Source organism: Mytilus californianus, unplaced genomic scaffold, assembly GCF_021869535.1.
Source record: "Mytilus californianus isolate M0D057914Y unplaced genomic scaffold, xbMytCali1.0.p SCAF_6, whole genome shotgun sequence".
Lineage (NCBI taxonomy): Eukaryota > Metazoa > Mollusca > Bivalvia > Mytilida > Mytilidae > Mytilus > Mytilus californianus.
Genome location: NW_026262712.1, coordinates 52,487,136 through 52,548,083, shown reverse-complemented (window position 1 = coordinate 52,548,083; position 60,948 = coordinate 52,487,136). Strand labels below are relative to the sequence as shown.

General features: G+C 31.6%; 3 protein-coding genes and 2 long non-coding RNA genes across 10 annotated transcripts; 4 read left to right on the top strand and 1 right to left on the bottom strand.

Moving 5' to 3' along the window:
* Positions 1–5,546: 5,546 nt before the first annotated feature.
* On the top strand, positions 5,547–18,609 carry LOC127706145 (uncharacterized). Of its 6 annotated transcripts, XR_007984256.1 has the most exons (9): positions 5,547–5,644; positions 9,689–9,776; positions 10,770–10,854; positions 11,718–11,802; positions 12,666–12,750; positions 15,047–15,131; positions 16,760–16,844; positions 17,617–17,701; positions 18,255–18,609. It is a non-coding gene; the product is annotated as an uncharacterized LOC127706145 (long non-coding RNA). The 6 variants fall into 6 exon arrangements; XR_007984252.1 differs by lacking the exon at positions 18,255–18,609 and having other exon boundaries at positions 17,617–17,771; XR_007984253.1 differs by lacking the exons at positions 10,770–10,854; positions 18,255–18,609 and having other exon boundaries at positions 17,617–17,771.
* A 1,700-nt stretch (positions 18,610–20,309) lies between these two features.
* On the top strand, positions 20,310–22,983 carry LOC127705809 (uncharacterized). Its single transcript, XM_052210159.1, has 2 exons — positions 20,310–20,948; positions 22,246–22,983. The coding sequence occupies exons 1-2, from the start codon at positions 20,310–20,312 to the stop codon at positions 22,981–22,983; spliced, it is 1,377 nt and encodes a 458-aa protein (XP_052066119.1).
* LOC127705808 (uncharacterized) lies at positions 22,984–28,116 on the top strand. The gene is made up of 2 exons (XM_052210158.1): positions 22,984–23,329; positions 27,380–28,116. Exons 1-2 carry the CDS (start codon positions 22,984–22,986, stop codon positions 28,114–28,116), a joined length of 1,083 nt encoding a protein of 360 aa, XP_052066118.1.
* A 3,245-nt stretch (positions 28,117–31,361) lies between these two features.
* Positions 31,362–35,757, bottom strand: LOC127706147 (uncharacterized). The gene is made up of 2 exons (XR_007984259.1): positions 35,121–35,757; positions 31,362–32,152 (listed from the first exon to the last, which is right to left on the bottom strand). It is a non-coding gene; the product is annotated as an uncharacterized LOC127706147 (long non-coding RNA).
* Positions 35,758–45,178: 9,421 nt separating this feature from the next.
* On the top strand, positions 45,179–47,054 carry LOC127706136 (uncharacterized). Its single transcript, XM_052210586.1, has 3 exons — positions 45,179–45,430; positions 46,056–46,283; positions 46,802–47,054. The coding sequence occupies exons 1-3, from the start codon at positions 45,280–45,282 to the stop codon at positions 47,011–47,013; spliced, it is 591 nt and encodes a 196-aa protein (XP_052066546.1). The 5' UTR covers positions 45,179–45,279; the 3' UTR covers positions 47,014–47,054.
* Positions 47,055–60,948: the final 13,894 nt, after the last annotated feature.

The window sequence follows — 60,948 nt, the reverse complement described above, 5'->3', positions numbered from 1 at the left end:
ATCCTTTTCCTGACCTGTCGATTATTTTTATTTAATCAACGTGTGGTTCGTATGATCTCAATTTTTCATTCGTTAAAATTCGATTGTGACGTCAAATTTTCTTGCTTTCCTCTGAAACTCCTATTGTGTCATTATGAAAAAAGGCGACCGTGCCTGCTGACGTCACATAGAAAAAAACACATCTTTTTGCATATCATTGGAAAAGAAGGATAATGGTTGTTTGTATATCGTCTAAAAATTATTAGAAAAACAGATTCCACCACCAAATCTCGTGCAATACGATATTTATCCACTCTCGACAGTTAAATATTAAATATTTAAAACGCTCGGCAAGCTTCGGGTTTTAAATTTGTTAATTTAACTGTCTTAATTGGATCAATATCAGATAACACTCGACGCAGTGGTCGAATCTATATATAAACAATGTTGCAGCTAGTATGAGTCAACTTTATTTAATTCGTTCAGCAGTAAAACACATGCCGAAGTGACGTCCGTTTTGCCAAATTGGATGTATAGGTATGCCGTCACATCCTGCTGGAAATAGGAGTCTTAAATTGACGCTCCAAAATTTTAAAATGCCTTGCTCTCATGTTGTGAATATTTGATTTTTACAGCGGACCGTGGCTAAGCGTGGTGGATAATGTTGATTTTTTATCAAAAGTGCAAGGCATACATGTAATCAATCCCCACTTACTTTAATTGTTCGGGAAGTAATATTCTTTATGTTTAGCATATTGAAGGTGTTTACGTCGTGTCAACGGATAGTGCTTTATCCTATGTTCATAAACCTGTGGGAATTCACGATATTGAAAATAATAATTTCCATACCATTATCAAAGCTAAGTTCGCTATTTCAAAATTTCCAAAGGACTTCTGTTATTGATGCAAAATTGCTAAGTACAGATTGGTTGCCATTATTATTGACATTGCTTACCATATGATGTTCCCAACCGTGATTACTACTTTTAAAAATGACAAAAAAGTATCTTTTTAAAGCAGAATTTGCTATTAAGGCTTTGATTGCCTTCAATATTAGCCATATTTTCCACCAAAAAATAGTGTAGAAAACGATACTTACTTACTTCAAAGATAAAAGTACATCTGCCATTTTATATACATACATCAAATCTACTGTCACCGCCATGTATATTATCTTCGTCGTACCTTATACGGATTCGGTATTTAAAAAACCAGCTAAAAATACAATTACAGCGGCCCTTATCAGAGCCACCAACATCTTTCAAAAAGAGTCTGCATTTTGGTACCCCCTAAGACCCATTGCATCCTGGATTCTCCACCACAAGAGGAAATTAGAGACATTTACCCTCAGAGATATAGACCTGCTCATTACTCTTCGACATCGTCCTCATACAAGTTTAACTCGCTTTTATATCATGATACCTTGGCTACGTAAATAATAAACAACTTGAAAATTTGTTAGCCGAAGGCCGTAGGTATACATTTCTCGAGTCAATTGGTAAAACTTAAGGTTACTAATAGATACAGGGTAAATCGGTTGCACGCGGAACCGAACTAGACATTTTTCCTCTTATTTCGATAAAAAGGTCCAAGGTTTAGCTAACTGTAAAACCAGGTTTAATCCACCATTTTCTACATAAGAAAATCCCTGTTCCAAGTCAGGAATATGAGAGTTGTTATCCATTCGTTTATTGTGTTTGAGCTTTTAATTTTGCCATTTAATTATGGACTTTCCATTTTGAATTTTCCTCGGAGTTCAGTATTTTTGTGATTTTACTTTTTATTGACTGGGAATTTACATATACTCATTCACGAAGAGAATATAATAGAAAATCCCTAATCCCTCCTTGCCCTTCAGTTCCTTTGTATTCAAATTTAGAATAAACATTCACGTCAAGAACGGTGCCGCACACAACCGTCTCCAACATCTTCAATCAATTGTGCGTTTGAAAGTAACGCCATTATGGACAGGAACATTGACATAAAAAACGATCCTGATCTAACATTCACAACGTGGTTACAATATTATGGCCAAAAATAATATGATATACATTCTAAACGTAAAACATGAGTGGAATATTTGTAACTATAGTTGGAACGCAGGCAGTGACCGTACTGCCAAACACAACAGTGAAATGTGATTTGGACAATGCTGTTATCGATTTGTCTGAAGTGCTGACAGTCTGACAGTATAACATGCATAAGAATAAAAGAGATTTTTTTTTTTTTTTTCATTTTTTTGTGTTTTAACGCCACTTTTAAGCACCGCTTTTGGGCTATTTCGTGGCGGCCAGTTTTTGTTGGTGGGGGAAGCCGGAGGGCCCGGAGAAAACAACCGACCTTCGATAGGAAAACTGACAATCCTAGTCAATTAAGATTGGAGTCGAGTGCGGGGTTCGAACTCACAACCTCAGTATTGACTGGCTAGTGATTACAGTAGTAACTACTTAGACCACTCGGCCACCGAGGCCCCAGAATAAAGAGAATTCCAAAGCTGATGATACATGCATGAAAATGGCACCGGGTATTTTGTTATTTTTTATTTCTTTATTTTGTGCTGTTGTTTTTTATTGTTTACCTGTTTTACGATAAAGGATTTTTCCTTGAATCTTTCATTTACATTTTCTAGTATTTTTATAAGTTATAAAGCATGGAATTTGACTAGAAAGTGTATAAGGGTAATTGAATATAACCCACCTATCTAACTAAAAAAATTTCAAAATGTTCTAAAAATAAGAATTTGTATGATTGTCAACGAGACAACCTTCCACCAGAGACGAACTTTGTTGAGGTTTGGAACTATAGTTCATGGTATGGCCTTCAACACTCCACATATATATATATATATATATATATATATATATATATATATATATATATATTCCAAATACCGTTTCGATTCCTAACATCACTGAAGAGACATTAATTGTCGAAATCCGGATATGGTGTACAAAAACCTTTACACCTTTTGTTTGCGGTATATCATCTTTTCCGCAAGTTTATTGTTTTCTGTTTAGTATTAAATTTATAATTAAGATCCACTTATTACACCGGTGATCCGTTTATTTGGCAATCGCCAATGGCAGTCAGCAGGGTTTAAGAGCATGTGTTGTTCGACCTGTTAGTCAAATGCGTTTTGTTAAAATATACTTTTTTACTATTTGGTCTTTTGGAAATTGTTGTTTGTGCTGTATTTAGACCCCTCTAACAAGAAATTTGTTTTGCATGCACACGTATAAAATTGCGGTTTTTATCCATCGCAATCATAGGTTTGAACGTTGTTTTCAATTTAGACTTGTTTATTTATAGAATAACTAATCGAAGAATTCAAATAGAGAAAAATATTCAACGAGTGACCGAACAACACATTAATTCACGAATGTGCGTAGCGCATGAGTTAATTACCAGTGTTGTTCGGTCACGAGTTGAATATTTTTCGATATTTGAATTCTTTGATTAGTTATTCTTTTTATTACATTGGCAAATGGCTTTTTTTAATGAAATTAATGTAGAAAATGTAAGGAACTATATCTTTTTTCTACGCATTCACAATTTGTTTTGATCCGACGTTATCGACGTCTTGACAACGCCTATTGTTGTATGACGTCAGAGAGTGAAATAATCACGTTTATTTCACATGTGAAATTATTGGTTTTTATTTGAATGGGAAATCAATGTAATTCAATGCTACCAATGTAATAAATATATATATCTTATATATATAAGATTTAATCGCTATTAAATTATACTGCAAAACAATGACTAAGACACTAAATGGAATGTATTGAAATGTTTCTCTTGTTTAGTTGGTATATAGTAACTGATGAGATGCATTTGAATAGTACAAATTGATGTGGAATTTGAAGGACAGTCCTTTAATAATTTTCAGCTTGTTGTTAAAACAAATATGTTTGATTGTACATACATATACAAGCTTTATATGGGGACGAAGTCCCCAATTACGGTAGAAAAATCAATAAAAAAAAAAAAAAAAATCCTGGAAAATTTCCCGAAATTTTCATTGTACTAATGAACTCAAAATCGTTAACTCTTTTTTTTCAGACTTTTTTTATTTCCCCGCATTTGCGCAGAAATCTACTTCCTTCTTCCGGTCTCGTTTGTCATGAGACTTTGAGTGAAATATATATTTATCAGTCCAGTAAAATATAGGAAGGAACCGCACAATAACAATTTCATTTCTAATTAATCTTTGATATGAAAAAAACGTTACCTGATGATAGCGTTTCTTTGTTTACATTGAACATGACGTCATAATTAAAATAACGTCACAACTAAAATCCCTAACAACAGTACCAAAATCGAAAACGTTACGGTATTTCCGTTTTTTTTTAACAGATTTAGAACTTAAAATATGTTTGAATTAAAAAAAAAAAATTTATAAGGGGACGAAGTCCCCTATAACGGTAGAAAAAATGTTACCTGATAGCGTTTCTTTGTTTACATTGAATATGACGTCATAACATAAATAACGTCACAAATAAAATTCCGAACAACAGAACCGAAATCGGAAACGTAAGGATATTTCCGTTTCTTTTTTTAACAGATTTTGAAGTTAAAATATGTTTGAATTAAAAAAAAATAATTCATACAGACTTCGTCCCCTTTCACAGGTAATGCCTGCCTCATATTACGTGCATATATGCTTTGCATACCTTTATTTGAAACCGCATGCACGACATCAGTTATAACTTACATCAAACATTGATGTCTGCCTGCTCAAAGCAGTTACACTTTTCATGTTAATCAGAATCATATTTAGTGAACAGACTACAAGCAGTTGTAGGTTTTGATACTAGTTATTTATTTTATATTGTATTATATTTCATATGGCAAAATTTGGGGTAATTTGCTAATTTGCATAGCGGGTAATTTGCTAATTTGCATAGCGGCCATTTTGCCTTATCATGACGGCAGCCATTACAATAGGATTATATAAGCCCTTTTAATTAAAATGCCAATATGCAAATACCTATGTCGAATGAACAATTTGTTCGCATATAGGTGAATTGTACATGTTTTTAGGCTTCTGTCCGTGTACAAATGGACATTGTCTACTCTGAAATCTTTCGGCCTTTTTAGTTTAAAAATCGGAAGCGTAACCATTGTGTAATTGCTATATAAGATCAAATAAAATGACGTAAAATCGTAAAATAATAAGATTCAAAACAGAAATACACATGCAAGAAGATATTGTTCATGATTTGTTCGCATATAGGGAAACACCTTGTAGGTTGAATTTTAAAGTTAAATAACTTTTAACTTACCTGCTTTCTTAAGTTTTCGGCCAAATTCTTTTAAAATATGATGATTTCAACCTTCCCATTTCGTAAAAAGTCAAATTTTAAGCATTTTCCCTTAGAATTACACAGCATTTTTGTAAATATCCGCCAAAGGAAGTAGACTGGGATCCCGCTATGTATAATCACCTTGTTCTATACATAGACAGGTGGAGACCGACTCCATTTTAGTACTTTTTTTAACTAATTACTGCGCAGTCAGTCGCGCAGGAGATTCCGGAAGTTCTATAGGAATTTCCTTATGTCATGAATACAGCTGTCAGATAGAACGTCTGCTACAATGAAGATCGACAATGTAACGCATTAGCACATTTAAATGATATCTTCACAGAAGAATTGAATACCATGTAAAAATATATATAAATATCATTACTATTAAAAAAAGATCTACAAAAAAAATGAGGATTTATATAGATATTTTTTTATTTTTGGCAGTGGCTATTTTGCCGGCACCGGCAAAATAGCAAATATGCTGGACTATATTGCCGGCACTGATTAAAATATCTCTTAATTAAGTCGAATTTTAATTCAAGCCGGCAAAATAGCATATTTCTATAAAAATGGCTATTTTACCGGCACCAGCAATATATATTATATATTAATAGTGAACTTGTTATTTTGCCTATGGAAGTGTAATATTTACTTGGAAAGATCTATGAAAATGTGCAGTAAGACATAAAGCTTTATTTAGAGTCGGTATATGCAATACAAGTACAAACATAAGCTCTGAAGAGCTTTTAAAACCGACAGAGCAACAATAAAACAAAACATACATATCAAGTCATGCACACATAAATTAAACATATAAAGCAAGAGTTCATATCAGTACATGCAGTATGGAAACATGCAGCACAAAAGTTCTTTAAGCATCTTACAAGTTCAACACACACTGAAACATGCACTTATGAGATAAAAACTCAAAAGCAAAAATAAAATGGTTTGCAATTTAAAAGCACATATATATTAGGTAAACAACTAAAATTAGCACAAAGCAGCAGAAGTACTATAGTAAAGATAACATAAAAGAATCAAATAATTACTGATATACCAGTATTTAAATAAGAAAACAGCCAACAATATTTGAGATACATGTTATTCCTTAAAAACTTTAAACATCTATCAGTCAAAGTGAAAACATCAGTTCCACCTCAGTAAAGGAACAGGCATATAAATCTTTAGTCAGACCATCACTAGAATATGCCTGTTCAGTCTGGGACCCTTAATACTTTACTGAGGATATAAACAAAATAGAAAAAGTACAAAAAAGGGCTACTAGATTTGTCACTAACCAACACAGAAACACCTCAAGCGTTAGTGACATGATAGATCACTTAAAATGGAGAGACCTCGCACACAGAAGAACAGATGCATGCCTGGTCATGTTTTATAAAATCACATATCATCTCATTGCGATCACAACAACAGACAGACTAATTCAACCGCTCAGACAGTCCCGGAACATGTACACACTCTCATATCAAATTCCATCCTGCAGAACAAAAATAAGGCAACAATCATTTTTTCCACGAACAATTAAAAACAGGAACAGCCTTCCTCTGAGTATTGTGATGAGCAACTCTATAGAGTTGTTCAAAGCAGCAGTCTCAACCGACACCTACAGTCATGCAGTAAATTCATCATGTGTAAATAGTTTTATCTTAATATTAAAAAAATAATAAGTTAAAAATATGCACTGCCATTATGTAAAAATGTCATTATCAATTTTTTTGTTATTAATTTCAAATTTGTAAATTTTTCACTGTATATATGTCTTCACAAAGCAATGCGCAGTACAAGTGACAAAAACTTCAACGTGTTGAAGGCGGTCATTACATAGTAGAAGTAGAAGAAAATAGGAATTTATAATTAACAAGATAAAAATTAATATTGAGCATCCATTTGTAGCAACGAAATCATATCTATAATCTAGACATGTAGCTGAAATAATTTCTAAAATCAGTCAAATTAAATTCTACATGTGTGCATAAGAATTAATTCTAAGATTTTTTAACAGTTTGTTATAAAAAAAATACACGTTAAAAATCTCATTGCAAATTTATTTTGATAAGACATTATACAATATAACATAAAGTCAATCACATACATGTAGCTTAAAATATCAAAAATGTTTAAATTAATATCTTGCTTTTGAAATAATAGTCAGTTCTTTGAGTTGCATGTATGTGTTATCAAAAAATATAACTATTTTTATATAAATATGCTATTTTGCCAGCTTGTATTAAGATAATCAGTGCCGGCAAAATAGCCACTGCCTTTATTTTTACCAATTTAAGTACCATACAAACAGACAACAGTCTACAGTTCGGGGAATGTTAGATTATAATTTAAAGGTTTCCGAAGTCAGAATTTTATCAAAGAAATTTGTTTTTGCTGCTTAAAACAAGAAAGATCAGGATTAAATAGAGAATATATTTTTAAATGTTCAAAATAACATACTAATATTAAAACAAAATGAAGGGAGTCAGAAAGTCAAACATGTCTAGTCTTTAACTTGAAATGATAAAATCTATAGATTGCCAGATGTCATAAATGCATATTCTTCAGTGTCTTTTGGTTATAAACTTTTACAAACTCTACTCCTGACTGCTCCCAAATTTTTCTTTTTTGTATTTTTTTTCCAATTATTTCTTAACACTGAGCTGAGAAACAACAACAAATAAAGAACAATTTCAACATGTATCTAAATGTTGAGGTACATGCAAATCTCATTTTTTTTACAATGTAGGTACCATTGTCTGTTTATTGTGGTCTGATGAAACTATATTTCATATAATTATTTCAACCAAATTCGAGGCCATATTAATTTTAAGTATAAAAAAGAAGATGTGGTATGATTGCCAATGAGACAACTCTCCACAAGAGACCAAATGACACAGAAATTAACTAACAAAGAAACAAAACAAAACTAAAGAAACTAACAACAAAGTGCCAAGATATAAAGGGGAACAAAAAATAAACAGTCACAACAAACATTTTCAAATTCAATTTATAAAATATAACACAGCCTCCTTTGTAGAAAGCAGTATAATATCACATATATTATACATGTAAGTTGTTTCATCTCTAACGAACTAACAAGGTGACCATTGGAAATTTTATCTCATCTAAAACAAATAAATAATTATGTAAAATACTGTCTTTTTTAAGATTTCATCATTTTCCCGGCTAGCTAGTTTCTTCAAGTTCATAACTTTTTCTTCTTTAGGTAAACAAAATTTTGACCTCTGTTTCCCAGTATTTTGATTTAAAGAATTGATGAAACTTTCTCTAAACCAAAATAAATGGAACATTCAAGTAAATATAGACTTTCAAATTCTTAAGTACATAGTAGTTCATTTCTGGATTTATGTTTATACCAACCCTTTCCCCCAATTGCAGATTTCATTCAAGGCCCTTTTATTTGTAAGTAGCTCTATCATCTATCTTCAAAACCAATACCATTATGAAACCATTAATCAAAAGTTTTCAATAAAATGATAGATTTCAATCATACACATACATGTACTAGTAATCTTCTCTTGGTTAGACAATGCAGAAATTTTTCTTTTAACTAGACTGTTTTAAACTAAAAAATAAAAAAAATAAACGTTTTTTCTGATATCAAAATTAATTCCCTGTACACTGGACACAATATGAAATATACAGCATAAGGGATATAACTCTATTCATATTTACCTATTTCTAATACTGTGTTGACTTATTATAGATATGTAAGCATGTCCTTTGTTTACATATTTATTTTTATTTATATATTTATAGGAATTTATTGGTGTATAAACTCTACCAATTTACTCACAAACAAATAAAAGTCCTAAAGACTTTTATGATATGTTTGTGAGTGACTTGGTCCAGTTTATTATAGGATTAAACACATTTTTTCTAGAGGTTATTGATGTGTAAACCGGAGCAATTAACTCACAGACTGAATAAAAGTCCGAAATTCTTAAAATAGGTGATAAGGAATTTATTTTTCCACACTCATAACCTCTATCACACGTAAATTTATATATTTGCGTCATTGAATTGGCCTGGTGCATGAATATATTTGTTGGTTAACGCAAAAATATGTACTCAATGAAATTTGCTCTCTGATTTAAATTAACTACAAAAATTCTTTTTTAGCATTCAAATGAATGTTTTGTGTTTATTGTTTAATTTAATGATTACAGCATGCATTACACCTGTTTCTTAGCCTTGTAAAAATACAGCTGATATTTAATTACACTAAACCATTAATGAATATGTTAATACGCTGCAGCCTTGCTAAATATATCGCTGTTAAAACAATGAAAAATATTTGCAATTAAATATAAGGAACTATTTTTCTTTTTAAATGCTCAATCGTCATAAAATCAATATTTTTTTTACAGATGGAAAGCTGACATCAAGCAGCAATTAGAACGACAAGACAAAACATGATGGACCACTATTAAGTAAATGAGTACAACATATATTAATGTAAGTAAAAATAGTAATGGTCCCAAAATTGAGTCATGGAAGAAGATTTCTGGATAATATAGTCCTCAAGTATAAAAATATGTAGATGTGGTATGATTGCCAATGAGACAAATATCTGCCAAAGACATGAGAAAACCATCTTAATATGACTGGTAATAGCTCATTTTACTGGAAAAAAATACACACTTCATGTACAAAATATACTAGAAGCGCTAAGCTTTGCTGGTTCCAATGTAGAATTATTCATAGAATTTTAGGAACTGATTCACCACTTTACAAGATGAAAATAAATAGTAGCAACATATATATTTTTGCAAAGAAGAACAATACTATATTTACTGAAAACAAAGTTACAAAAAGTATTGCCAAATTTGAATGCTTTATAAAATTATTTAAAGGAACACAAGAACTCAGAGAAATACATTTCATTTAACTCTCTGTAGAGGAATATGATAAATCTCAAAAATTTAGTGGTGTCTTCTTAATCTATCATGTCAACCTTAGACTGGTTTGCTTTTCTTCCTTGTCTGCACCCTCAACTCTAATTAAAAATATGATACCAAAAACTTTATTGTTGCTGCCCTACATGCCAATGGCATACCGGGCAGTAAGTAAGTAATATAAATAAAGCAAAAATTTATATGTGCACCTGTTCATTGAATAAAAAAAGGTTAATTGCAGGAGAATTTATCCTAATTTTTTTATATTACATATTATTATATTCAAATTCAATTATTAGGACAATATCAACCAAATATATTTATATATTTAATCTAAAACTGTGAAAAATATAAGGACTATAAAGCAACTAAAAAAAAAAAATTATTAGGTCAATGGTATAAGGGAGATAATTCCAATTGATGAAAAAAAAAAATTGGACTAAAATTTATTCCGACAAAATCAGCTAATCAAATTGCGAGAAATTACTCTAAATCAGGATAACATATTTTATCCTGCAATCAACCAACTTTTATTAAATATTTTTATTTATAGATGTGAAGAGACTTTTAGCACCAACCTGAACAACAAAACAAACATGAATTATATATGTAGATTTTGAAATTTAACAAAGACCAAGGTAAGTTCAAATTGTGCCGCAGTTTGAACATCAATAAAAAATAAAGGGACAGAATAATGAAATATATTAAACCAGCTTCTTTTTATTGATATTAAAAAAAAATCATGGTTATTTGAAAATCATATTCCTGAATTTTAAGGAGTAGATTATGGTACATTATCATCAAGTATGCTATCAACAACACTATAAAAATAGGAGATGTGGTATGATTGCCAATGAGACAACTATCCACCAAAGTTCAAGTTGTTAAAGCAATAACATGCAACCATACAGCCTTCAACTATGAGAAAAACCCATACCTTAAGGTCGGCTATAAAAGATCACAACATAAAAATATAATACATTTCAAATAAAAAAACTAACCGAATTAATTCTTTGAGAAAATTGCTTTTTTGTCCAATGGCATAATAAAGACAGTGCATGTATATGGTCATTGTTTGAAAATAAAAGCTATATTGGCAACGGTTACAAAACTTTATTTGTCCAGTAAATAAATAAAGCAAACATTTATATGTGCACCTGTTAATTGAATAAAAATAGGTTAATTGCAGGAGAATTTATCCTAATTTTTTTATATTACATATTATTATATTCAAATTCAATTATTAGGACAATATCAACCAAATATATTTATATATTTAATCTAAAACTGTGAAAAATATAAGGACTATAAAGCAACTAAAAAAAAAAAATTATTAGGTCAATGGTATAAGGGAGATAATTCCAATTGATGAAAAAAAAAAATTGGACTAAAATTTATTCCGACAAAATCAGCTAATCAAATTGCGAGAAATTACTCTAAATCAGGATAACATATTTTATCCTGCAATCAACCAACTTTTATTAAATATTTTTATTTATAGATGTGAAGAGACTTTTAGCACCAACCTGAACAACAAAACAAACATGAATTATATATGTAGATTTTGAAATTTAACAAAGACCAAGGTAAGTTCAAATTGTGCCGCAGTTTGAACATCAATAAAAAATAAAGGGACAGAATAATGAAATATATTAAACCAGCTTCTTTTTATTGATATTAAAAAAAAATCATGGTTATTTGAAAATCATATTCCTGAATTTTAAGGAGTAGATTATGGTACATTATCATCAAGTATGCTATCAACAACACTATAAAAATAGGAGATGTGGTATGATTGCCAATGAGACAACTATCCACCAAAGTTCAAGTTGTTAAAGCAATAACATGCAACCATACAGCCTTCAACTATGAGAAAAACCCATACCTTAAGGTCGGCTATAAAAGATCACAACATAAAAATATAATACATTTCAAATAAAAAAACTAACCGAATTAATTCTTTGAGAAAATTGCTTTTTTGTCCAATGGCATAATAAAGACAGTGCATGTATATGGTCATTGTTTGAAAATAAAAGCTATATTGGCAACGGTTACAAAACTTTATTTGTCCAGTAAATAAATAAAGCAAACATTTATATGTGCACCTGTTAATTGAATAAAAATAGGTTAATTGCAGGAGAATTTATCCTAATTTTTTTATATTACATATTATTATATTCAAATTCAATTATTAGGACAATATCAACCAAATATATTTATATATTTAATCTAAAACTGTGAAAAATATAAGGACTATAAAGCAACTAAAAAAAAAAAATTATTAGGTCAATGGTATAAGGGAGATAATTCCAATTGATGAAAAAAAAAAATTGGACTAAAATTTATTCCGACAAAATCAGCTAATCAAATTGCGAGAAATTACTCTAAATCAGGATAACATATTTTATCCTGCAATCAACCAACTTTTATTAAATATTTTTATTTATAGATGTGAAGAGACTTTTAGCACCAACCTGAACAACAAAACAAACATGAATTATATATGTAGATTTTGAAATTTAACAAAGACCAAGGTAAGTTCAAATTGTGCCGCAGTTTGAACATCAATAAAAAATAAAGGGACAGAATAATGAAATATATTAAACCAGCTTCTTTTTATTGATATTAAAAAAAAATCATGGTTATTTGAAAATCATATTCCTGAATTTTAAGGAGTAGATTATGGTACATTATCATCAAGTATGCTATCAACAACACTATAAAAATAGGAGATGTGGTATGATTGCCAATGAGACAACTATCCACCAAAGTTCAAGTTGTTAAAGCAATAACATGCAACCATACAGCCTTCAACTATGAGAAAAACCCATACCTTAAGGTCGGCTATAAAAGATCACAACATAAAAATATAATACATTTCAAATAAAAAAACTAACCGAATTAATTCTTTGAGAAAATTGCTTTTTTGTCCAATGGCATAATAAAGACAGTGCATGTATATGGTCATTGTTTGAAAATAAAAGCTATATTGGCAACGGTTACAAAACTTTATTTGTCCAGTAAATAAATAAAGCAAACATTTATATGTGCACCTGTTAATTGAATAAAAATTGGTTGAATGCAGGATAAAATATTGTATTAAATATTTTTATTTATAGATGTGAAGAGACTTTAAGCACCAACCTGAACAACAAGACAAGCATGAATTATATATGTAGATTTTGAAATTTAACAAATACCAAGGTAAGTTCAAATTGTGCCGCAGTTTGAACATCAATAAAAAAATAAAGGGACAGAATAATGAAATATATTAAACCAGCTTCTTTTTATTGATATTAAAAAAAAATCATGGTTATTTGAAAATCATGAATTTTAAGGAGTAGATAATGGTACATTTTTGTCAAGTATGCTATCAACACTGCTATAAAAATAGGAGATGTGGTATGATTGCCAATGAGACAACTATCCACCAAAGTTCAAATGAAGTCGATGTAAGCAATTATTTGCAACGGTACAGCCTTCAACTATGAGAAAAACCCATACCTTATGGTGGGCTATAAAAGAATATTTCTTCTTTGTCTAATGGAATAAATAAAGACAGTGCATGTATGTGGTCATTGTTTAAAAATAAAAGCTATATTGGCAACGGTTACAAAACTTGAAAAAAGGGAACCTCTAGTAGGTGCAGGATAAAAACACAATATACTTTAATTGTTAAAATTTATTTGTATGAGCTTGAGGACCATATTTTAAATTAAGTAATACAGATGAAATAAGCAACATTTACACACTATCTCAAAGATTTAGTGGTGTCTTCTTAAGCTATCATGTCCATCTTAGACTGGTTTACTTTTCTTCCTTGTCTGCACCCTCAACTCTAATTAAAAATATGATACCAAAAACTTTATTTGTCCAGTAAATAAATAAAGCAAACATTTATATGTGCACCTGTTAATTGAATAAAAATTGGTTGATTGCAGGATAAAATATTGTATTAAATATTTTTATTTATAGATGTGAAGAGACTTTTAGCACCAACCTGAACAACAAGACAAGCATGAATTATATATGTAGATTTTGAAATTTAACAAATACCAAGGTAAGTTCAAATTGTGCCGCAGTTTGAACATCAATAAAAAATAAAGGGACAGAATAATGAAATATATTAAACCAGCTTCTTTTTATTGATATTAAAAAAAAATCATGTTTATTTGAAAATCATGAATTTTAAGGAGTAGATTATGGTACATTATCGTCAGGTATGCTATCAACACTGCTATAAAAATAGGAGATGTGGTATGATTGCCAATGAGACAACTATCCACCAAAGTTCAAATGAAGTTGATGTAAGCAGTTACATGCAACCGTACAGCCTTCAACTATGAGAAAAACCCATACCTTATGGTGGGCTATAAAAGAACATTACTTCTTTGTCTAATGGAATAAATAAAGACATTGCATGTATGTGGTCATTGTTTGAAAATAAAAGCTATATTGGCAACGGTTACAAAACTTGAAAAAAGGGAACCTCTAATAGGTGCAGGATAAAAACACAATATACTTTAATTGTTAAAATTTATTTGTATGAGCTTGAGGACCATATTTTAAATTAAGTAATACAGATGAAATAAGCAACATTTACACACTATCTCAAAGATTTAGTGGTGTCTTCTTAAGCTATCATGTCCATCTTAGACTGGTTTACTTTTCTTCCTTGTCTGCACCCTCAACTCTAATTAAAAATATGATACCAAAAACTTTATTTGTCCAGTAAATAAAAAAAACAAACATTTATATGTGCACCTGTTAATTGAATAAAAATTGGTTGATTGCAGGATAAAATATTGTATTAAATATTTTTATTTATAGATGTGAAGAGACTTTTAGCACCAACCTGAACAACAAAACAAACATGAATTATATATGTAGATTTTGAAATTTAACAAAGACCAAGGTAAGTTCAAATTGTGCCGCAGTTTGAACATCAATAAAAAAATAAAGGGACAGAATAATGAAATATATTAAACCAGCTTCTTTTTATTGATATTAAAAAAAAATCATGGTTATTTGAAAATCATGAATTTTAAGGAGTAGATAATGGTACATTTTTGTCAAGTATGCTATCAACACTGCTATAAAAATAGGAGATGTGGTATGATTGCCAATGAGACAACTATCCACCAAAGTTCAAATGAAGTCGATGTAAGCAATTACATGCAACGGTACAGCCTTCAACTATGAGAAAAACCCATACATTATGGTGGGCTATAAAAGAATATTGCTTCTTTGTCTAATGGAATAAATAAAGACAGTGCATGTATGTGGTCATTGTTTGAAAATAAAAGCTATATTGGCAACGGTTACAAAACTTGAAAAAAGGGAACCTCTAATAGGTGCAGGATAAAAACACAATATACTTTAATTGTTAAAATTTATTTGTATGAGCTTGAGGACCATATTTTAAATTAAGTAATACAGATGAAATAAGCAACATTTACACACTATCTCAAAGATTTAGTGGTGTCTTCTTAAGCTATCATGTCCATCTTAGACTGGTTTAATTTTCTTCCTTGTCTGCACCCTCAACTCTAATTAAAAATATGATACCAAAAACTTTATTTGTCCAGTAAATAAATAAAGCAAACATTTATATGTGCACCTGTTAATTGAATAAAAATTGGTTGATTGCAGGATAAAATATTGTATTAAATATTTTTATTTATAGATGTGAAGAGACTTTTAGCACCAACCTGAACAACAAGACAAGCATGAATTATATATGTAGATTTTGAAATTTAACAAATACCAAGGTAAGTTCAAATTGTGCCGCAGTTTGAACATCAATAAAAAATAAAGGGACAGAATAATGAAATATATTAAACCAGCTTCTTTTTATTGATATTAAAAAAAAATCATGTTTATTTGAAAATCATGAATTTTAAGGAGTAGATTATGGTACATTATCGTCAGGTATGCTATCAACACTGCTATGAAAATAGGAGATGTGGTATGATTGCCAATGAGACAACTATCCACCAAAGTTCAAATGAAGTTGATGTAAGCAGTTACATGCAACCGTACAGCCTTCAACTATGAGAAAAACCCATACCTTATGGTGGGCTATAAAAGAACATTACTTCTTTGTCTAATGGAATAAATAAAGACATTGCATGTATGTGGTCATTGTTTGAAAATAAAAGCTATATTGGCAAAGGTTACAAAACTTGAAAAAAGGGAACCTCTAATAGGTGCAGGATAAAAACACAATATACTTTAATTGTTAAAATTTATTTGTATGAGCTTGAGGACCATATTTTAAATTAAGTAATACAGATGAAATAAGCAACATTTACACACTATCTCAAAGATTTAGTGGTGTCTTCTTAAGCTATCATGTCCATCTTAGACTGGTTTACTTTTCTTCCTTGTCTGCACCCTCAACTCTAATTAAAAATATGATACCAAAAACTTTATTTGTCCAGTAAATAAAAAAAAAACAAACATTTATATGTGCACCTGTTAATTGAATAAAAATTGGTTGATTGCAGGATAAAATATTGTATTAAATATTTTTATTTATAGATGTGAAGAGACTTTTAGCACCAACCTGAACAACAAAACAAACATGAATTATATATGTAGATTTTGAAATTTAACAAAGACCAAGGTCAGTTCAATTTGTGCCGCAGTTTGAACATCAATAAAAAATAAAGGGACAGAATAATGAAATATATTAAACCAGCTTCTTTTTATTGATATTAAAAAAAAATCATGTTTATTTGAAAATCATGAATTTTAAGGAGTATAGATTATGGTACATTATCGTCAAGTATGCTATCAACACTGCTATAAAAATAGGAGATGTGGTATGATTGCCAATGAGACAACTATCCACCAAAGTTCAAATGAAGTTGATGTAAGCAGTTACATGCAACCGTACAGCCTTCAACTATGAGAAAAACCCATACCTTATGGTGGGCTATAAAAGAACATTACTTCTTTGTCTAATGGAATAAATAAAGACATTGCATGTATGTGGTCATTGTTTGAAAATAAAAGCTATATTGGCAACGGTTACAAAACTTGAAAAAAGGGAACCTCTAATAGGTGCAGGATAAAAACACAATATACTTTAATTGTTAAAATTTATTTGTATGAGCTTGAGGACCATATTTTAAATTAAGTAATACAGATGAAATAAGCAACATTTACACACTATCTCAAAGATTTAGTGGTGTCTTCTTAAGCTATCATGTCCATCTTAGACTGGTTTACTTTTCTTCCTTGTCTGCACCCTCAACTCTAATTAAAAATACGATACCAAAAACTTTATTTGTCCAGTAAATAAAAAAAACAAACATTTATATGTGCACCTGTTAATTGAATAAAAATTGGTTGATTGCAGGATAAAATATTGTATTAAATATTTTTATTTATAGATGTGAAGAGACTTTTAGCACCAACCTGAACAACAAAACAAACATGAATTATATATGTAGATTTTGAAATTTAACAAAGACCAAGGTCAGTTCAATTTGTGCCGCAGTTTGAACATCAATAAAAAATAAAGGGACAGAATAATGAAATATATTAAACCAGCTTCTTTTTATTGATATTAAAAAAAAATCATGTTTATTTGAAAATCATGAATTTTAAGGAGTAGATTACCGGGTAAGGTACATTATCGTCAAGTATGCTATCAACACTGCTATAAAAATAGGAGATGTGGTATGATTGCCAATGAGACAACTATCCACCAAAGTTCAAATGAAGTTGTTGTAAGCAGTTACATGCAACCGTACAGCCTTCAACTATGAGAAAAACCCATACCTTATGGTGGGCTATACAAGAATATTGCTTCTTTGTGTAATGGAATAAATAAAGACAGTACATGTATGTGGTCATTGCTTCAAATTAAAAGCTATATGGCTGTTGATGGATACTTATACAGCCCAATTACACACCTCAACTACTTTGTAAATTGCATATCCCTTTCGATTTCATGTAATACAGGCTTTTCAGAGTTTACAGGAAAATTGTATTAATGATGCATACTTTTAATCTTTCCTTTATAAAGTTGACTTCCGACACCAAAAGGATGAATGTAGGCCAAGGTACACCTATCAAGCAGAGAGAATGTGATAGAGATATTTGTTTAGTGTGTGGAAAATTTGCAAAGGAGGCCCGTAGAGTAGAAACCATCCGAAAGTTAAAAGGGAAAGATTATTGTTTAAAAGATTTATTGAAGAAATATGGTGGAATTAATGTTGAAAGTGGGACAGTATGTAGAAAATGCAGTAAAAAAGTTGACACTCTTCACAAAAAGAATACTGATTTCTACAATGAATGCCAAAAAAATGCTGGAATGTCGAAACGAATGGCTTCGTCACCACATATTAATCCACCAAAAAGAATAAATATGTCAACACCCAAACCATCTACTCATTATGCAACAGTTTTCAGTGAAAGTGAAGATGAAGATGACATTTCATTCATTGGTTTACATTTATCAGATGAAGGTAATTAATTTAAAATATATGTTTACTTAAACCTGGCAACAATGAGTTGGGTGGTGCCCAATGAAACCCTTGCAAAATTGCAGATAATACAGATTCTTTACTATAAAGTTTCTGGGGGACCAGGAACCATTGTAAATACATATAATTGTAATTTTGTATAACTATCAATTAATTACTTTAAAATTGAATTATTATGCACAATAGCTAACTAAGATTATTAAAAAATTAAGAATTAATTTATGGTAGCCACGATATTGTGCTGGTTTAACTTTTGACATTGTACCTTGACCAAGGGATAACAATTTTGGAAAAACAACAACAAATAGTGGATTCCTTCAATTATTAACCAAAGGAAAAATTGGTTATTGATAAGGTGATGTACGGTGGACAGCCCGTCCACCGTACATCACCTTATCAATAACCAATTTTTCCATTTGCTGCCAAGCAGTGTTCGTTTATTAACATGGATTCGCTATGATGAAATCTTTTCAAATTTAGATATGTGGTTTCCTGTGACGAAATGTACGTCAAGTTCTTTTTCACGATTTTAGCTTTCAGTAGCGAAATGCAATATTTATGATACTATTTACTTTTATTTTGAGTTATTTCCCTTTGCTCAGAAATGGTAAAATTAATAATTTTATGGATAGATTGTCAAAAGTGATACTTATAATATGATCTATTTTTATTTATGAGTAATTTTAGTTTGAACAGGAATGGTGTAATTAATAAGTATATGGATAGGTACATGTAGTATATCAAGGATTATATCTTCAAATGATTTTAGACAGGAGTTGTAAAAAGATTGTTATGTGGTTTTTTTGTGTGTGTGTTAATGTTTCATTTTTACTTGATCCTGTTTGAGTTTCAAGATTTGCAAATATCATTTTCATGCAGGAAGTTCTGGTTTGCTGTCACTCTGACAGACTCTTGTTCTCAATCTTATATAGTAACAATGCAATTTAAGAGGCAAATCACCAGAAAACTCATAAAAACAACAATCAACCAAAGCAGACAACATTCAAACATTCTAAAGGAGTAAACAAAATCCTATGAACATAAGGTGATATCAGATGTTGTGGAAGGGTGAGCACATCCTGTTTTACATGTAACACCTGTCCTGTTTCTTTCCAGTATCAAAACTGGTGTGAGGTCTCGTACAAGACTTAAATTAACTTATCTAAGAATATCAGTTAAATTCTGTTTGACAGGCACAATGTGTATGACAGTAATAATCTTATTTTAAAATTTGGTTTTATGAATCAACATTTTCCTATTTTGAAAACAGTTTTATTAATTGGCACAAATTTGTATGCTCTTCTTTATTTTTCCATTTCACTTTTTAAATAGATACAGAAACAGACCAAGTACATGTATCAGGTATCCTATCTTTACAGTCTGCATCATCATTATCAGCATCATCTTCTCATCAACTTGCATTAGATTCATTGACTTCTACTGCTACATCTGAATCAGCAACATCCATCCAAACAGCTTCTATGACATCTATGGCTTCTTCAGAGTCTGTAATATCAAACCTAACATCTTCATTGGCTTCATCTGATTCTGCAACATCAAATCAAACAGGTTCATGTTCAACATCTGTTGATCATATGTATTCCAAAAATAACGAGAAATCTTCAATTGTAAAATCTAAATGTAAAGAAGATAAACAAAGATCAACAATTTCAGCACCCATAGATCATGATTACATTGTATCAAAGCCTACTCCTGTTGTGAAAAATTTAATGGTAGAGAAAATCATGGATTTTAAAAACAATTTAGATATCAATGCAAAAACAATTATGAAAGAAGCAGACACCGAAATTCTCATGTCAGTCATTAAAACAGAAAACAAAAGAGAAATTATCAAACAACTTCTCACAACTGAGGGTTTTAAAGAGAACATTTTGTGCCTTTTTATGGAAGAAATGAATTTAATGTCCAATCTTCTAAGAAATAGGAAACTATTTTACGTCAGTGAATTGATGAAAAAAAACCCAGAGGATTTGAAATCTTTTAAATGGAATGAAATTATTAGCGAGTTCATGGTAAAGTTTCCAACAGTTTTCAGTTTAATATTAACCATGTTCTTAACACCAGAGGACATGGAGAATAAAGAGAAAATAGAAGCTATTATTCCAAGAATAGGAATGGTTTACAGCATGCTAATGCAGGGAAGAAACAAAGAGCTCAGCAGAATTCAACGTGTTACATCACTGTTTTTGTTTGACAACATATGTGATCAAAAGGTAAATAAATGATTTATAGGTTTAATACTAATAATGTAATGGGAATTCATCTTTGATTCCTATATTATGCAATGGTGATCATTCCAGTATTGTTCTTTCTAGCTGTTATACTGGAAATTCTTAAACAAGAAGATGGAGAATATACCTTGGTGTTGATGAAATAAAAATTTAGTATGATGGCCAATGAGACAACTCTCCACAAGAGACCAAATGGCACCTTTATTAACAACTTTAGGTCAGGATACAGCCTTCAACAATGAGCAATTTACAATACCTCAAAGTCTCCACTCCAATTTTTATAAATACTAAAAACCTAAAATCATTAATGAAATTAAAAATCTATAAATAATTGTAAAAACTGATATGTAAACAATTAATTAGGGCCCCGCCGAATGGCGGACGCCCTATATTGATCAGTCTGTTCGTCCGTCCGTAACAAATTGTGTCCGCTCTATATTTAGAGAACCGTTATGATTTCAAAGTTTATACTTGACATGTATATTAATCAACACCAGAGGGTGTGTCATAATGTATGTACAACTTCCTAGGTCAAAGGTCAAGGTAAAAAAATTTGGTTTTAGTTGACAACCCCATGTCCTATGGTAAAGATCGTGTCCGCTCTATATCTTGAGAACCGTTATGATTTCAAAGTTTATACTTGACATGTATATAAACCAACACCAGAGGGTGTGTCATAATTTATGTACAACTTCCTATGTCAAAGGTCAAGGTCAAAAACTTTGGTTTCAGTTGACAACCCCATGTCCAATGATAAAGATACAAATTTTTTACCACACATTATTCACATCGAGGCCCACAGAGATGGCTCCCATCTCAATGATATCTAGTTGCTACTAATTTTCTTAAATGATAATTTATCATGTATATAATGATCTAGATCTTCTTATAGAAGTTGATGACCGCCATCTTATATGGCTAAATTAGGATAATTATAGTATTACAAAACATTAAATACTTAAAGGGAACTTTGAACCAGTGAGCAGTGCAGTATGGTACCATGTGAGGTATAACTGGAACCTGGTAGCCTCGTGTTATAAATATACTGTACAGCAAAAACTGCCCACTAGCTGAACAAAAAGGCGGTTTTATTTGGGACATATGTTACACTTCTGGTTTTAATGTGTTTTCTGTTCAAGTTTAGCTAACAGAATAACTGTGAATACAATTAAACTTCAATACACATAATACTAATTTGTTTACTCACTTAATTTGATTTTAACAGAATTATTAGTTTTAAAATATAAATCATATTAAGGAAGCTTCATTTAACTTGCAGGTGTTTGACAGGCTTCAGACAGTGGGAGTATGCCTAAGCTATGAAAGAAGCTTACAAATTGTAGAGTTGATTGGAGGCCATTTTAATGATAAGGTTGTGAAGCTGGTAAAGAACAACATTCGTTTCAGGATAATTGGTGACAACATCAATTGGACTGTTGGTGTTCATGACCAAAGAATAAACAACAAACAGAAAATGATGCATGCCTTTGGTTCAGCAGTAATAGTTCAAAACCTGACCTTTACCAATCTAGACAGAGTTGTACCACAACAGCTATATAGTCACACACCGGTTCAAAACTTCATACCATCAGAGGAAGACTACAACCATATAACAACTGACTATATCATCCTAATGTCAAGGGTTGTTCTTGAACACATTCCCTACTTCAAAAGATTTTCAGATATTATTCCAATTAACATCAGTACACCATGCAGTCCTAACTTGAAAAAAAAGTCAGAAGTTATACCCTTACCTGTTCTGTTCAAAAATGAGCAATATTATCAAGATGTTGTAGGGATACTTGACTTCTATGAGAAATGTTTGAAAGATGCTCATGATAAAGCAGGAAAACAACTCGGTGATCAAACATTTCAGATAGGAGGTGACCAGCTTACAAGAGAGAGATTCTCAGGAGCAAAGTCACTCAGAGCACACCATCTTAACCCTGCTGACAAATTCAGCCACTTGAGTCCAATAACATTTGAACTCTTCCATATGTTGATGTCTTACCTCTAAATGTCATTGAACATCACATACAGACAAGAAAGTGGTCAAGATATTGGAACATTAAAATCTCTCCAAGATAGACTTTCCAGAAAAAATATTGGTGACAATGTTAATGATCACTATGAAGCAAACAAAGACTTTTTCATTTCTGTTACTGACATGTATATTGTGGAGTGTTTCTTGGAGTTTTTTGGTATGGAAGATAAATATTCAATGCCAACTAAACATGTGCCACCAACCTTTAACACAAATGACGAAATGAAGGAATGGTATTTCAGTACTGTGGAGATAATAGTCAAACAACATGTTTTCCTCCAAACTATAACCACTGGGGCAAAACAACAGATGCTGGAAGGTATATATATATGAGCCTGAAACATTAAAAGCAACTATTTGACCAAATAAACTTGATGTGTACATTACTATCCACCTTGATCAAAATAAACATATCCTTGAATCCTGGATCAGACACACTGATATGAAAAGCAGGTTTGGACAGGATGCAAGGATTAAATAAATTGGGTGGTGGGAGGATTTTGATTTTTACCATAAATGTTACAACTAACACTGGTCAAATTATAAACTAACTTTCAGCATGAATAAGTAAAAAATCTGATTTTTTTTAATAAATTAATTCTGACAGAATTCTAAACTTCAAAATCTGTTCTTATTGAGATTATATACTGCTACATGGAAATATGAGCACAAATGTGCAATCAAATTGTAACTTATATGATGTATATTTCTGTTTTTCATCTTACAACTAGGAATAATTTTATTGGATATACCAGACATGGGGTAATTGAAATATGTAATTGTAATTGACCGTAATTAATTACAATTTCTCAAGTAATTGTTTTGAAAGTAATGAATTACATAGCCAAAATTGTCTGTAATTGACAATTACTTTTCAATTACAACTCAATTACATTTAAATTTTTTTATTAGAAAGATTGAATCTTGTGTTTTCTCAAAATATGATGAAAAGCCATGACCTCAGTAAATGTAGTTAGCTGACAAAGCAAAGCCTATACAGTATACTTCTGTAATTACACAACCATGGGAGATTCTTTATTTTGTATTGATTGAACAAAAAATAAAAAAGAAGAAAAATAAAGATTTAAGAAACATGCCATAATTTGTGTTTAAAAGAAACCAGTAGTAAGTCACTGTCTTGTACCGTAATTAGCTTTGTTACCTATATGTATATTCAGATAGATATTGAATGAATACTTTATTGCTAGACATTGATTTAACATGATCATGCAATTTTAAAGGACATAGTCAATCAACAAATATAACTTCTGGCTATTTGTTTTATTATAAATTATATAATGACTGTTTTCACAACAGTTAAGTTTGCATGTTAAACAGGTGTTAAGACAATTGGAGATAGATAAATATACCCCTATAGCTAGGTACATGAAGTTTTTTAAATCAATTGTGATTAAAAGTAAAGTATATTTTAAAAAAAAGTCAGGCTTTCTAAATCAAGTTTTGATCAATATAAAAAATCATTTCATAATATTAAAATTAGGGCCCGCTTTTTGTATCATTTTCAATGAAATACATTAAAATATAAATTTCAATACTGGTAATTATAACAAAATTTAATATTTTCAAAATATTAAATAAGGCTTTTTATCATTTTGAGCATTAGATTAAACCTGACCTCTATCCCTTACGATTCCGGATGGACAAAGTATTATGTGCACTTCAGATTTATGTATGTTTTTTTTTCTTTTTTTGCCGTAACACACCAGATATCTAACTTTTACTATTCTTTGATACTGGCTGAATTAGAAAATAGTTGCTGAAGATCTCATTTGTTATTACTATTAAGCAATGTATGATACTTATGTACATATCATAGAAGTCTGAATAAATGCATGTTTTCAATATTTTAAATTTTCCTTTCAAAAGTAATTGAAGTAATTAATTACATTTGACAAGTAATTGGAAAGTAATTAATTACATTGGTAAAAAAAGTCAAATGTAATGTGTAATTTAATTGAAGATTTTGTAATTGTAATTGAATGTAATTAATTACTTTCAAAAGTAATTGACCCCATGTCTGGGATATACATGTATTAGCAGTTTGACAAACACTAATTTTGGTCTTTCAGAAGCATGGAGAGTTAACTCCTTATGGTTTTATTTATACCATTTGCTGCACATATTATTTAATGTACACTTTTACAGTATATCATAACCACATCACAGCTTAATGCTTCTTCTGAACATTTGAAGGTCCCTACTATGTATTGGTTACCTAAATTACACAAAAAACCAGTAAAATATCATTCCATCTCGCCCTCTAGTAAGTGTTCTATAACTAATCTTTCAGTGCTTTTAACAAGTTCCTTAACTACTATCAAAGAGCTTATCATAAACTATTGTAATAAAATATATGAAAGTAGTGGAATTAACTATTTTTGGAGTGTAAAAAATTCTTTGGATGTTTTAGATAAATTACGTTCTATTGATTGTCCTTTTGATTCTGTCGACGGTTTTGACTTTTCTACTCTTTACACTAAACTTCCACACAATCTTATCAAAAAAAAATTGGACTATTTAAATAAATGGTCGTTTGGTAAATCTGAATGCAAATATATTTGATGCAACTCATTTAAAGCCTTCTTCTCTAATGAGAAAGGTAAATATGCTAGACATACTTACTGGAGGTGTGATGAGATGATTGAAGCTGTTAATTTTCTCTTTGATAATATTTATGCACGTTTCGGCAGCTAAGTTTATCGACAGGTTGTAGGTATTCCTATGGGCAAAAATTGCGCCCCTTTTATAGCAGACTTGTTTTTGTACTGTTATGAATCACAGTTTATGACCAAACTCAGTAAAGACCCGTCTAAATTGCATTTAATTGATAAATTCAACAACACTTACCGTTATCTTGATGATATTTTTTCGTTAAATAATCAAGAATTTTCTCAATATACTGCCGAAATTTACCCAAAGGAACTTACTTTAAATAGATCAAATTTAAATGGTAACAACTGTCCTTTCCTAGATTTAGATATTTCGGTTTTACACGGGAAACTCCACACTTAGATTTATGACAAAAGGGACGATTTTTCGTTCCCTATTGTTAATTTTCCCTTTTTGGATGGTGATGTTCCTTTGGCACCATCTTACGGTGTTTATATTTCATAAATCGTTCGCTATGCCCATGTCTGTTGTGACGTTTTTGATTTTAACAAATGTAATCTATGTATTACTGGTAAATTATTAAGCCAGGGATTTCGTTACCACAAATTACTTAAAACCTTTACTTTATTCTTCCACAGATATAAAGATTTGGTTTTGAAGTTTGGTTGTACCTGTAGAAAACTTATTTCAAACGGGATTGCACATCCTCATTTTTACGGCAATATTGTTTACCGTGCCCGGAAATTTAGAAACGATCCTGGTAAACTTATCGATCCTTTAAATAAACTTTTCTAAAAGGTTACCAATTCAACACTGTAATTAGATCATTAAATATTGTTTTTATTGGTACTAATATTGATTTTGTTATCAGTAAATTAAAAGCAAACTAAATATTATTGTTATATACATATACACATTCATGGATCTACAATCTGTCGATACCTGTATCTTGGCATTGCACAAGGTCATGTTTTTCTCTGACTGTTTATGACGTCTTTACACTAAATCCATTGGATGTTGGATGTGTACGGATTGATAATTTAGTCTTATATGCATGATTTTTTTTATTAGTTGTTAGTGGCTTTGAACTAGCTGTCAGTAACTGTGAGTACTCTCAGATCTGTACTTAGTGTCTTTTTGTTGTTTGGATGTACAAGTACCCGGCCACGTCCACTTGTATTTGTAGTATTTGTATTCTTATCCATCTGATGAGTTAAGCCTCTTTCAACTGATTTTTATAGTTCGTTCTTATGTTGTACTGTTACACCACTGTCCCAGGTTAGGTTGGAATCCCGCTAACATGTTTAACCCCGCCACATTCTTTATGTATGTGCCTGTCCCAAGTCAGGAGCCTGTAATTCAGTGGTTGTCGTTTGTTTATGTATTACATATTTGTTTTTCGTTCATTTTTTGTACATAAATTAGGCCGTTAGTTTTCTTGTTTGAATTGTTTTACATTGTCATTTCGGGGCTTTTTATAGCTGACTGTGTGGTATGGGCTTTGCTCATTGTTGAAGGCCGTATGGTGACCTATAATTGTTAATTTCTGTGTCATTTGGTCTCTTGTGGAGAGTTGTCTCATTGGCATTCATACCACATTTTCTGTTTTATATTAAACAACAAACAAGACATGCATTCAAATCTTAAATGCAAAATGATTGGATAGTAATTTTTTTCAAATATGATTGATATATTGATTTAAAATATGTATCTCATTTTGAAAACTATTTCTTTACAGTTGATGGTCAGTGTTTCCGATTAGTTTTGGAAAATGGGAAAACCATCACACTCATGAAGAAAACAATATCAAAGTCAAAGAAAGGTGATAAAATTAGTAATTATGGAAATCAAATACTCCAGCTAGGATTGCTGTTTAAAGACTTGATAGATATGATACATATGCCAGAAAGAGTAAGAGGGATACGCTTGTTAAAACTTGCTATGATGTATTTCAAAGTCCATAACAATCTATCTAAGTACGCCTTAGAAATACTCAGACTTCTGGTACATCAACTATGTACTTTGTCTGAGAAAGGCTCCAATGAGGAATTCTACTCCATGTTTGTAAATACAGGAGGCAAATTTGACACGCATATTCCTGCTGACCGAAGGATGGAATACCTTGTCAAAGAAGTAAAAGAACATGTTAAACATATGTACTCCAACAAAACTGAAGAGAACATTTCAAACCGTACCAGGGCAATATCTGGAATTCACGAAATTTCAGAAAATTTTGACAAACAGTCAGGGGTAATTATACGTTCCAAAAAACATTCCGGCAAATCATCTAAGGCAGATGAACTGGCAATTCTGTCAGATTTACGAGATATAAGACCTTTTCATTGTCAACCTGGTAGGAAACATTCATCTTTTGGAGAAATTTCATCATCTGTTGTTCAAAACCTTGATGTCGACCATTATCACAATTGGATCAATACCAGAAAAGTTAAATTTGCTTTGGAAAATGGGAACTAAACATTTACATAATATAATGACTATCAAGTCTGTACTTTGTGTCTTTTTTGTTGTGAGGGATGTATAAATTCCTTTGCCAGGTCCAGTTTGTTTTTTGTTACTTGTTTTTTTTTGTATTGATCTGATGAGTGAAGATATTTCATCTGATTTTTGTAGATTGTTGTTATGTTGTATTTGATAATTACACCATTTTATGCCTGTCCCATGTCCTGAGCCTGATGTCGTTGGTTGATGTCTCTCATATTTGTTTTTTTTAATTGTTTTGATATAAATATATAAGGCAGTTAGTTTTCTCAATTCATTTTTTTCCATTTTTAAGTGGGACCTTTTATAGCGGACTATAAGGTATGGGTTTATCTCATTGTTGAAGGCTATATATATGGTTGCATTGCCTATAATTGCTTACATCTACTTCTTTTGAACTTTGGTGGAGAGTTGTCTCATTGGCAATCTTACCAATTCTCCATATTTTTATGATAGGTATTCTTAATTAAAAACTGCTATAGCTTTTGTCCAATCCATCATTATTTTTTCAAATATATTCCACCTTTGGTTTGTGGTGATATTTGATATATAACAGTCCACAGTAGAGGTTTTTTTTAAAAGCTGGTTTCTGGTACATGTAAAATCAATGGAATTAACATACAATAGTAACTTCTTATAATCTATAAATATTTTCAACTTTTTAATTAGTTACATGAAATATTTTTACATACTATAAAAGAAAATGCATGATCAGTTACTCTGTTTCCTTTATTTTTCAAATTTACAATTAGCATATGCAATGTACAGAATATTGGTTCTTTTCATTGCTGTTTCATAGACCAGGAACTGGTTATTCCATTTTTGGCAATATACTCTTATTTGGAATTAAAATATTTACTTTCCTGCATAATTGGAGTTATCTCCCATTGTTTTAACAACTATTTGTGAACAAAGTAAGAGGTACATTTTATTTCTTACAGTCAAACAATTTAATAAAAATGTTGCAAATAAGGTGTTCTTTAATATTTAAGCAGTAAGTCCAAAGTTTGTTCACTTCTGAAAATCATAATAAGATAGGTCCATTTTCTTGTTGTTGCTTTTTTTCATAAATATTTTTTTAAAACTGAAATGGCCCAGTCAATGCATTTTAACTGCTCAAAAAGCACAGAATTTTGTTCACTGACTTAATTGATAAATATATAGTGTAAAATTGGGTTAATTTAATTCAATATTTGTACAATGAGTAAAATGTTACTCAAATAATGCAGCTTTAGGTGTACATAAGGACATAACCCCTGAATGTCCCCTTCACATTTAATGTCTTTGTAGTACAAAACAATTTTGTCACACAAATTTTGGGTCAATCCTGACACAAGCTGTTGGTTTAACATGTTTATTTGATCATTTTCTGCCTTAAAATAAGATTCCAGCATTTCCTTTAATTGTTTACAATCAGGTTCATCAGCACATTGACAATTATCTATAACTTCACACTTTTCAACTTCACTTACAAGACAATAATCACATTCACAATCTTTTTCACATACATCACAGCAGTTATGCTTTAGCATTGAATCTAAATCTGCTTCTGTTTCAAAATACTGGCTCAGAAATTTTCTTCTGCATGTTTTAAGGAGGCAGAATTCTCTCACTTCTGGTTGTACAATGGTGTTGGTGGCAATATCACTCATATTATAATGCATAAATGCACTGCTTTGTCGACCATCTCTACCAGCTCTTCCAATTTCTTGTAGATAACCTAAATGAGTAAACAATTATTGTATTTGTAAAATCATTCCCTTTCAGTTTTCAAATGTTTTGTTCTGACATGAAAAAAAACAAAAAAACGTATTACATATTACAAATCTTTGAACTGCAATTTTGTTTTGAGGAGCTAGTGGTGCAATTAGTCATTGTGAAATTGTTTTCCTCATGATCATTTTTTTTCATCTTGTGTGAAAGTCTCATGTTTTTTTTAATGTTGGTGTATCACCATTAGAAGAGGTGACCAACATATAGCATTGACCTTTGACCTCATGGTGAAATTATTGATTTTTGTATTGTACATACTTGTAACCCCTATAACTTTTCATCTTTTACAAAGTGTTATGATATTTGGAATGTAGGTATATCACAACAGGATGATGTGTAGGGTACCATCATAACTTATATGTGAGCTTGATTTTTGACCTCAAGGTCAAATTATTGCTTCTTTTTTGTTTTTGTCAAAGATGTGTTATCTGGAACAATAATTTGATTTTTATCAGTGATATGTTGTTCAAAGTCAAAATGTCTTGTGCTGGACTTATTAAATTTGATGGTGTACAATGCAGATTTTCAAAAAAATGAAGGGGAGACATATATAATCGTTGTAACTCAAATTTATTGAAAGAAGCCTTTATATGTAACAAAAATATGCATGAAAATGACACTATGACTGAATTATTGGTACTACTCTGTTAAATTTATTGTAGAAAAGCTTGAATTAATAGAAACATATTTATTATTCAATTAATAGATTAAAACAACTTATTATGAAAAAGTTAAAAGACATTGTTTTTGAAAGCATGCTACACTGATGATGATAATGTTACTGGAAAGCTGGATACATATTTTTCTCATAAAAGTAATTTCAAAATGGAAAAATATCTTGATATTCAAAGTTTTGAATTAGGACAAATATTAATAAATATGTAAATTTTGCATATGCATATGTGCCCATCAATTACGAGTGGAAAAATAGCACTCTACAAACAAACCTATAGATAGGTCACAGAGGACTTGTAATTTTTGTTCTCATAATGATATAGAAGATGAGTTTCATTTTTGAAATAACTGTCCATTATATGATAACTTTTGAGAATTATTGTTTACACAAGCTCATGAGCACTATCAAAATTTTAATAACTTAGACTGCAAATCAAAATGTTTATGGTTAATGACCATGGAAGATAAATATATACTTGAAAAGTTATATTTTTTATGTAATTTTCTTATCCAGCATTTTGAATTGAGTTCCAAAAATTATACAAATGGCTAAATCTCTTTTAGTTTATCTATATATATTTTAAAATAAAAAAAAATAAAATAAAATACACATTACTCTGTTTATGCGTATGCATATTTCATGTATATATATTTTTATATATATATTATGTTAATTCCTAATATATGTGTTAGACTGCAGTCAAACTTGTAAAGGTGCTTATCCAATTCTTGCAATTTAAATATTATATACATAAATATTTAGTTATTTGTTGCTGTGTGTACATGGGAGAAAACTACCCTTATATTTAATCAGTTGGGGCTTCTTTTTTTATCCAACGCTGAACACCATATCTTTAAAAATTATTAGATACTGTTTAAAGGGGAATAATCCTTACATATTTATTGATTGTCTCCCATATTAACTTTCTCTTCTATGTATTCAGTGATTTTTATGCTGTATTTTATTTTATTATTATTTCATTGTCATATAATTTAATTTTGGATGTAACACGTCTTCCGATTGGCTGACATTGTTTTGTTTATCAGTTTATAGACATAATTTTGTCATGTGACCTTGACGTCATCAACGTTTTTTCATGATTTACTCCGGTTTAAAATGGAATTAAGAATTAAATTATAAGAAATGACTGTAATATATTTTCTGTCTATTCGAAATAACATAAAAAAAGTGGTGCACACTTTAAAATAACCTGCTACACGGGTTATTCAGTGTGCACCACATTTTTGATGTTATTTCTTCATAGACAGAAAAAAAATATTACAGTCATTCCTTAATTATAACAAAAATTATTGTTATCATTGTATGAAATTTAAAACCCACAAGGGTCCATAACTGGAATAATGAAGTATTTCTGTTTCTATAACCCATAGTATAATATGTAATATAGCCATAATACTTGCATTCTAATGAACTTGGTGGTCCAATGTGACAAACCCTTTCAACATCTGGGGCATCAGTTCCCATACCATAGGCTTGAGTTGCAAAAAGCAACTTTATGGATCCATTTGTATCTGCCATGTTCTGTGCTATATTTTTTTTCATCTAAAATTATATCATTAATTACAAATGCAAATGATTTATAATGTTTTCATTTTTATACGACCGCAAAAAAAATTTTGTGGTCGTATATTGGTATGACGTTGGCGTCGTCGTCGTCGTCGTCCGGCGTCGTCCGAAGACACATTGGTTTTCGCACTCTAACTTAAGTTTAAGTGAATGGATCTCTTTGAAATTTTACCACAAGGTTCAATACCACCAACGGAAGGTTGGGATTGATTTTGGGGGTTATGGTACCAACAGTAAAGGAATTAGGGGCCAAAAAAGGGGCCAAAATAAGCATTTTTGTAACTTCCAGACATAACTTGTGTGTTAGTGTATGGATCTCTCTGACATTGTACCACAAGGTTCCATATCACAAAAGGAATGCTGGGATTGATTTTGGGGGTAATTGCCTCAAAATATTAGGAATTAGTGGCCAAAAAAGGGGCAAAAAAACAAGCATTTTTCTAGTTTCATGACAATAACTTGTGTGTAAGTGCATGGATCTTTCTGAAATTGTACTACAAGGTTCCATATCACAAAGGAAAAGCTGGAATTGAGTTTAGGGGTAATTGCTGAAACGTTTAGGAATTGGGGGCCAAAAAGGGGCCAAAAATAAGCATTTTTCTAGTTTCCAGACAATAACTTGTGTTCAAGTGTATGGATCTCTCTGAAATTGTACTGCAAGGTACCATACCACAAAGGGAAGGCTGGGATTGATGATGGGGGTAATTGCCTCAATATTTTAGGAATTAGGGGCCAAAAAGGGGCAAAAAACAAGCATTTTTCTAGTTTCAGGACAATAACTTGTGTGTAAGTGTATGGATCTTTCTGATATTGTACTACAAGGTTCCATATCACAAAGGGAAAGCTGGGTTTGAGTTTGGGGGTAATTGTCCTAATTGTTTAGGAATTTGGGGCCAAAAAGGGGCCAAAAAACACATTTTCTAGTTTCCAGACAATAACTTGTGTTCAAGTGTATGGATCTCTCTGAAATTGTACTGCAAGGTACCATACCACAAAGGGAAGGCTGGGAATGAGTTTTGGGGTGATGAATCATAAGGGGGTTCAAAAAATTTGGGGGGGGGGATTTTTTTTTTTTCCTTTTTTTTCTTTTTTTTCCTTTTTTTTTCTTTTAAAATTTTCCATTTTAAGTTGGTTATTTCTGATTTATATTTAAAAGCAAATAATAATGATATGGTAGGAGATACACACCAAACAAGATGTGTAAATTATTATATATTAAGTACTGTGCAATGGCAAGAAATTTTCAATTGCACAGTATTGCACAATAGCAAGAAATCTTCAATTGCACAGTATTGCGCAATAGCAAGAAATCTTCAATTGCACAGTATTGCGCAATAGCAAGAAATATCCAATAGCACAATATGCGCAATAGCAAGAAATTGTCAATTGTACAGTATTGCGCAATAGCAAGAAATATTTAATTGCACAGTATTGTGCAAAAGAAGATACTTCGTATAAATTGCTTATTTCTTGACCAATTTCAATGGGGTTTTATTCTTGAATTCTTGGGGTTCTTTAATATGCTGAATCTAACCGTGTATTTAGTTTTTGGATTTTGGGCCCCGTTTTTAAATTGGTCCACATTGAGGTCCAAAGGGTCCAAAATTAAACTTTGTTTGATTTCATCAAAAATTGAATTATTGGGGTTCTTTGATATGCCGAATCTAACCGTGTATTTAGATTCTTAATTTTTGGTTCCGTTTTCAAATTGGTCTACATTAAGGTCCAAAGGGTCCAAAATTAAACTTAGTTTGATTTTAACAGAAATTGAATTCTTAGGGTTCTATGATATGCTGAATCTAAACATGTATTTAGATTTTTTATTATGGGCCCAGTTTTCAAGTTGGTCCAAATCGGGGTCCAAAATTAAACTTTGTTTGATTTCAACAAAAATTGAATATATGGGGTTCTTTGATATGCTGAATCTAACCATGTATTTAGATTTTTGATTTTTGGGCCCCGTTATCAACTTTGTCCACATTGAGGTCAAAAGGGTCCAAAATTAAACTTTGTTTGATTTCATCAAAAATTGAATTCTTGGGGTTCTTTGATATGCTGAATCTAACCATGTTTTTAGATTTTGGATATTGGACCATAATAGGTGAATGTCCAATTTAAAATTTTTAAGTTCTTAGACCACATTCATTCTGTGTCAGAAACCTATGCTGTGTCAAATATTTAATCACAATCCAAATGCAAAGCTGTATCAAGCTTGAATGTTGTGTCCATACTTGCCCCAACTGTTCAGGGTTCGACCTCTGCGGTCGTATCAAGCTGCGCCCTGCGGAGCATTTTATTGTTTCTTATGTGTCAATTACTATTTTATTCAATTCATTGTTTAATGTTTTATACTAATGTTTGAAATATCTTGAATAAAGTGGACATAGTCATTGACGTTATGTTACAATTAAACTGTTATTTTTATATAAACATGTATGCATGTACAAAGATGAACAAGGTCTCTGTCCAAGGCCAAATATTAAAATTAAATCAACGTCAAGAGCACTATATGCATGATGGCTACGAGTATACGACCTCGTTAGTTAGAATGAAAATTCAGAATACATGTAGTAACCAATGGATTTCAATGTCATAATCTGTTTGACAATATTATGGATGGGCACATCTAACGATTGGTTTATTTTTTAACTCTTCAAAAGATATAATATCTCTAAAATATGCCCATAAATTTCTTCCAAACCATATTATAAAAATAAAAGAAAAATCTTCTACCTTAAGAATGAGAGTATAATTCAATACAAAAATATGTACAAAAACATCAGACAGAATGAAAATAGAAAAAAAATATGTATACACCTGGAGTCAGTATACCAGATTTTAGGTTTTTTATCCATTACTTCTTTGAAATTTTGCCTGCATTTTACTGGTCTATGTTTGATTTCTTAGTACGTTCAAAAAGGATTGCTATATTAATATTAATTACCTCATCTGTGCAAGGTGCATGGAACTGTGACACTGCTGAAAGTATCTCTTGAGTATTATTTACAAGACGGGCTGCCTGTGATACCATGTCATAGCCTATACCACACCATTTGAGCTTTGAATATATTATAGTTTTTGGAACATTCCCAATTTCACTACAAAGTTCCTCAATATAAGGATTAAGTACATCCTGGAATGAACCCTCTGCTGTTGTCTTTCCTCCAGTAAGTGGTAGACGTTTTTTAACTATAATTTTAATGTTGGGTCTATCAACTGGGCCTGATAGTGTAAACACATCTTTCATACAAAGCTGTTGTTGAATTTCTCTCTTCATTTTTGGTGTAGCTGTTGCAGTTAATGCTAGTATTTTAGCTTGTGGTAGTATTGCACGCAGTTTCGAAATATGTCTGAAATCGGGACGAAAATCATGTCCCCATTGAACAACACAATGAGCCTCATCTACTACAATGTGTGAAACATTTTCCCAACTTTTCTGCTTAAAAACATTACAAATTTCTTTTTTCAGAATCTGTTCAGGGTGGCCAAAAACGTACATGAATTTACCATTCTTAAAATCTCTTCCCTCTGGACCTAAAATATAAAAATGAAACAATCTATTGGTACATAAACACCATTTATTTTTAGACATTGATTAATAAGATCAACATGTATTTACAAAATTTTATATTTTTATGAGTATAATTACATTTAATAAATATATGGTTTGTAAAGCAGGAGAGACATTTCAACATGTGCACTCTTGACTTAATAAATGATTAAAGTCATATATTTTAACCTAAAATATAATATTGAACTAATCAATTTTTTTTTTTTCAATTTATGTATTATCTGGTAGATAATTCAAAGTGCTACCAAAGTAATTCACACGTGCACAAAAAAAGTAATGGGAAGTACATAGAGCAAAAGACACATCAATGGTTCCTGGTCCCCCAGATTATATCAAGAATCTGTATTATCTGCCACAATGGCAGGGGTATCATTGGGCACCACCCAACTCATTGTTGCCAGGTTAAATGTGTCATCAAAAGTGTTTGAACTAATTATAAACAAGAAATGATTGTAACAGGATGCTGTTACGAAGTCTCCCAAACGAAGCTCCCATAATTCGTAATTCCCAGGATCGCCTGACATTGGACAAAGTCCAGTAAAGTTATATGCATTAGTGATGCCTGGGGAATAACCCTGTATATCATTCAAATCATCTTGGCATGACAAACCAGAATATATATGGTTTAGGGGTGGGGATCTCGACCATTTACAAGATACTAGAACATTAGGGGTGGGGGGAACCCCTGGGGACTGACCCTATACATCATTCAAATGTTCTGAGACATGACGAACAGGAATATATATGGTTTAGGGGTGGGGATCTCGACCATTTACAAGATATTAGAACATTGGGGTGGGGGGAACCCCTGGGGACTGACCCTATACGTCATTCAAATGTTCTGAGACATGATGAACAGGAATATATATGGTTTAGGGGTGGGGATCTCGACCATTTATAAGATATTAGAACTTTCTTAAATGGCAGGGGGTGGGGGTGACCCCTGGGGACTAACCCTGTATTTCATTTGATGTGCTTTATCATGACAAACCAGAATATATATGGTTTAGGGGTGGGGATCTTGACCATTTACAAGATATTAGAACTTTATCAAATGGCAGGGGGTCCGGATGACCCCTGGGGACTAACCCTGTATATCATTCAAACCATCTTGGTATGACAAACCAGAATATATATGGTTTAGGGGTGGGGATCTTGACCACTTACAAGATATTAGAACTTTCTTAAGTGGCAGGGGGTGGGGTGACCCCTGGGGACTAACCCTGTATTTCATTTGATGTGCTTTATCATGAGAAACCAGAATATATATGGTTTAGGGGTGGGGATCTATACCATTTAAAAGATATTAGAATTTTCTCAAATGGCAGGAGACATTTAAAATTTTGCATATCAGAAAGATAAAATCTTTTTGGGATTTTAATGGGCATTTTTTTTCGTTCCTGCAGAAGGTGTAAAAATAAACTAAGTTTGGATACATATTGAGATGCTCTCTTTCAGGTAACAACTGGTTTGTATTGTATAGATTGTCCTTGATTGGCATAGACAATAGACAGAGAATAGATATTTACACATCTATAGATGAGTTAAAGGTAGTAACTGAGTGGACAGTATCAAATGCAATTCAGGTGTTTGTTTATTTTTACACCTTCTGCAGGAAGGAAAAAAAATGCCCATCAAAATCCAAAAACGATTACATCTTTCTGAAAATCTAGTGGATGCCAGGCCTTAAAACTTTTTAAACTGTACAGGTAAGTCTGTACACAGAGTAGTTTTTGGGGTGAAAATACGGCCATATTTGTCCATTTGTTATGATGAACCTTAAAAAGTGTCTCACTGAGGTCGAGAATGGAGATGAATATTAAAAATACCTTCAATACTATTGGTAAGCGCTGCATTAACGTTAACAGCCTTTGTACCCAACTTTCTTGTTTGCTCTTCAATTATGGCATTTAAAGGGCTGATAATAATGCATTTTGTGTTGTTCATTTTTGCCAGCATTTCGAAAATCAATGACTTTCCATATCCAGTGGGTAGCATGATCAATGCATCACTTTTCATTGCACCTTGAATACTTTGCAATTGCAAAGGTTTCAAGAACGTTAAATTCACTTTTCGTGTAGAGTTGATTTTAGTTAATGCTATTTTATGTGTCAAGACATTCTTTAGTTTTTCTTTAAAATCTTTCACAGTATCGTCTGCTGCCATATTGTTTATTGTTGTTAGTTACAAATGCATGCCGGGAGAAAACACCGGCTTTCCTATTTTGATGACGTCAAAATTTTTAAAATTAGAACAACCTCGATTTCAAATAAAAAGATGGCGTTGAACCCTACCTGTCTTGATATATGAAATATGTAATATGCACATTTATCTAGACAGGAGAACCAGTCTACCAAAGGAAGTTTTTAAAGATACATTAGTTTTAGATACATGACGGAAAAGGACTGGATTATCCGCAAATCTATAATAAATTTTATTTTCAATCTTAAGCTAAGGGAAGTAATTTGATCAAAAGGGACAAAGTCACGTGGTGCAAATGATTTAAATAAAGTACCTTTGATTTTGCCATATGTGTTTATAATGTTTTTGTATTGGAAATGATGTGGAACCATTACACAACAAGGTGTCGGGGAACAATTTAGATGCAAAGTAGGGTAATGTACGAACTGTAATATGAGATCAAGGAATTGAAAAAAGCATCAAAAATGTATAAATGCCTGAAGGCTCGCTTGCTTAAAATTCTTTTCATAAATTTGTATTTTACTATTTCAAAAATTATATCGCTCGCTAGTAAAAATTTCTTTCGCCTGCCAAAAATAAAATTTCGAAAAACCACATAAAATAATTCTGCTCGCACGCTACCCTTTTTCAAAGAAAAGAGTAAAAAAAAAACAAGAAATTAATTTGATGTGGCCTAAGTAACTTTTAAAACGTTAGAAGAAAATGTAACAATCTGAATTGCACGAATTGGAAGCTGAGAGCCCTTCAACTTTGTATATCTTTTGTTACCAAATTGTTTTAATTCGAGCGCCACTAATGAATGTGAGAGGTTTAGATAGCTATAAAACCAGGTTTAACCAACAATTTTCTACACAAGAAAATGCCTTTACCAAGTCGGGATGGTGACAGTTGTTTTCCAGTCGTTTGATGTGTTTGTCAGTTAATCTTTTTTTATATTTCCCCATTTGTTATCTATTCTGCCTTTTTCAAAACTGAAAAAAGGGACTTTTTTTGTGTAACTGTTGTCGACCCTTTTGAACGATTAGAAAGATGTTGTTGTTGTTGTTGTTGTTAATACAAGACGTTAGATATACAACGTCATATAACCAATATATTGGAGAACACAAATATGTAAAAGTAGATCAAGTAAAAGAAGTGAAATGTCTCGAATTTGAAAAGAAATGGTTTATTTCACGATAAGATTAATATAATTTATCCAATAGAAAATGTCGGTAAATCACGAACACTCGTTATAAACGTAATGATTATTGTGCTTATATACCTTGGATAAATATCTCTTAGAATACTAATATTACACAGACATACAAAAGGAACAACAGTTTAACGCTATTTTAACTTCGAAAATACTAGAAATTCATTAAACATTGACCTTTAAAACAAATTCCCCATTCGGAAATTAAGAATCATATCTTTAAAACGGCGTCGGATTAGGTTTTCTCTGATATTCAACGATATTGTTTAAGGGCATACGATACAGTACAGATCCCTCGTTGATTTTTTCTTGAAATTTTGGTAGAAGGTCAATTTTGATGTGTACTTTTGAAATATGCAAAGAAAAATATACCTTCATGACTTACTTTTTGAGATAATTTGGTTTGAAATTTGCATAATTGAAGGAAAAACCTTGAAATTTCATAAATAAGGACTTTTAAGGAAAGTACCAATACTTTTGAACTAGCAGTCATAATTTTACCGTTTTTTTTTTGTAAAATGTTCCTTTGATCCTTGGCATCAGCATGCTGTAACAAGATAACGGTTGGAATGAATAATTATATCCTGAATTCTTTTAATACAAGTGAAATAAAGAAGTCGAAAATATTTTTGCGTCTTCACAGAAGTGCAGAAAAAATTCTTTCGTTGATTTTTTCTTAAAATTTTGGCGGAGCATTCTTGAAACATATCTTGATAGATTGCAAAAGAAAAAACTGGGGGTCCATGTGCTTGTTTTTTCAATAAAAGCAATACACCTTAGTTTTTAATGGCAAACGGGACGTTTGCCAATAAGGCGCAAAACTACGTTGAAATAAGTTTTATTTGCAACAACGTCGTGAAATCTTTCCCGCCGTTCACTACTACGTTGTCAATTTCAGTGGTAGAGCCAAGGTGTTTTTTGAAAGCAATGAAAATTAATAAAGCTGGTTACTCGTAAATAGCATAGAATATTTGCCAAACCTTTATGAATTGTTACGAAACTTGGATAGAAAAAGTATTCTAGTAAATTACTTTTAGAAAAGAAATGTTCGGAAACAAAACAGATACATCTAATAAAAAAATTAATTTGCATCTCTGTCCGACATTAGTCATACAATTCATGTAGATAACACAGCTTTAGCATAGTTTTAATTATTCAAAAGCCCCGACATGACAAGATGTGCAACAATTATAAAGTAAGGGGGATCATATAAAAATAAGGGCATTTGGTATGATTGCAAAAGAGACAACTATCAACCATAGTTCAAATGACGAAGATATACGCTATTAAAGGTCACCTTACAGCCTTCAACACAAAAAAAAAAGAAAAAGAAAAAGCCACACCGTATAGTCAGCTTTAAAAAGCCCCGACATGAAAATGTGAAATAATTCAAACAAGAAAACTAACGACCTACTCTATAGGCATTACATGAACAAAAAATCATACCCACATTAAATCGGATTAGCTTAGCTTAGTCCATTACCTGATTACAGTGTAGTATAACATTTCATAGGAAGTACAGCAGTCGATATTAGAGCATGAAATTTATTGATTTTGTATCAATAGATAAGTTACCTAAGCTTGTCTTCAGGGTATTTTTTTAGTACGGTACATATAATCATTGAATTACTTGTCTGTATTATACCTTCAATCTAGGAGTGAGTGCAACCACATTGTGTGTCCGGTCTAACAAATATTTTGTGTCCTATCTGAGAAATTACATTACAAAAAGACTTCGTATTTGGTCAGTAACTTAACATCATTGAGTTGCAACTCTGGTCTGTCAAATACCTAATTCCTGTGTGCCGATTTTACTCTCTCAATATGACATATGGGGATATTCTTAGCACATCAACGGGTGCGTTTTTGTTGTTGGTCTATAATACGGGGCTTATAACTGTGTCATTTTAACTGACAGTTTCTTCATACACATATATATTCCACTGGGTTAAATTCTAAAAAATGCCGTTAAACTCTTTAATGTATCTTTCCAAAGTCAGGAACAGTATGATGTGCTGTCATTATTTATTACGTTTTTTGTCATTTTGTTGATAGTCTCTGTTTATCCGTACAATTCTAATTACGATTTAGAGTTTGCAAAATGGTAAAGTTACTATATACATTACTTATTGTTTTTATTTGTGTAGTTGGGTTTCTCTCTCATCGACATCTTATGTTTTACCAATCTCGTATTCATTTCCTATATGAAACAACAGACGTACAAAATAAGAATGTGGATTTGATTTTTTCCCCCATTCGAAGTTAATATTGTTGACTTCCTTATTAATGAATAAATATAACAATTCTCGTGATTTGGGCGATTATTTATTGCAGGTTCTTTTTTCAAATTCGCGCAATCGGGATTATGACGTCAGTGGATTTTCCGCAAATGTGAATACATCTGAAGCGACGTCGCCAAATGTAATCGTTCTTATTAGAAACATCGCGAAATTACAACGTACTGATTACCAACGTCGCGAAAACAACACGAAAAATTTTGAAAACGTTATTATCTGCCCCTGCTACTGTATCGTAATCCCTTAACTCTTTCAGTGCCAGGGAATATTTCGCAATTTTCCTTTTACTGCCAAGCTTGTTTTTTTCTAAAGTACACAAGAATATTTGCCGTCAGTGACGATAACAATAACGTCGCGTCATAAATTTTGCGTAAAAGGGTACGACGTCTTTCAGTGATTGCATTTGAATGGCAATTTTGAGAAGTTTTGCTTCTGTATACGTAGAAGTAAATTGTACTTTTTCGGTAATAATTTTTTTTTAAATCTCAGGGGCATAAGTAGGTTTTAATGTTTTTATTTCTTTTTAAATTCGAAGAGATGGTTCCACAGCGCTCAAACAAACAGTTGATAGTTGAGCTTCCTCACGGGGTTTTTGATTATGTGATTACTTGGACGTTTTTTAGTGATTATTTGATTACCAGACCAAATATTTCATGATTATTTGATTATTTGATAATCTAGGAGTGTATTTTTATACGCCCGTTTACGGGACGTATTATGGTATACCGTTGTCCGTCCGTCCGTCGTCAACATATCGGATATTACCTCAAAAACGCTTTAACCAATTTGCATAAAACTTTGGTGAATTGTTAATATCTATTGACGTGAGCTCCCTTTCTTTTTTTTTTTATAAATTTTAGATTTTACGTTTCCGAGTTATGGGGTTGTATTATAAAGAAATTTACCAAATCAAAAAACTATTATCTTCGAATTGTGCTGCAAAAAAAGTTTCCATAAAATTTTAATTGTGAAAAATAAAACCGGCAAAATCAAGAGAACTAAACACCATATTTGTTGACTCTGCGGTCTTTATTTTTTTTTTTACAGCAGATATATTTTTTTTATTTTTTGAAAGAGAGAATGTATAGATGGATGCATTTAGAAATTCGATTTAAAATGCACATGTATCCTTTCGTTCGTATGTTATATATAATTGGCAGTGATTGGGGATAAATTCTGGTAAATTTTACATTAATTAAACAGAGAAAATTCGACATTTTCCTGCGATTAAAAAACCAATGAATATAGTTTTTTATGACTGCATAAAAAAGACACTTTATATCATATTTACTTTGATATTCTAAAAGAAAACTTGCATTCACTGTCCTTCTTTTCTCGCTATTGGGGAAAAACAGATTTTTCCTATATACACTGAACAACACAAATGAAGCACCACTTCTTTCCATACATAGCAATTTTTTATAAAATATAATCTTAAAATGAATCCCCGGGTTTAAGAGAAATTTTCGTTTTTGTGGCGACAATGTGGATTTCAACCAAACAATAATCAAAAATCAAAAGTAAGTTATTTTCAAATTGGTCATTACAGAAAAATAAGATCAAAATTTTAACATCGTACTAATTTTTCATTGTTTTTAGGTGAAAAGATTCACGCTACTTTCGTTTTTGCAACATTTGTATGCCCCACCTATAGAGGCATTGTGTTTTCCGGTCTATGCGTCCGTTCGTTCGTCCGTCTGTCCCGCTTTAGGTTAAAGTTTTTGGTCAATGTAGTTTTTGATGAAGTTGAAGTGCAATCAACTTGGAACTTAGTGCACATGTTCCCAATGATATGATCTTTTTAATTCTAATGTCAAATTAGAGTTTTGGCCCCAATTTCACGGTCCACTGAACATAGAAAATGATAGTGCGATTGCGGCATTCGTGTAGTGTGGACACATTCTTTTTCATTTTCGTGTTGACAAATTGATTTTTTTTTTAGAAGTTTTTGTTGATGTTGATGACCCCAGTAACATTGTGTAAATTTTTGGATTTTCAAGCACTTATAAAGCAGTCATATATTTGGCTGATATGATCATAGGTACATGTACTTGGGGACAGGACAAATTTTTTTTACCTTCCCCTATCTTCCAAAAAATATATACATCAGTAACAGCTGTGGATAGTAAACATGGAATTGATAGTAAATAGCAAATACAAGTTATTTATAGTATATTTATTATTTTATGTTCTTATAATACAGAAAAAACGCGAAAATAATTGAAATTAATAGAAAACGATAAAATAATGGATTTTGGAAAAAAGGTAGAGGGCCAAAAAAAATTGTCCTGTCCCCAAGTACCTATGGATATGATGACAGAGAGTTATAATGATGGACGAAAAACTTTAAAAGTATGGAAAAGGGTAGTTTTTTTAATCTTATGCACCGTATGGTTATCAATGCATATACATTATGCCAATAAAATACATCGGATAACCTTAAACTGTCAAGATTAGCTTTCACGAAACAGCTTATTGAGGATCCCGCCAAAGACCACATGATGCAAAGAAACGAAATTCAAGACAATTTAGACAAAATAAGAATAAAAATGGAATAAGGAAGTTGTCCGGTCATCGAGAGAAAGACTGTGATGTATGTTCAGACAGGAATGGTTACGGAGGTCGAAAGAGGAGTAGGACAGTGTGTCGAGTATGCAATAAGGGGGTGCGCCGGGATTGTAAAGATAATCATTAGTGTGTTGAATCTTGATTAAAAATATATTATTTGTTTCTGATAAAAAAAAAACAACGTTTTTATTGTAATACCAGGTATCGTTTTAAAATGGAGAAGTGAGAACATAAGACAACCCATCACACCTACATGAATAAATGATTGATAATGCATCAAATCCCCATCCCCTCACATAAAGATGGCTCTGTAGGATCACGACAAGCACTTTAATTACTCAACTTTTTTTTTCCCTAGATGGTATTTTTAATTGATTTTTCGGTCATTCTGGTATTTGAAATCGCTCCTCGAACGTTTTTAGGTTTCTTGTTTGTTTGATAATTCCATAATTCGGATCTGGACCACTACTGAAGATTCATTAGTTGATGAAACGTGCACATACAGTGCAACAAAATTGGTTTCAGTAATTAAACATTTCGACTGCTATCATAAATGAGTGAAACTTCTCCATTTCTTTAATATGATTTTATATAGAACAAAACAGAAAAATCAGCAGAAAGTCCACAAAATGAAAACAAATTGAAATAATTTATATATATACTCTATAAAAGTATGGCCGACGCAACTAAAATGAAAATTTGAAAGCACTTTGCATGCATAACGTTACGTTTTGTTACGCACAGTTCTTCGTCTGTGTAGCCACTCCCATAGTTCACAAAAGAGGCAACGTCACTGAAGCCTATTGTTCGACGTAAGGAAGAAAACATCGGCCGAAAATCGGCCCGTGGCAGTCTACGTAGCACATATTGGTAGTATTTACAAATCGGCCTAAAATCGGCCCGTGGCACAGAAAACGTTAAGAAAAAAAAAAACAATAGCCTGCATGTGTAAACAGTTGAAAAATAAGTAATATCCAAAGCCAGACATCAACATTTTTTCCCCATAATTTGATAATTTGCTCCTTTATAAAAGGACCTGAAATTACTAAAAATAGAATAAACTATTTTAAAATTATTAAGATCTTTTTAACGATTTTTCTGTATTACAAAATAAACATTCAAACATACTGTAAATATACACGTATGATATAATGATACAAAACTAATGCTTAGTTTGCGTGTTTAACTTTTTTAGTAGAAAACGTCGGATTTCTGTTTCTGGGAGTATCGGAACGACACAATATATCTTGAAGTGAGTAAATCACAAGAAAAAATGATTGTGCCCACTTTTTTTCTGATTTCTTATTTGTCAATTATAAATGGATATGATTCAGAGATGTTTCAAAAATTGCAATCAACGATGAACTACAACACTGCAACGTTATCTAAAATGCTGAAAGAATTACTTCGGAGAATTCCAAAGGGTATGTATACGTGTATATTGCGATACTATATTGTATTTAATTAAACAAATGAATTTTGCAAGACCTTATCCAAATCAACAATGTCCCTTGCCATACTTTGTCATATGCCCAAACATATCTGCGGTTTAGACTTTACATTACGCGATATTGTAAACCTTATTCCCAGTAGTAACGATGCAGAAATAAATATCGATAGATCACAAAAGCTAAAATAGTTGACGTTATTACAGTTCTTTTTCTGCAAAAATCTGTTATGTCAATATTACGTTAACCTCAGAGTTCAAGGAAGGAGTAAACATATTGACATATTGATGTATGCCCCATCTGTATTAGACTGAACTTTGCACTCTTATCTCGCTTGCTACTCTGTAGTGTCCAGCCTTTTCACTGCATGCAATTATGAATTGTTAGATAAAAAATGAAATCAACTCCTTCTTTTGTCTATAATGTGTTTGAGTGTCTTAGAGCGAACAACTTTTCAATAATTTTAAAGTTTTATACAATTGCTACACTACTTTATTTGAACACTTCGAAACATGAGTAATCAAGAGTAAACAAAGGGGCGTGCGAATCATGAAGTGCATGATTATCAGTGATTTATTGATGTTGAAATTTTCATCCACAGATCCAAAATACGTCCAACTGAGTGAAGTTGCATATAGGAAACAAACCAAGCAAAGTTCAGACTATCTGTTTTATGCCAGTGCCAGTGCCAGAGCCAGTGCCGCTGTTGATGGAAATTTTAACACATATTCCCATACAGGATTGGACGTTTCGCCTTACTTGGAGGTTGATTTAGGGAAAGAATACAAAATATTTAGAATAGAAATTTTCAATAGGAAAAGTTGTTGTGGTAAGTACTGTAATCGCGTAAGCAAGCCAATTGACTTCAATGAATTCAAATCTGATTTTTATATAGATGTAATTCACTAATAACTAACAATTAGCTTTTTCACATGGTTCGCCTTTTTTGTTTTGTAATGTGTTCGTTACACATTTCGAAGGCACAATATGTATGCGTCAAGATTCCGTTACATGTCTTTAATTCAGTGTATCCGTCTTGTACAAGTTAGAGTTTCATACATTATATCAATGTTCCCGTCCTGAATACGATTATTGAATACCGACAAGACATTAAACTGTTGCCAAATGTGAAGACAGTTTTATGGTCATCTAGATTTTATTGTGTTTGCCTAATTAACATTAAGAATCCCGCGATTGGTTTTGTCAGCACTTTCATATATATTTTTTTCAAATTCATATTACTTAAAAAAAATTTTTTTGTTTACCTAATTCTGTATCATAATTGAAATAACTTTGTGTTTCATGTTTTTAACCAAACTTCATTATCTATTAAATCAAATATTTCAGGAGAACGACTTCACGATTTGGACATAACAACTGGACCATCACACAATCAGATGTATTTGTGCGCTCAGTACAAAGGACCGGCTGGTAAAGGAGAACATCTTGTTTTTAAATGTAACCATAGTCCCAAATATGCACGTTACGTGAGGTTAACGATCAAAGGGAGAGAATACCTCCATGTTGCTGAAGTCAAAGTTTATGCATTAGATGATTGATCTTATTAACTTTGTTGTTAAATAAAAGATTACAAAACTTTCCAAGACTGTCGTCTGTGAGTATTTCTTTTTTTTTCTCAATTAAATAACAGACCTAGGTATTCAGTGTAACTCACATTATCAATCTTTGAGAATGAATTTTATGAGGAAGCCTTTTTGGATTGAATGTATTTGCCTTTGAAGCCTGTTGAATTGGTTCTGATTGTGTTGATTCTGGTCGTATCTGTTGGAATGATAAGTTCATATCATTCTAGACCAGCATTTCGTATACATAAGACTTTTCCCTTAGAATAAATTTGAAAATATTCAATTGAAAATGCTTTAAGGTCAAAGATTATTGACCTTTGTTTTTCTATAGTCAAACACATCAATATGATTTGTTTTCTACTCTTACCTCCATATTTTAGTTTCAATGTCCCGATGTGTCAACATGAGTAGACATAATTGATAAATATTGATACAAATTTAACTTCCTCTGTTCGTTGTCATACACTTTTTTCAATGGAAAATTTAAGAAATCGCTGTTAATCATGTCAGTCTATGGGAAAATGTTACTCAAAAGACCACCAGCAGTGTTATCGAACCAGTCCTTAGAAAAGGTTAGAACAACAATTATCGGGACATTTAAAAAAACGGCTTAACCGTAAAAACTTAACGTTTCATGAGGAGTTTCTTAATACTACCACAAGAAGAGAAGATGTGCCGCTGTTTTAGCCTTTAAACTCGAAATTAGAAAAAATATAATAAATTTTCCCAATAATTTCGTGAAATCTGTCAGACATTTATTTCATATTTTTCAATGTTGTCCTACATATTTGCATTAGAGCTTCAAACTTAAAACTTGCTTCGGAGGCACCAAGTTTATTTTCACTTACTAACATTTGGTCAACATCACTTCCAGTAACAAATCCTTTAGCATGTCTAGAGTATCATTAGGTCTGTAAAAGAGGGACGAAAGATACCAGAGGGACAGTCAAACTCATAGATCGAAAACAAACTGACAACGTCATGGCCAAACATAAAAAGACAAACAGACAAATAATAGTACAGATGACACAACATAGAAAACTAAAGACTAAGCAACACGAACCCCACCAAAAACTGGGGGTGATCTCAGGTGCTCCGGAAGGGTAAGCAGATGCTGCTCCACATGTGGCACCCGTCGAGTTGCTTATGTTATTACAAATCCGGTAAATAGTCTAATTCGGTAAGTCACATTCGTGAAAAGGGAAGGGTATTGTAGTTACGACATAAGGAACATATCCGATATCATCTGTGAAATGGTTATTCCATAACGGTCAACCAACTCGTGATGGCGTCCATAAAATTTACGAAGGGATGACTTCAACTTCACCATTTGGAACTCTTGGTTTATTAGCTTCTTTGTGAGCAGCAATCCTCTATCAAGGAAATCATGATAGGAAACACAAGCCCGGGAATATCGTATCAAATTATGCAGGCGCTGCTGGAATGTTGCTACATAGAAATGGAAAGTTCACAATTGGGAAGCTGAAATCATCTCTTTTGTCGTAAAGTTTTGTTTTCAACCGACCCTCATTGTCAATTTCTAGATGTAAGTCAAGATATGAGGCAGACTTAACTGTATCTGTAGTATCCTTTATCTCTAGTTTGATGGGATAGATTCGTTCAACATAGTCACCAAATTTTGTATTATTTAGTGAGAGAACATCATCTATATAGCGGAACGTAGAGTTAAAGGATATTGCTAACTTCTTATCTCTCTTCCTAAGAAGCTCCTGTATGAAGTCAGCCTCATAATAATAAAGAAACAAGTCGGCAAGAAGAGGGGCACAATTGGTTCCCATTGGAATTCCGACAGTCTGTTGAAAAACACGTCCTCCAAACGTAACAAATATGTTGTCAATCAAGAAATCAAGCATCTTGATAATGTCAGTTTCAGAGAATTTTTTAGTCAGTACTTCGTATCTGACATCGCATGATAGATAACAAGATGAATTGCTAGTTGATAAATTAAGAAATAATAAAAACACTATTAGTCACGTAATGTTGTCATTTTTGCGATATTTTTAACATTGTCATATAAGCGGGAGGTTTGGCTAGCCATAACACCAGGTTCATTCCACCATTTTTTTCTTAAAATGTCATGTACCAAGTCAAGAATATGGCAGTTGTTATCGAAAAGTCAGTTTTTATGTTTGTTGGCGTTTGTTTCTGTAGCAGTTCAGTGTTTCTGTTATTCCGTTGTTTTCCTCTTATAGTTGATGTGTTTTCCTCGGTTTTGGTTTTTGAACCGGATTTATTTTCTCTCAATCGATTTATTACTATTGAACAGCGGTATACTACTGTTGCCTTTATTTAGGTTCAAACTCAGACAAAATTATCATAAGGTGGATTTGTCCTTTCGATTAAGGTCCTTTTCGTCATATAGCTCTTCACGTATACAAGCAGTTATTTATCCTTGGCTTTCATTATTGGTGTATTTGAACGTTCCTTGTGAAGGTCAACCCAAAAAAGCGATTCGGGCGGTCTTAATGTACACAGTGTGCATTTTATATACGAGCACTTGGTCGATAACGCTGCTGATGAACTGCAAGTTTCTGATGATATCATCAGCTGAAAAGTTTTTGCGTTGTTTTATTTATAAATTATGAAAAAAAGGTCAAATCCTTCAGTCAAATTTGACATTGGATGGATTTAGCTATTCCCTTTTGGTCCCTTTTGATCATATTGCTCCTCACGTTCTTAAGTAGTCATACATCTTCGACTTTCAAATATTTGGATTTGAGCATTCCTGATGAAGTTAAATCCAAAAAAAGAGCTTCGATCACACAAAATGATAAAGTGGTTTTTTTTCGGTTTTCGCATTCAGTGCAACACTGCCAAAATAGCGCCATTTTGAGATCTTGCCACGAGTCAAGACTTTACCCTTAATCATATTTTGCTATAAACAAAGATCTTAAAGTGTGTAAAATAGTTGTAACAAAAACATTGTTATCATTTATATTTTCATGTGTAATGTCAGTTTCAACATGACTGAAATAAACTAAAGAATTTAAATTTCATATTTGTGACTTATCCACCATGCACCTTTGAATTCAGTTTAGATTAAAAAATGGCAAATTTCAAATTATAATAATTGACAGGACTACTGTTTTTGTAAAGAGCGATTTAGGTTCATCATAACCTTTTGACAAATATGGCTGTAATTACACCAAATAATCTACTCTGAGTACAGACAAACAGGTGCATTGATGAAAGGTTTTAAGGCATGGTATGATCTACATATATAAAAGGTATTTGCAATTTATGTTTCGGAAGATATAAACTAACCTGTATTTTAATATGCATGGTTTTTAAGTCTTCAGAAGATAGCAAAACAAAAACAAACACCCGAGTTTCACGTTTCGCCATATTTGACGAAGGGTTATGGTGAACCTTACGATATGGCTAGACCTAGATCTGTATGACTTTGTGAGGATATTTTCTGAATCCTATGTTTTTTACCCACATCTGTCATGCATCTATATACTTTAATGTAGCACTAGACACTAAACATTTGAAAAGGCAAAAAAAAAAAGGACGAGACGTTCTTTGACATAACCCTGGCTCATCAGTTTTCTGCTCAGACACTGGTGACGTTTTATAAAGTCTAAGTAGCAGGTGCAAGCTTTTGAAAACCAAATAAGTTAAAAAATGTATATCCCATATTTAGGTGAGGTTGGTATCTTATATGTACTACTTAGGGGATATTGATAATTTCAAAATTGAAAAAGTCTCGTTTGTCATAGATTCTGATAAAGAGATGTCAAATTCAAGGCATACATCTAATATATTAATGGAACTCAATCAGAAAAGTTTGGATTGTTAATGGAAAGAACATCATCAAAATATATGAATGTGAAATTAAATGATCTTGCTTCTTTGATCTCGTTGTTTTTGACAAGTGTCTGAAGAAACTCCGGCTCATATGAAAATAAGAAGAGGTCGGCACAGTTTGTTCCAATAAGAATGCCGACACTTTGTTGAAAAAGCCTTCCTCCAAATTCAAATATGTGTTCAATAAGATATTCCAGTATACTGATTACTTGCCTCTGTGTAGCATGTTTTACCTTTGTGTTTACTATCTACAAAATATGCCGTATGGTACCCCAAAGAAATATATTTATCGAGTCTGCTACCATTTTTATATTTAAAAGCATTGTGGATTATTTCTTTTAGACGACTTTTCACTTTCACATGGGGAATGGTATACAGGGTTGAAAATCAAAAGTTTTGATTGAATAAATTTCAGGGAAAGATCGAGGTTTAAAATTATCCAGAAGTTCTTCACAATCCACATATAAGGGTAATACCACTATGCGAGGAAACATTTTCACAGTATTTCTTAATAGCTTAATAAAATTTAAAGAAATCCCAACAAGCTTAAGTTTACAGAGCACTCTGCATCTTTGATAATTTAAAGATCGTTACGATCTTAGAAAAATAAAACTGTTGTCTTTGCAAGCTTATTTAACAGAACGTTTTGCATTTCTTATTTCTATATATCATTCCTAATATGAAACATTTTTTTCGAAAATTTAAATTCAAATCATTGTATCAGTGACTAGACGAGTCAATAGTTATTAGGTTAATGACCGTTTATCGAAATCAAAATAAAAAGAACAGTGTGATTATTGTAAATTTAACAATAGATGTTCATTTTATGAAATTGATATACAAATTATATTCACAACTTATCCATACACCTTCAGCAAAATTCCAATAGCCGTAAACATCGCGTGTGAGTAAACAGCTGGAACTTATATTTTATTGATATTTCTGTAAAATGTTGTTTCCAAGAATTTTGTAGAATATAGATTTAGAAATTATGTATGTAAACTCAAAAAGTTGTTTCAAATAATCAATTAGCAATATATATTATAAAATTGTACACAATACAAGTTATTACTTATATAAGTATATTTCGATAATTTGTCACTTCAAATGAAATAGCCATTTCAATTCGATAAATTTATTTATAGTAAAACGTATGTGTGATTGTTCCTAACAATCAGACTGTTCATCTGATTTAAATAAATTTATAAGCAAAACATTTAGCTTGTTGCAATCCTTTTCAACTATCCAGTATATCTTATTCCCCCCTTACAGACCAAAATATCCGTCCTTCATCACAATCGAACCACTTGATACTTCTTAACTGGAATATCCCTTTAGAAATTCCCTTTTTAATCTTGGTTAATCTTATGATCAGCACATGATGATTATTCAATAAATACCGTTGTTTTTGAAAAATTAGAGAATGTTGATACATACCTTCATCCTTTATTTTTTTTAGAGAGTGAATGGGAGCATTTGATTTTCCTGAGAGGATAAAGCAAACGGTTTGGGGGATAGTACAATAAACATCTATTAACTATAATTGTACAGAAACTTTAATTCTGTTTAATAAACACGTACAACATTTTAAAATATGCTTTTGATATGATAAATGTGATAAGATTTTTTTTTTTTTTTTTTTTAACAACATTATAATATTATTCATCAAATATTACTTGATACATAAACCATTCCGAGCTTCTCTTGACTACCCAGGGAATAATCAGCTGATTCGATTAATTGACATACATTTTGTTTAGATAACACTAGAATAACAATACTAGAAAATGTTTCTATGATTATGTTTCTTTTAATTGTTAGTAACATTGGACTTATTATCTTATGTCCATTAATATTAGTGTCTACTATCTTACTATATTCATTCACAAAAATTCTGTAGACCTCTATGTTTTTTTGTTTTCTGCTCGGATACATAGTATGACGTATATATTGAAAAACTAAGTAATGATATTATAAAAAAATATTGTGTAATACTTGTTGTCTGTGATTTTGCATCCAAATATTAGGTGTTGTAGTTTTATCAACAAATATATATTACTCCTTTTTAAGGGGTATATTTGTTGCCAAAATCTTGTCAAATAAGAACAATTAAAAAAATAATGAGCATAGTCTTCTTTTATGTTACAAAAATTACACATATTATTTATAGCAATTTTCCATTGAAATAAAATCTGTTTTATACGTGTGCATGCAAAACAAATTTCTTGTTAGAGGGGTCTAAATACAGCACAAACAAAATTTTCCAAAAGACCAAAAAAGTGAAAAAGTATATTTTAACAAAACGCATTTGACTAACAGGTCGAACAACAAATGTTCTTAAAACCTGCTGACTGCCTTTGGCGATTGTCAAATAAACGGATCACCGATGTAATAAATGAATCTTAATTATACATTTAATACTAAACAGAAAACAATAAACTTGCGGAAAAGATGGTATACCGCAAACAAAAGGTGCAAAGGTTTTTGTACACCACATCCGTATTTCGACAATTAATGACTCTTCAGTGATGTTAGGAATCGAAACGGTATTTGGAAAGCCATACAATTTACATCAATTTAGGATAGACTCTTGAATTTTGAGGAGTAAAAATAGGATGAACGGGTCATATAAACCCGAAGGCAAATGTAATACAAGCCCAAACGAAAAAATATAAACAAGTCTAAATTGAAAACAACGTTCAAAACTATGATTGCGTTGGATAAAAACCGCAATTTTTATTATATATATATATCTTATTATCCGGATATGGTGTACAAATTTTTGCAACTAATGTTTGCGGTATACCATCTTCTCCGCAAGTTTATTGTTTTCTGTTTGGTATTAAATTAATAATTAAGATCCATGTTACATCTCGTGCTCAATTTATTTGGCAATCGTCAATGGCAGTAAGCAGGGTTTGAGAACATCAGTTGTTCGACCTGTTAGTCAAATGCGATTTGTTAAGATATACTTTTCACTTTTTTGGTCTTTTGAAAAATGTTGTTTGTGCTGTATTTAGACCCCTCTACTAAGAAGTTTTTTTTACATGCACACATATAAAAATTGCGGTTTTTACCCAACGCAATCATAGGTTTGAACGTTGTTTGCAATTGAGATTTGTTTATATTTTTTCGTTTGGGCTGTATTATATTTTCCTTCGGGTTTATATGATCCGTTCATCCTATTTCGACTCTTTAAAATTTAAGAGTCTATCCTAAATTGAGGTAAATTATATGGCTTTCCAAATATCGTTTCGATCCCTAACATCACTGAAAAGATATTAATTGTCGAAATCCGGATATGGTGTACAAATGTTTGCACCTCATGTTTGCGGTATATCATCTTCTCCGCAAGTTTATTGTTTCGTTTTAAATTAATAATTAAGATCCATGTTACATCTCGTGATCAATTTATTTGGCAATCGTCAATGGCAGTCAGCAGGGTTTGAGAACATCAGTTGTTCGACCTGTTAGTCAAATGCAGTTTGTTAAAATATACTTTTCACTTTTTTGGTCTTTTGAAAAATGTTGTTTGTGCTGTATTTAGACCCCTCTACCAATAAATTTGTTTTACATGCACACGTATAAAAATTGCGGTTTTCATCCAAAGCAATCATAGGTTTGAACGTTGTTTTCAATTTAGACTTGTTTATATTTTTTTCGTTAGGGCTTGTATTATATTTTCTTTCGGGTTTATATGATCCGTTCATCCTATTTCGACTCTTTAAAATTCAAGAGTCTATCCTAAATTGAGGTAAATTACATGGCCTTCCAAATACCGTTTTGATCCCTAACATCACTGAAGAGACATTAATTGTCGAAATCTGGATATGGTGTACAAATGATTGCACCTCATGTTTGCGGTATACCATCTTCGCCGCAAGTTTATTGTTTTCTGTTTGGTATTAAATTAATAATCAAGATCCATGTTACATCTCGTGATCAATTTATTTGGCAATCGTCAATGGCAGTCAGCAGGGTTTAAGAACATCAGTTGTTCGACCTGTTAGTCAAATGCAATTTGTTAAAATATACTTTTTACTTTTTTGGTCTTTTGAAAAATGTTGTTTGTGCTGTATTTAGACCCCTCTACCACAAAAATTGTTTTACATGCACACGTATAAAAATTGCGGATTTTATCCATCGCAATCATAGGTTTGAACGTGGTTTTCAATTTAGACTTGTTTATATTTTTTTCGTTTGGGCATGTATTATATTTGCCTTCGGGTTTATATGATCCGTTCATCCTATTTCGGCTCTTTAAAATTCAAGAGTCTAGTATCCTAAACTGAGGTAAATTATATGGCCTTCCAAATACCGTTTCGATCCCTAACAACACTGAAGAGACATTAATTGTCGAAATCCGGATAAGGTGTACAATTCTATGCACCTCATGTTTACGGTATATCATCTTCTCCGCAAGTTTATTGTTTTCTGTTTGGTATTAAATTAATAATTAAGATCCATGTTACATCTCGTGATCAATTTTTTTGGCAATCGTCAATGGCAGTTAGCAGGGTTTAAGAACATCATCGTATTGAACATGCATGAAATATTTGCCACTGGACATTAATCAACCATGCAATAATCAGTCAATCAATCAGATCATGACGAAATAGATCAAGTTGCCTTTATGTCCCTTCACAAGGTTTCATAGTACACACTTTTTTGTGTACAAAGTAATTGCATGGATGATAAATTATCACAATTTTAAGATGGCGTTGTACTCTAATCAAGGTATAAGGAACCATATTTGCTACTCTTTATTTAAACGAAAGAAACTTACAATCGTCAAAAACATATTTTAGATTCAAAGTTTTTAATAGCAGGATATTTAAAAATCAATGTGAAAACTTATTACAAACTACTTTAAAATAATTTGGAACACAGCATTTTATTTCAAAATAGCCAGTGGCAATTTTTTTTTTAATATCTTGATTACGATACAATGAAATCTTACCCTTGTGGTCATTCATGCGTAGTTACTTAGTACACGGGAAAAGTATGTACTACACACAAATGTATGAAATTTAGAAGGTAAATTCAAACAATTTGATTAGACGAGAAGTTCTAAGTGTGTGCTAATGTACGGTTTTACTAGTCATTACGCTATAAGTCCAAATAACTGTACATTCCTGGGAAATAATGGAGCTGAGTACTGTTGTTTGTCTGTTTGTCTTTTTCTTTTTTGCCATAGCGTTGTCAGTTTATGCCTGGGAAATAATGGTGCGGAGGCCCGTAGGGCCGACGCCCATTAATTTCCAGGAATGGACATTTATTTGGACATTTACTAAATTAAAATGCACCCTAATTACTAAGAACAAATCTTCAGATTATACCATTTTAAAGAATTTTATTTCATTTTGTAATGGTTTTCTATTCATTTTTTCCGTGTTTTACCCGATAATCCATAGGCAAAAATTTAGGATCAAGCTGAACATCTACTCACTAAACGAAGTATGTATGAACAGTAGAATTATTACAATAAGATCTTGAATAAAGTTCATCCAGATTATGTTTTAATTATAGGTTAGATAATACTTGATCATGTTTTATGCATATTTAAAGCCCGAGGCGTAGCCGAGTGTTTTAAATGTTCATAAAACATGACCAAGTATTGTCTGACCAATTTAGAACATATTCACACCTTCGAGTGACATAACAAAATTAGCCTCTCCCATTGTAATACTTTAACCTGAATCTGAGCTCACTTTAAGCGTTAACATGGTTAGAAAAATGGATGTATATCATATCAAATGATCATTTAAACAGATGGAATGAATTAGCAATGCGATAGTTTTGTAATTCAAAAATAAAGATTTCTTCTGCTTCAGGTATAGTTTAATACTTACATATCTAAAATTCCTTCATTTTAAAAAGGGCGTAATGTTATATAAATCAGCTTTTCTAAAATTGTATAATTTATGAATAATAACAAAACCATGTACTATAAAAATTCGAAGGGAAATAAATGATTTTTCATTGGACGAGACGGGTCGAGTATGTTCTAAGTCATTGGATACGCACGTCTTTCTTGTATTAGCACATACTTATAACTTCTCGTCCAATCATATTGCTTGAATATGCCTTCTAATTTTCATAGAACATACTTTTTCCGTGTACTAAGTAACTACGCATGAGTGACCACAAGGGTAAGATTTCATTGTATGGTAACCAAGATATGAAAACAAAAATTGCCACTGGCTATTTTGAAATAACATGCTGTGTTCCAAATTAAATTTTGGATCTAAAAAATGTTTTTGACAATTGCAAGTTTTTTTTCATTTAAATAAAGAGTAACACATACGGTTCTTTATACCTTGATTAGAGTACAACGCTATCTTAAAATTGTAATAATCTATCATCCATATACAATTATACTTTGTACAAAACAAAAGTGTGTACTATGAATTATTGTGAAGGGAAATTAAGGCAACTTGGTAATTGTACTCTTGGTTTAATAGCTTCTTTGTGAGCAGCAATCCTCTATCAAGGAAATCATGATAGGAAACACAAGCCCGGGAATATCGTATCAAATTATGCAGGCGCTGCTGGAATGTTGCTACATAGAAATGGAAAGTTCACAATTGGGAAGCTGAAATCATCTCTTTTGTCGTAAAGTTTTGTTTTCAACCGACCCTCATTGTCAATTTCTAGATGTAAGTCAAGATATGAGGCAGACTTAACTGTATCTGTAGTATCCTTTATCTCTAGTTTGATGGGATAGATTCGTTCAACATAGTCACCAAATTTTGTATTATTTAGTGAGAGAACATCATCTATATAGCGGAACGTAGAGTTAAAGGATATTGCTAACTTCTTATCTCTCTTCCTAAGAAGCTCCTGTATGAAGTCAGCCTCATAATAATAAAGAAACAAGTCGGCAAGAAGAGGGGCACAATTGGTTCCCATTGGAATTCCGACAGTCTGTTGAAAAACACGTCCTCCAAACGTAACAAATATGTTGTCAATCAAGAAATCAAGCATCTTGATAATGTCAGTTTCAGAGAATTTTTTAGTCAGTACTTCGTATCTGACATCGCATGATAGATAACAAGATGAATTGCTAGTTGATAAATTAAGAAATAATAAAAACACTATTAGTCACGTAATGTTGTCATTTTTGCGATATTTTTAACATTGTCATATAAGCGGGAGGTTTGGCTAGCCATAACACCAGGTTCATTCCACCATTTTTTTCTTAAAATGTCATGTACCAAGTCAAGAATATGGCAGTTGTTATCGAAAAGTCAGTTTTTATGTTTGTTGGCGTTTGTTTCTGTAGCAGTTCAGTGTTTCTGTTATTCCGTTGTTTTCCTCTTATAGTTGATGTGTTTTCCTCGGTTTTGGTTTTTGAACCGGATTTATTTTCTCTCAATCGATTTATTACTATTGAACAGCGGTATACTACTGTTGCCTTTATTTAGGTTCAAACTCAGACAAAATTATCATAAGGTGGATTTGTCCTTTCGATTAAGGTCCTTTTCGTCATATAGCTCTTCACGTATACAAGCAGTTATTTATCCTTGGCTTTCATTATTGGTGTATTTGAACGTTCCTTGTGAAGGTCAACCCAAAAAAGCGATTCGGGCGGTCTTAATGTACACAGTGTGCATTTTATATACGAGCACTTGGTCGATAACGCTGCTGATGAACTGCAAGTTTCTGATGATATCATCAGCTGAAAAGTTTTTGCGTTGTTTTATTTATAAATTATGAAAAAAAGGTCAAATCCTTCAGTCAAATTTGACATTGGATGGATTTAGCTATTCCCTTTTGGTCCCTTTTGATCATATTGCTCCTCACGTTCTTAAGTAGTCATACATCTTCGACTTTCAAATATTTGGATTTGAGCATTCCTGATGAAGTTAAATCCAAAAAAAGAGCTTCGATCACACAAAATGATAAAGTGTTTTTTTTTTCGGTTTTCGCATTCAGTGCAACACTGCCAAAATAGCGCCATTTTGAGATCTTGCCACGAGTCAAGACTTTACCCTTAATCATATTTTGCTATAAACAAAGATCTTAAAGTGTGTAAAATAGTTGTAACAAAAACATTGTTATCATTTATATTTTCATGTGTAATGTCAGTTTCAACATGACTGAAATAAACTAAAGAATTTAAATTTCATATTTGTGACTTATCCACCATGCACCTTTGAATTCAGTTTAGATTAAAAAATGGCAAATTTCAAATTATAATAATTGACAGGACTACTGTTTTTGTAAAGAGCGATTTAGGTTCATCATAACCTTTTGACAAATATGGCTGTAATTACACCAAATAATCTACTCTGAGTACAGACAAACAGGTGCATTGATGAAAGGTTTTAAGGCATGGTATGATCTACATATATAAAAGGTATTTGCAATTTATGTTTCGGAAGATATAAACTAACCTGTATTTTAATATGCATGGTTTTTAAGTCTTCAGAAGATAGCAAAACAAAAACAAACACCCGAGTTTCACGTTTCGCCATATTTGACGAAGGGTTATGGTGAACCTTACGATATGGCTAGACCTAGATCTGTATGACTTTGTGAGGATATTTTCTGAATCCTATGTTTTTTACCCACATCTGTCATGCATCTATATACTTTAATGTAGCACTAGACACTAAACATTTGAAAAGGCAAAAAAAAAAAGGACGAGACGTTCTTTGACATAACCCTGGCTCATCAGTTTTCTGCTCAGACACTGGTGACGTTTTATAAAGTCTAAGTAGCAGGTGCAAGCTTTTGAAAACCAAATAAGTTAAAAAATGTATATCCCATATTTAGGTGAGGTTGGTATCTTATATGTACTACTTAGGGGATATTGATAATTTCAAAATTGAAAAAGTCTCGTTTGTCATAGATTCTGATAAAGAGATGTCAAATTCAAGGCATACATCTAATATATTAATGGAACTCAATCAGAAAAGTTTGGATTGTTAATGGAAAGAACATCATCAAAATATATGAATGTGAAATTAAATGATCTTGCTTCTTTGATCTCGTTGTTTTTGACAAGTGTCTGAAGAAACTCCGGCTCATATGAAAATAAGAAGAGGTCGGCACAGTTTGTTCCAATAAGAATGCCGACACTTTGTTGAAAAAGCCTTCCTCCAAATTCAAATATGTGTTCAATAAGATATTCCAGTATACTGATTACTTGCCTCTGTGTAGCATGTTTTACCTTTGTGTTTACTATCTACAAAATATGCCGTATGGTACCCCAAAGAAATATATTTATCGAGTCTGCTACCATTTTTATATTTAAAAGCATTGTGGATTATTTCTTTTAGACGACTTTTCACTTTCACATGGGGAATGGTATACAGGGTTGAAAATCAAAAGTTTTGATTGAATAAATTTCAGGGAAAGATCGAGGTTTAAAATTATCCAGAAGTTCTTCACAATCCACATATAAGGGTAATACCACTATGCGAGGAAACATTTTCACAGTATTTCTTAATAGCTTAATAAAATTTAAAGAAATCCCAACAAGCTTAAGTTTACAGAGCACTCTGCATCTTTGATAATTTAAAGATCGTTACGATCTTAGAAAAATAAAACTGTTGTCTTTGCAAGCTTATTTAACAGAACGTTTTGCATTTCTTATTTCTATATATCATTCCTAATATGAAACATTTTTTTCGAAAATTTAAATTCAAATCATTGTATCAGTGACTAGACGAGTCAATAGTTATTAGGTTAATGACCGTTTATCGAAATCAAAATAAAAAGAACAGTGTGATTATTGTAAATTTAACAATAGATGTTCATTTTATGAAATTGATATACAAATTATATTCACAACTTATCCATACACCTTCAGCAAAATTCCAATAGCCGTAAACATCGCGTGTGAGTAAACAGCTGGAACTTATATTTTATTGATATTTCTGTAAAATGTTGTTTCCAAGAATTTTGTAGAATATAGATTTAGAAATTATGTATGTAAACTCAAAAAGTTGTTTCAAATAATCAATTAGCAATATATATTATAAAATTGTACACAATACAAGTTATTACTTATATAAGTATATTTCGATAATTTGTCACTTCAAATGAAATAGCCATTTCAATTCGATA

Bases quoted from the DNA above. Each gene is read 5' to 3' on its own strand.
- LOC127705809 (XM_052210159.1), top strand. From the start codon at position 20,310: ATGTATTCCAAAAATAACGAGAAATCTTCAATTGTAAAATCTAAATGT. The intron at 20,949-22,245 runs GTAAATAAATGA...TTTAACTTGCAG, and splicing joins ACAACATATGTGATCAAAAG to GTGTTTGACAGGCTTCAGAC.
- LOC127705808 (XM_052210158.1), top strand. From the start codon at position 22,984: ATGTCATTGAACATCACATACAGACAAGAAAGTGGTCAAGATATTGGA. The intron at 23,330-27,379 runs GTATATATATAT...ATTTCTTTACAG, and splicing joins AAAACAACAGATGCTGGAAG to TTGATGGTCAGTGTTTCCGA.
- LOC127706136 (XM_052210586.1), top strand. From the start codon at position 45,280: ATGATTGTGCCCACTTTTTTTCTGATTTCTTATTTGTCAATTATAAAT. The intron at 45,431-46,055 runs GTATGTATACGT...TTTCATCCACAG, and splicing joins ACTTCGGAGAATTCCAAAGG to ATCCAAAATACGTCCAACTG. The intron at 46,284-46,801 runs GTAAGTACTGTA...CAAATATTTCAG, and splicing joins CAATAGGAAAAGTTGTTGTG to GAGAACGACTTCACGATTTG.